Source organism: Pseudorasbora parva, chromosome 25 (genome assembly GCF_024679245.1).
Source record: "Pseudorasbora parva isolate DD20220531a chromosome 25, ASM2467924v1, whole genome shotgun sequence".
Taxonomy (NCBI): Eukaryota; Metazoa; Chordata; class Actinopteri; order Cypriniformes; family Gobionidae; genus Pseudorasbora; species Pseudorasbora parva.
The window spans coordinates 19,701,563-19,755,565 of NC_090196.1; the positions used below are offsets into that span (position 1 = coordinate 19,701,563).

A 54,003-nucleotide genomic window follows, 5' to 3' on the forward strand; every position below is an offset into this window, starting at 1 on the left:
GAGTCCCTAAATATACCACACCAAAGGCCCGCAATAGAGCTATAAAACCTGTAATACACAGAAAACTGAAGCATAGTTTCATTATGCTCATAGCTTAGTTCATAGCTTCCGCAGGGGAGTCATCATACTCGCGCTTACCTGATGATGATGATGATGATGATGATGATGATGATGATGATGATGATGATGATGATGATGATGATGATGATGATGATGAAGACACACAAACTAAGTACATTTCATGATTTATAAACGGACACAAGCAAGAAAGTAATGACCCTATGACCTCTTCGTGTGTTTTTTTGTTGTTGTTTTTTTGGTAGAGTTAAAGGAAAAATTGTATCCTTAAAAATCTTTAATACTGGAATGGAAATTGTATGATGGTTAAGGGGCATTTGGGGTTCATTGGGACAATTTTCATTCACTGTTGATTATGTCTGATGAAAAACTAGGTGCAAATGAGAATTAAATGAAAAGCCCAGACACATTCAATGTCAATAAACATTTCATAAGTTGTGTTTATATATCATTTATTATCCTATCTTTGACAGATTTTGAACTTTTAATGTTGAATCATTCATTGTGGGTAAAGAGGGCAAGCACTTTACATTTTTGTGAAAGCACCCTATTATGCCCCAGAATTGGATCATGTGCCAATCAAACCCTCTAGCCTATCAACCCCAGTCTCTCCTTAAGTTGTGATTTGAAAATTCAAAATGCCACTCAGGGCACTCAATAGTCCCCACTCCCACTTTTCTGCCTCCCTCTGCCCTTTTCTGTCTCTCTCCTCAACTCACTTTGCTAAACCTGTGCCCAATTTGAATTAGAGCCCTTTCTGCTCCTGACTCACACAGGGAAGGCAAGCAGTCCAAAACACCGGAATTTAGAAATTTCCCAACCAACAGATTAATGCAGGACAGTGCAAACAACAACTAAGACACGCAAAAAAAGAACAATACTAGTTTGGTAAGTTTATTTTTTATAAAAACTATTTATTGTTGTTTATATTAATATAGCTTGAAGTTTGAGTAGTTATTTGTATGCACAGCACATGTTTTATTCATTATTTATCAATTAAGGTTAGTATTAGGTTACAGTTTCATTGTTTTACATGATTAGCAACTTCTCAAATTCTATTATTTTATTAACATTAAATGTTAAAGTATGTGAATTAGAAAATTCTATATTCAAATTAAAAAGAAATGATATGGCTATATCTATCATATTTTCTTAATATACTAATATCTAACATATCCTATATAAGTAGGCTTGCCTTTTTTATTTTAGACAGCATCATTTTTCATTCATTTAGGGGAAGTAATTGAGGTTTAGGTAATTGGGGTGCAAATGCCCTTTGTTTCTTTTTGTAGACAATTTCAATGTTGTGGTTTAATCATATGCATTTTAATCATTAGTTATTATGTCTAACTTTTCATCTTGCATGCAGTATTCTCCTAATAAGGCAGGGCAAGGTGTGTCGTAGGTGAAGCTACCTAAATCAATTGCAAGTGTGCATAATAGTTGTGATCTGACCAAACACATGCTAACAGATTATGTAGTATGTTCTTGTATTAACATGACATACTTTCAACGCACCTTATTACAGTACTTGACTTGCTTACCTGCCACTCTGTGTTGAATGTGGACAGTGTTCTGGTTCGTTGCTCTCTTGGGGTTTTGGTGATTTAGGGCCTCCTGTGGAATACAGCAGTGTTTACATTGGCTTTAATGCAGGCCTGGGTCCATGAGCAAAGACCACAGCAGGAACAGAACTCTGCTTATTGGCCTGTGCCTGATGGGAAGAGAACATACCACACTGGCTGAATGGAGATACTGTAGAAGTCCTCTCTCCACCTCTGCTTGACAAGACCAGAATATAACTGTAGACGTAAAGTGGCATTTTTTTAAACAGCGTTTAAAAGGCACAAGTCACTGGCCATTTTAAAGAAGGCAGGACACAGTTTACTTTTTTTTAAAGACTAGAGTTGGAGCTAGCCAGTAAGCAGATATACTTATAAAGAAATAATTTGCAGTTACAAGAATTCATATTAATAAAATGCGGCTGTTCTTATACATCCTGACTTGAAACAGCCCATTTTGGTTGTAAAAAAGAAATTCATTCATGTCATGTCATTATCCATTCACTGTGGGAAGTTCTTTATTCCTCTAGAATAGAAGATTGACAGAAGAGATCCTCCATGACTCACCTCAGACAGCTGAGTTAACATATTTCTGTCTATCAAGCAGATGTTGAATGTGGCGCTTCTCACCTCACACAACCTATTTGTGTGTGTGTGTGTGTGTGTGTGTGTGTGTGTGTGTGTGTGTGTTCTGTGAAAACATTTTCAGTGCATAATCTATTGAAAATAGAAATGTTTTAATTCATAGCTGTATAAAAAAACAACCGAGCTTAGTGACTATGCACTTTTTGTCTCTAAACCAGTGAAAGCATGTTTAAGGTCTCATTTACTTGTATAGGAAGTGGTCTTTTGTTCTTAGTTCTGATCCAGTAAAACAGAAGTAAGGCATTAGAGGTGGGAGATAAAAAGCCTCTTCAGGGCCGTGCCAGGATGGAGGTCTCCTACAGTCACACAGTGCATTTAAAACAGCTTGATTCAAAAAACCTGAGCAACAGCCAAACAAGGGAAAATGTAGGCAAAGTGGTGAATGATACACTGTGCTCATTTTCAAATTGAACTGTAGCACTTATGTATCATACAAGAAAATATTATGCTTTTTTTCCCAGGCAGATTTCACACTAGCCATTGATTAAAATTCAACTTACCAAGCCCAGAACACTTCCTGTTGCACAAACAGTGAACTATTCTTCTTTAGAAAGAGATGGGGAGAAAGAGTATGTGTGAACATTTAAATGGGAGAGTGAATTAATGACGTCATGTTTCCAATCTATTCCAAATTTCCACCCGGAGTACAGTAGCTCAGTCAGCCCGTGTAAAGCCTCGGAAATGGAGAAACTCTCTTTGGAATGACTTGAGTGATTTGCTCAGTTGACTGTGCCCTGGATACATGCTTAGAAGAAAAAAAAAAAGGCAAAACTTTTACCTTGAAGAGTTCAACATCTTGTCACTGGGTCGGTACCTTTAAAGGAACATCTGTTTGTACCTTATTTATCGCTAAATGGTTCATAGTACATACAGTGCACTTTTTAGGGTCATAAGAAACAAACTTGTGCCTTTAAGGGTACTGCCCTAGTGAAAAGCAGTTGTACCCCTAAAGGGTAGTTGGGTTCTTGACAGTGTATATCTTCTTGTTGAGGCTTTAGTTCAATGCTAATGTTAATATTAGTCAAATATGCATGGTGCCGTATACATTAATATAAAACTACCACTCTTTTTCTATATTTCTTAAGGTGAATCATGTCTTTGATTTGGCTTCTGCTGTATGCATGCATCCATGCCGTTTATGGCATGATATTTTTCGGAGACATGGCTGGTAGGTGAACGTTTGGTGCTTTTTGAATGTCTAAGTTTTATTTCTTTTAAGTGAATGAGAATGACAAAAAGTTATGTTGTTCAGATCAGGACAGTACCCTCAGTGTGAGCATCCCTGTGGGACAGCCACTGCGCCCCCTACTTGGGGGGAGCATGGTCATACCCTGCTACTTTCATGACAGCACTGTCCAGGACCCTGGTGCCCCAACCATCACCCCACTGTCCCATCGTATTAAGTGGAGCTACATCTACAAGGGCAAAATATCCCTTATTCTGGTTGCGACTGGTGGCATGGTGCAGGTTGAGACAGACTACGTGGACCGGGTTCATATGGTAAACTACCCCATGGTGCCAACTGATGCTTCCATTGAGATCTCAGAACTCCGCTCCAGTGACTCTGGCACCTACAGGTGTGAGGTCATGCAGGGGATTGAAGATAACTATGATTCAGTGGGAATGCAAGTTCAAGGTAATGCAAAATAAGGGCCATTTATCAAATATATAAATAACAGAAAGAGCAAATTAAATAAATGGTTAAAATTTTTACAGGTATTGTGTTTCACTACCGAGCAATTTCTACCCGATATACCTTGACATTTGAGATGGCAAAAGCAGCCTGCATCCAGAACAGTGCTATTATTGCATCTCCTGCACAGTTGCAAGCTGCCTATGATGATGGATACCATCAATGTGATGCTGGCTGGCTTTCAGATCAAACTGTGAGGTAATGTGAATTCAATTTCTAATAACTATATAAAAACCACAAGCAGTAAATGCACAATCAATACAATGGAGCTATAGAAAAATCTCATTATTTCTCCATAGGTATCCTATTCATGAGCCAAGGGAGCCTTGCTATGGAGACAAAGAAAATTTCCCAGGGGTACGAACATATGGAGTCCGAGACATCAATGAGACTTACGATGTGTACTGTTTTGCAGAAAAAATGTCAGGTACCTCAGGCATTATGTCTAATCGAAAATGTATCTAGTTGGTATGCTTTTGCTATATTCTTAATTTATGGATTCTCCTCATTACCCAGGCAGAGTTTTCTACTCCATGTCTGTGGAGAAGTTCACCTTTGGAGAGGCCGAAGACCAGTGTGCAAAGTTAGGAGCCCAATTGGCCACCACGGGGCAACTGTACCTGGCATGGAAGACTGGCATGGATGTGTGCAACGCTGGCTGGCTAGCAGACAGGAGTGTGCGGTACCCCATTAACATAGCTCGGCCCCAGTGTGGAGGGGGGCTTTTGGGAGTGCGAACGGTTTACTTGTTTCCAAATCAGACTGGTTATCCATACCCAGACTCCCGCTATGATGCAATCTGTTATGAAGGTGAGAACAGAGAATCTTTTTTAACATTTTAGCTTATGCATTATTTTTCCATGCAGCTGCAAAGAATAGGCAAATATAGAACATCCAAGCAGATCCAGGTCCTTATATGACTCAAAAGACTGTCAATTCTCACAAACATTGTCATTTCTTTTCCAGAAGAAGCAGATAAGGTTTTAACAAAGACCTCACCATTTCCTGAAATATACACTACAACCGATTCCATGATCAGTGTGGCTACAGTCACCTCAAGCCCATTGGACTATGCTGAAAACATAACCACGGAAGGGGAGGTCCGTGGGCAACTGGTTACAGAAGAGCCTTTTAACACCACAAGCATAGAAAGTCTCCTACCCCTACCTTACAACGTAACTGAAGCTTACAATGTAACTGAAGTTGAGGAGGATATCATCAAAGCGGCTAAAGCTTTGCCTTTTCTGGAATATGAGATTGCTAAGGACAATGTCACTGCTGGTAAGTAAACTAAACTGGATCCAATGTGTGAGATAGCCACAGAACGTTAGCACTGTAAATGCCAATGCATCCCACACACCACTAAAAGACTTTAATTGAGAAAACACACAAAAAATGTACCCAAAACAGGGATTTGCAAAGAGTAACAAAATTACAGCCTCGACTGATTTCCAAAGCATATGCTAATACCATAAGAGTTTTGCAACTCCTTGTATGCTTCCCTATCAAATATATGGCCAAATCTTTCCTCACCCTAGAAACAAAGGGAGTGGTATTCCACTATCGCGCTGAATCGAGGCCCTATGCTTACACCTTTGAGGAAGCACAAGTGGCGTGTCAGAAGCTGGGAGCAGTCATAGCCACTCCTGAGCTCCTACAGACTGCTTATGAAGCTGGTCTTCATCAGTGCAGTGCAGGATGGCTACAAGACCAAACTGTCAGGTGAGCATTTTTTTTTAACTGCATTTGTTTCTGTGGAATTAACTGGAATCTTGGCTCCCGTATTGGCATGTTGATACCCTATATATATATATATATATATATATATATATATATATATATATATATATATATATATATATATATATATATATATATATTCTACATTGTGTTTAGGTATCCAATCGTGCATCCTCGAAAGAAGTGCTCTGGAGATCTGGAGGATGCCCGTGGTGTGCGCTCCTATAATGTTAGGCCTGCACATGAGCGGTACGATGTGTACTGTTACATGGATCAAATAAAGGGTGAGTACTAGTTTATTAATGACAATACAATGGATATATATTGTATTTTTAATCGTCTATAATCTCACTGTTTGTTCATTACATCCATTAGGGGAGATCTTCCATGTGAGTTCACTAGCAGGCTTCACCTACTATGAAGCTGCTGCCCATTGCAGAAAACTGGGTTCGACTCTAGCCTCAACTGGAGAACTTTATGCAGCATGGAATCAGGGTTTCCACAAGTGCAGTCCTGGCTGGCTGGCTGATCGCAGTGTCCGCTATCCTGTCCGTGACCCAGGCTTCGGTTGTGATAGAAACAAGACCGGAGTCCACACTATTTATGATCAACCAAACCAAACAGGCTTCCCAAACCCATACTCCAGATATGATGCATATTGCTTCAAAGGTATAACAGCTTTTAGTGCCTGCAGATATGAGTTTCCATTGAAAGACTGTGTGTTGATCTTGGAGATTCTCATTTATTTTTCAGCAAATCTGTCTGTACACCTTGATGAGGATATGCTGAATGCTACGATGGGGAAGGATCTTAACATGACAGACATAACAGAGCTGCTGAGACCTGGTATCAAATATGTATTATATCTCCAATTACTACTGCTAATCTGCATTATTGATATATTTAGGCATACTAACTTTCAGTAATGTGTGTTACAGTTCGTCCAATTGTCCCTCCCTTGATTGTGGACCTGTCTGGATCTGGATCTGGATCTGGCTCAAGCTCAGGCTCAGGCTCAGGCTCAGACCTAGACTTAGACTCAGGCTCAGCATCAGCATCAGGTGATCCTGATTCCAGTTCCGGGTACATATCAGGGAGCGGCATACACAGTGGGAGCATATCAGGTTCTGGCCTGAGTGGTGATGGATCAGGTCATCTTGTGAGGTTCCAAGAAGGTGCAGATACACTGATGTGGCAGACATCTGTCTCAGGCAGTGCTTCAGAGGCTAAAGAAGGTAGTGGCAGTGGTAGTGGTGTTTTCATTACTTCAGGAATAGGATCAGGGGACCAAGAATCTGGAGAGGGGTCTGGACTTTACCAAGAACAAAGTGGAGCTAGTTGCCTTCCATCAGAACTCGGAAGTGGAATTAGCGGTTCAGGAAGTGGATTCTTCAGTGGTGGGGAAATGAGTGGATCAGGCTTCTTCGATGTGTCATTTATTGACCAGGAAATGATCGATCTGACTGCAAGAACTTCTGGAGAACAGGAATTTTCTGGCTCGACTGATGTAAGTGGTTCTGGCTTTGCCTCTGGCTTTGGATCTGGCTCTGCCTCTGGTTTTGGATCTGGTTCCACCATTGATTTTGGATCTGGCTCTGCCACTGACTTTGGATCTGGTTCTACCTCTGGCTTTGGATCTGGTTCTGCCTCTGGCTTTGGATCTGGTTCTGCCACCGACTTTGGATCTAGAGCTGCATCTGGCTTTGGGTCTGGTTCACAATCTGGCTTTGGATCTGGCTCTGGCTATGGATCTGGCTCTGCCACTAACTTTGGATCTGGATCTGGATCTGCCTCTGGCTTTGGATCTGGATCTGCCTCTGAAACCTCAAGTTATCCCAGTCATCCCTCAGTTGAGGTGTCTGGCCACATTCAGAAACAGGAGGGAGAGGTTGTCATTCTAACAGATAATGAGGTCATTGAACTGCAATTTAGGTCTACCTTCGGGCCAGAACAAGGTCGTGGATCAGTGGAGATCAGTGGAGAGGGCAGTAGTCAAGAACGTCATGCTGAGGACATCTCCATATCTATTTCTAATAGTACCTTATATGAAGATTACTGGAGTGCTAATGAAACAGATGATCTCCTACCAGAAAGAGATGAGCAACTTAATGTCACCACACAGGTGTTTCATGTGCCTGATCAGTCACATCTAAACGCCACACCACCCACCACTTCTGTACTCACCCCTTCACCTGCAGCTTCACTACAAATGCCAAAAGCAATGGAGGAGCCACCTGTTACTGATGGTAATAACTGAGTAAAACTATACTTTTGTTGTTATTCAACTAGTGTACAACAACCTTCATATTAACATTTGAAAATTAAGGTGACTACATCCATCTTTGACAGATTCTGCTAACCTCTGTGATCCAAACCCCTGTGGACAAGGTTTATGCTCTCTCCAAGATGGCATTGCAGTATGTCAGTGTCATCCAGGATTTAGTGGGGAAAACTGCTCAACACGTAAGTGAAAAGTCATAAAGCATATTAAAAACATAACTGGCCATGCATACCATCATGCTATGTACTGCATCTGTTGTGACCTTTTTGCTCGCTTTTTACTTTCTACACATCTTACATGAAATTCTAAATTGTATGTTTATGATGAATTACTAAAGTATTTAAAAGGAACACATTTTGTAAAGTACACAGATATAACCCTGTGTATATAACTCAGTGTATAGGGATTTCAGTGAAAACTGTAGATGGACCCTGTGAATTTGGAGCACAGCCTGTCACTAGCCACTCTTTAAAGAACACATAATAAAAACTATATCAAATTATATCAAAACTATATATTTTGTGTTGTCAGCGATACAGAGATGTGCCGAGGGGTGGCTGGATTTTATGGGCAGCTGTTACATCCATTTTAATGAGCGCGAGACCTGGACCAGTGCTGAGCAGCAATGTCGAGAGCTAAACTCTCACTTGGTTAGCATATCCTCCCAACAAGAACAAGAGTTTGTAAAAAGTGAGTTGAACTTGATTTTTTATAAAAGACATGTACCTGCTCTTTGATCTAAATGAAAGCACTTATACATTTCTAAACCACCTAGCTCAAACTCACGACTATCAATGGATTGGACTAAATGACAGGGATGTGCAAAATCAGTTTCGCTGGACAGATGGAAGTCCTTTGGTGAGATTAACTTTCTCTGGGTTTTGTCCTTTAGAATTGAGTGACATCAATGATCTTAAGAATCAATATGCTGTTGTTTCAACCAGTGCTACTTTCTCTGCAGGAATATGAAAACTGGAGACCCAACCAGCCGGATAATTACTTCAACGCAGGAGAAGATTGTGTTGTAATGATATGGCATGAAGATGGCCAGTGGAACGACGTACCCTGCAACTATCATCTTCCTTTTACTTGCAAGAGTGGGCCTGGTAAGAAGAGGTGATAGACATTAACTTCAGCACCAAGTCACTCCCACCTAATTAGCTCATTAAATAGTTACATCACAATAGCTTTGTAATGACATTACAGCCATCATGTTAGTTGCTAATGGATATTGGGTATTGTAAATGCAAAGGAAATGCTATTCCTTATTTTAAAAGGAAGACAAACTTTTTGCTATTTTGTTTTACTCTGTTTACTGTAGTCACATGTTCATCCCCTCCTGAAGTGAAGAATGCCAGGATATTAGGCAGCAGCAAAGATCGCTACCCTGTTAACTCCATCGTTCGATACCAGTGTGACAGTGGATTCACACAGCGCCACCTTTCTGTAGTGCACTGCTTACCTGGTGGTCAGTGGGAGGAGCCTCAAGTGGAATGCATAGGAGGTAAGTATATTTAGCACATATTTGAGGACAAAGTTACGGTTAAGATGTTATGTTTTGTAGAGTAAAGTTCCAACTCAAAAGTCAATGAGAATATTTGTGCCTATGTTATTACCTACTTTAACAGGCAAAACAATGAACAGGCTACGGAAAAGATCCCTCAAGACACGTCCCAAGGCAGTCAATAGTCGGACATGGAGGAAGATCCTATAAACAGGACAAAAACACACACTTTAAAACATCCAGAGAACTGTTGTTAATAAATATCATCTGTACAGATGCCTTATTTGCTCAAAAGAAAATCTATATGACAAAGGAAAAACCTTATGTAGTGACACACTTTATTTAGCCTGTCTGGCTGATGGGTTTACCAGTTCTACTTTGTTTTAGGAAGAAGATAAAAGATATCTGGGTTCTTTTAAATTTATTTGGCATTGAAGTATTTTATTTCTTCCACTTTTTACCCTAACCCATAAATGCTGGGTCACAAGAGATCATTATATTATAAAGAATAGACTAAATTGCACAGAGTACCATTTATAAAACCTAAAATAAAAAAATGATGAAAATCAAAGAACAGGAATTTACTTTACCATTAGTGCATTTTCCTCCAGGCCACCAGGTGACACTAATGCTTACTTGTGTGAGCATTTTCCCATTAAGATCTGTGGCTATGTTCAGTGTGAAAGAGTGGTGTAGGCATGCCTTCACTTTGTAGGCCAAAACGCAGAAACGATTTAGCATTTTAGCACTTCCTGTTCCATCATAATGAAGTCATTGAGTTTTGGTTAAATGGCTAAAATAAGGCCTGTGGTGAACACAAGCTCAAGACACATTCACATTTTATTCTACGACATAAAATACAACAGTATTATGCCACTTGTGATTTATTACGCTATTATGATGTGTCTTGAAAATGGCGGTTGCTAAGTGGCTAAATGGGGCTGAACAGGTAAACTCAACTCTCCTTTACAGTGTCATTATGCTTATAATTGTGCCCTTTAACTCAAACTCTCAGTGGAAAAGTTAAAAAAAAACTGAAAGAGCTGTTGGAAGCTTAGTGGTGATGACATTGAAGTTGTAAGACCATGGTGTAGTCCATTTATAGCCTAGCTTTTGCTTTTTACTTCTGGCGACTGCATTTAGGCTTCTAAATTCATTAAAGTTATGATCATCTGTGAAAATGATCTTGATGGACAAAACTAGCAAGTATCATACATTTTTGTTGATTTTTGTCAAAATTGTCTTTTGATTTGATTTTTGAAAATCCTATTGGGTTTTTATTGAGGCAACCAATGCAATGCTAACTGCTGATTGGCCTACAAAGTGATGCCATACCAGCACCACTCTATACTAGCTTACTAATTTCTGAATATGGCACCGTATACTAAATACTGCCTAGAAAGAAAATAAAAAATATAAAAAGTGAAATAGTAGGCATTGCATCGTCACTTGACCTATTACCTTGCATACGAGTAGCATCAATAAGATGTGCATACAGGTACAAGTAGTATCACAGTATGCAATTCCAAACATAGCCTCTAGAACTGTCCAATGCCACCTCCCAATTTGCATACTCCTATTACGTACTTAAAGTATGTACTTTGCTAGAGATTGGAAAACGCATATTTTTGAATATGTAGAAACACAACAGTATTGGGATATTTTTTATTGTTTAGCATTGTTGCATACTATTTGTGTTTGAATGTAAGCATTAGGATAAAGCTACAAAATTAGCTTAACTTTTAGATTTATACATTTACATGTGGACGCGTTAGCCTTGCATTCCTTGTTATTTTTATACAAATTAAAATGGACATGAGGGGTTGTGAGAAATATTAGCTCAAATATAATGCACAGATGCACTTGCCCGAAATAGTGTACCATCCATTCACCTTTGGCATACTATTTTCAACATACTATGATCTGAGATTAAAAACAAAATCCGTATCTGGCATACTATTTAGGGTAGATAGTGTGCAGATTGGGACAAAGTCCAAAAAACATCTGTGTATTAGGTAGCACAAAGGTAATATTGTCTGTGTGCCCCTGGGTAATACTTAAGTTCAGAACAAGACAAAAGGCTTTAATGACCACAGCTGCAATTACATTTAAGTATATTAGTATTTCAAATTCTTTAATTAAGATGTGTGTTTTTATTTGTATTGTTGTTTGTTGTAGTATAAATGTTCAAATGTCTAGTTGTGAAACTGTGAAAGATAAATTCCCCAGCTTCTTCAAGGTCTGATTCTAGGTCAGCTTGCATAGTATACAAATGTTTACTCAGACTAGAAAAATATAATATCCTGTCTATATTAGCTGTAATTATAAAAAAATAATATTTGTGGCCTTTCTGTCACAGGAAGTGAATGGCTGATTATGGCACTTATTCCTTGTTGTGCAATGCATTAGCTTTTCCTTAATTTATTAACTCACAAGTTTACATGATTCGTCTTGGCTTTCATTACAGACTTGAGCTCTAATATAAATGACATTTTGTAGATATACAATCTAATGTATGTCGGTAGAGATAATCATACATATTCAAGTGAGCAAACTATGGCATCAGAAAACAAGACAAGAATTTTGAAATGGCCTAAAAATATATAAAGATAATGATCAAATAGAGAATATTAATAATCCAACACACAAAGTGTGCCCCACAACATTTGATTGAGTCAATCGTTTCCAATAGAGTGAGTGAAGACACTGGAATTGCTCTGTTCCCAGCAATATCCATCTATAATTTTGCACTCTGTCACTGTCATCTCTATGCTGAACTCATATCTGTCATAGTACCCCTGAAATAAACTGACTAAATGTGTGTGAATAAAGGTGTTTTTCTTTTTATACCAGGGATTGGTTAAAACCAACCACTCAATGCATCACAAAAAAACTCAATAGAAAAATAACAGCTGTTTTTAGATTGCTTTTCCAAACACTCCATCCGCCTGCCATTGGTCAGCCAAACAGATAATCCCGCCCCAAATTCCTGCCATTGGTTGAGCTAACGTTGCTGTTGTCGGGCTGATCAAGATGTTCAAACACAGCCACACTGTGTTCAGATTTTTCTGGAAAATAAAACTACCAAAGGCTTCGTTTTTTCTTCTTCTTCTGCATATTAAACATAAACAACATATTTTAACATAAAAACCTACTAACATTTAAAGGGTTAGTTCACCCAAAAATGAAATTTATGTCATTAATCACTCACCCTAATGTTGTTACACACCGTAAGACCTTCGTTCATCTTCAGAACACAGTTTAAGATATTTTATATTTAGCCCGAGAGCATATCCAAGTGTATGCACACTATACTGTCCATGTCCAGAAAGGGAATAAAAACATCATCAGAGTAGTCCATATGTGACATCAGTTAGTTAATTAGAATCTCTTGAAGCATCGAAAATACATTTTGGCCCAAAAATAACAAAAACTACGATTCATTTTTTGGATCGCGTGTCAAACTGCCAAAATCACGTGACAATGGCAATCCAAATCATGAATCAATACGCTGATTCATTGCCATTTGAATCTTTATTTGAGGTTTGAAAACAAACGCGGAAGAGAAGACAATGCTAAATAAAGTTGTAGTTTTTGTTATTTTTGGACCAAAATGTATTTTCGATGCTTCAAGAGATTCTAATCAACCAACTGATGTCACATATGGACTACTCTGATGATGTTTTTATTCCCTTTCTGGACATGGACAGTATAGTGTGCATACACTTGCATACGATGTCGGACTAAATATAAAATATCTTAAACTGTGTTCCGAAGATGAACGGAGGTCTTACAGGTGTGGAACGACATTAGGGTGAATTATTAAAGGCTTAGTTCATCCAAAAATTTAATTTCTTTCATTAATGACTCACCCCAATGTTGTTCCACACACCCGTAAGACCTCCGTTCATCCTTTTGAACTTTTGGAACACAGTTTAAAATATTTTAGATTTAGTTTAGTTTTTTCTGTTCATCTCTTATATATAATGTAAGTATATGCACACTTTGCTGTCCATGTACAGAAAGGTAATGAAAACATCATCAAAGTTGTCCATATTTGACATCAGTTGGTTAGTTAAGACTCTTTTGAAGCATCGAAAATACATTTTGGTCCAAAAATAACAAAAAATACGACTTTACTTCAGCATTGTCTTCTCTTCCGGTTTTGTTTTGGATCCTCAAATAAAGATTCAAATGGTCATGAATCAGCGTAGTGATTCATGATTCGGATTGCGTGTCAAACTGCCAAACTGCTGAAATTACGTGACATTGGCAATCCGAATCAGCTGATTCATGACCGTTTGAATCTTTATTTGAGGAACACGGAAGTGAAGACAATTTTCAATGCTTCAAAAGAGTCTAACTAACCTACTGATATCACATATGGACAACTTTGATGATGTTTTCATTACCTTTCTGGACGTGGACAGCAAAGTGTGCATACACTTACATTCAAAGGACAGAAAGCCCTCTGACTAAATCTAAAATATCTTAAACCGTGTTCCGAGGATGAACGGAGATCTTACGGGTGTGGAACAACATTGGGGTGAGTCATTAATGAAAGAAATTTCATTTTTTGGTGAACTAACCATTGGCTGAAACTTATGCTGGGTTCAGACTGTTTTCAGTTAGAACTTGACCTCTATTTAGTCAATATAAACAGTTATACCCCAAATTATTATTGGGATTTATTCTAATGTCTAATGTGTACTCTATACAGAGTTCCCAAAACCTAAATTATGCATTTTCATAACTTTTCCATGACATTTCCAATCATTCATGAATAATATTCTTAGGAGACTGACAGAACATAGTCAATGTCAATTAAGATTTCTGTTTGTTTATTTATTTCATTTCCATTTTTTTATGTATCCATGCCTGAAGATTATTTTATTTTTTGAAATTTTGTTATATTTTTAGATTAGCTGTGGGAACCCTGAATTCTGTAGATGAGTTAAGTACATTTAAAAATATCTAAATATCATTGCTTTAGATAGAATATATCAAAGTGGCAATTATGCTAGACTTTTCCCTCAGAATTAACTACTTCACTGAAAAAACATTTTTACATTTAAACAAATAGTATTAAGTTAGAAGAGTCTTCATTTTGAATATTGTTTATCTTTTGTGATATGAAGTTCTTTTGTGATATGTTTAAAGTATTTATGGTACACTCTCAGAACAAAAGGTACAAAAACTGTCAACAGGTCACCTGTGTACCCAAAGAAGTGCATACCTACTTATTGGTAGCCAAAAGTTTAATAGGTCTATTTGTAAATGGTACAGAATCTTTTTAAAGTGTTCGTACCATCTCAGAGACAGTATTTGTACCATTTATTTCAGAGTGTAACGTTAGTTCTTTTTTTAATATAAAAGTGTTGTTGAGGCACAAGTCAAAAAAATTAATGTGGACATAATCAAAGTTACTCAACACCCAAGACCTCAATTATACGGCAAACAACACTACCTACTCATGACATTTTCTCAAGGGAATGAAAATCCTAAAAGCTGATGAATATACCTCTCTTACCTAACACTGCATCTTTATGTTCAGTTAGGCTGAGGAACACTACTGGCTATTCATGTGCTAGCTGCTCCTCCCCCGCCTACCGTCCATGTTTGGGAAGCAGGTGTAAATACGGCACATCTTTGACGCCAAAGGAACGTGCAATCCTGTGGAAAGGGTGTGATAATCATACCCCCTCCCATATTTGGCTTAATGTTACACAGTGACACCGTTATGAAGGATGTCGGTTTGCTCTTTAACTGAATGTGCTGTGTTAGCTCTCCGACGCGGGATCCGGCTGACTCACATTAGCGCGCGCCCTGCTGGTCAGGATTAGAAACAGAGGACGGGACAAGGCTGACTTATTTCAAAACACAAGCAGGCTGTGTCTACGTGATTTATTCGGTGGTCTGGACATTTGAAGTGACTGTAAGTGAACATACAGAACCGTTGTTTGAAAAAAAAAACTATTTATTGACAAGACATTTGGCTATTCGGATGACGACGTCTCATATAATAGTAAGAAGTCATGCATACAAATGTGATACCAGAATATGGCACAGACTAACTGATGTTTTTGCATTAAAATGCTACAAAATTCAGGAAATCAGATCATAAGTGTTTAAAGAATCACCCACCACCAAATTCAGGCTTTTAACGTTACTTAGAACTACACAATGTATAAAATGTAATAACAACAGTGAGTTAGTTTTAAATTTCATTTTTTAAAGTTTTAAAGTGTAAATATCCAAATCAGCACTGGGAATGTAATTTTGCCACACGGTATAATATTTTAGGGGGATTCCAGCACATTTCAAATTATATATCAAGACACAATACAAACACATTATTATGATTTGAATATCAGTAGTGTAGAAAAAGAAGTACTAAACTGTTCGTTGTGGTTTTCACAGAAGTGTTTGTATACATTTAAAATGATTTGTGCAGTTTACCAGCGGACTTTGTAGCAATAAACGCCATGTTTCAAATGCTTCGGGGGGAAGCCAAAACTGCGCACTCCTGGTTCTGATGGGCCACAGTTTATCCTGGGTTGGATGATTGGGTAACGTACACTACCGTCAGCCAACCAGCCAGCATTACACTGGTCCAATCCCACAAACCTCCAGGCAGCGTATAACTGGCCAACTTTAGCGATATGACCTCCATCGTTCTGACAGGCCTCCACTGCCTCAGTGAAATTTAGTTTGATGGGATGTTCCAAGAAGTAGACCTCTCCTTGAAGAAAGACATAAGGTAACTTGTCACATCATATTTGGTGACTTAAATACAAATATGACATCACCTCAGAATTGAATGCCAATAATTGACCCAAGATTCCAGAAACAAAATACAACTGGCATATCAAGGCAAATAGCTTTAAAATATATGCATGACTGATTAAAATGGGGAAAATGCCATTTTATAATTAATCCTTGATGGCAGTTGACTAACAGTAATAAAATAGGAACATTTTCCTGAATGAGCAATGCAGCCACATCATGTAGCCTACAATACCTGAGGTGAACTGACTAGTGAACTAACTAAAAAATATAAAGCACACCCATTGAAAGCACAGCTATGGGACATTTTCAAATGTTTAAAAGACAACTCCGGCAAATTTTTACGTTTATCTTGATCATTATATCTTTGTGAGTACAGTCTATAGAAGAAAAAACGAACCGGATTGGTGCTTGCAACACAGAGCTGTTACAGTTAATGCCCAGAGCCCCCACTCAGCTAAAACGGCAGGTTTGGGGGCATAACGTAAAGGGTAGTGATGGGACATCTGAAGCGAGGCTCCGGAGCTTGTGTCGAGCAAAAAGGGGCGTTCCAGATGAAGCCCCGATTCGAGGCTTGTATCGTTTCCGTGAAAATCACGTGACGATGACAAACGAGGCCTCGTTTTCTGTTGAATACGTCATTGCTTCATTCTGAGTATCGCTTTCGGACAAAAGTGGTTCGAAACCTCGCGGCTCTTGTGGGGTTTGCAGTAGGCATTTGCATTGGTGTTGAGGTGTTGGTTGTATGTAGTAGCGATATCATTATATATCATAGCTTATTATATATTATATTACATTATACTTAGTTTAGTAGATTATTAGAGTAAATTATACATAGTTCAGTAGATTATTAGAGTAAATTAGCCTATATCTAGTTGTAATACCTATACTAGCCTACGTAATTATATATATATATATATATATATATATATATATATATATATATATATATATATATATATATATATATAATAACACTAGGCCTACTACTAATATAGGCTATATTAGTATATAGCCTATATTAGTAGTAGGTATATATATAGCCTATATTAGTAGTAGGCCTAGTGTTATTATATATATATATATATATTATTGCTATTATTATTATTATTATTATAAGATTAGACTGTATTAGGGAAAGCTTTTCCCATCCCTGTTGCAGTTTGCTGTTCCACAATTCCAGTCCCATTAGCACTGCACTCACAATAATTTATTTACAATCATCTGGGCATTCACTGTCATCACTAACCCAAAGAACTACTGAATAGTAGAACACAAAGTTGTGTGTTTGTGTGAGTTGTGTGTACATAGGTTAATACAAGCAGAGTAAAATACTTTATTAATACACAGGCAATAGAAAAAGGGTGTGCCCACACTATGATAATTTGGTTGCTCAGGATGAATAGATTTGTGTGCGATGCATTGCTTTGCACAGCAGGTGTCACTAGGGAGCACACTGTTTCATGAGGCTTCAGGTAAATGAACCTTTTGGTGAACCAATGGGCTGGAAAGCCTCAGTGGTTCAGGAAGCCTCATTTGGCCATCACTAGTAAAGGGTGTCTTTGTCCCTCTTAACAGACACAAAATGCAATTGAAATGTCTGTCCAACATGAACAAGGCCCTACATGACAACAAGATGCGTTTAGCCACTTAGCCATTGTTTAAATTCACCTGTATTAGGTGGCTAGCTGTGTCTCGTGCTGAAGTCCTGTGGGAACGCTGTTGTACCCGGAAAAAGGCAAATAGTCCAGTCGAGAAGAGCGCGCGACACATAGCTAGTCGTCTAAAACAGGTGAATTTAAATAATGGCTAAGTGGCTAAACGCATCTTGTGGTCATGTAAGGGCCCTGTTTATGTTGGACAGACATTTTAATTGCATTTTGTGTCTGTCAAGAGGCACAAAGACACCCTTTACGTTCATGCCCCCAAACCTGCCGTTTTAGCTGAGGGGGTGGGCTTTGGGCATTAACTGTAATAACTCTGTGTTGCAAGCACCAATCCGGTTCGTTTTTTTTCTTCTATTGACTGTACTCACAATGATATAACGATCAAGATAAACTTAAAAATTCGCCGGAGTTGTCCTTTAAGTGTAAGCCAAAACTGGATGAAGTTATACAATGTTATATGAAGTCATATAAAAACTCCACTTGTCAGTATAAATATAGCCTACTGCAAACATTACTACCTCTAATGCACGAGGTGAAGCAGAAGGCATCAAACCGGTCAAGACTTTTGTCTCGAACGCCGTAGCTCCGTACACCAGGTGCCAGGTCGGTGCCTCCACAAGCCTCTCGTGGCACTGAGACAGGATATTGTGCCGTCCCATCAGCAAGCCACCCAGCGTTACACCAGTCCAGGCCTTCCTGCCAGGCAGCAAAGAGCTGCTCAAAGGTGGCCAGGTGTGCATCTTGCTTCTCACATGCCTCCTTAGCCTCATGAAAGTTCATTAGATAGCGCCCTCTATGGGAGTAATACGGGAACACCACACCTGTGGAGCACAAGAGCGCAATGCACCACTGAATAAACAAGTGTATTAAATATAACATCATCAATAAAATAATAATGCACAAAATAATAAAATAGCATTATGCCAAAGGTAACACAAACATGAGCTCATGACGCACCTCGAAATTTAAGTTGTACAGTCACGCTGTCGTCTTCGAGACCATCAATAATTTCACACCGGTAACGGCCGGTATCGTCGGACTGTAGCGGGTTGATGACGAGGGACGCATCGCCTGGGTCGCTCCGGCGGAGCCGCACGCGCCCTTTGAAGTCTCCGTAACTCCGGTGACGTGTGCCGATGGCCACCATGACGTCACGCTCCGGCCCTCCGCCGGTTATGGGCAGCCAGAACCATTTGACCCGCGTTCTGCGGGGCGCACTGAGCGCGGGCTCATAGCGGTAATGACAGGGCAGCGTGACATTACTCCCCTGAACAGCTGACACAAATGTTTCTGGAGATTCAACGTGAAGACGGACCTTGTGGAAGTATACTAAAACCAACAACAACAAAACCATCATATTAATAGGCCATCAATCTATCTGTCTATCTATCTGTCTATCTATCTGTCTGTCTATCTATCTATCTATCTATCTATCTATCTATCTATCTATCTATCTATCTATCTATCTATCTATCTATCTATCTATCTATCTATCTATCTATCTATAACCAACAACAACAAACCCATATTAATAGGCCATCTATCTATCTATCTATCTATCTATCTATCTATCTATCTATCTATCTATCTATCTATCTATCTATCTATCTATCTATCTATCTATCTATCTATCTTCTAATCTAATTTGTGTGATGCCATAACCATCCTAAATGTATATTAAAACTAATTAATTTACAAGTTCCACAGAATTTATAGCAAATATGTTTGTTAAGCAATTTTAAACAATTTGAAATAATAGGCCTAGGCTAAAAAAAAATACGTGTAGCAATTTAAACAATTTTAGTTTTTGGAACATGGTAGCTGGTTTATTTTGAACACATGAAACACGTGAAAATATCAAGAGCAACTGATAAATAAATTAACTTACTCTCACCGTTGGCATTTCCATTTCCATTAACAATGTCCTGATAATAATAGCCATTGGAGTATCGCTGTGCAAAGCTTCCGAGGACCAGGTGCATAAGAAAAACCACCAGATGGCGTAAAGTCCACATATTACGGCTTTTCCCTGTCGATTTCCAACAGACCCGCAGATTTCCAAGTGTCCTTAAATTTTAAGACAACCCTATGTTTACCTAAAGATCAGCAACGAGTTTATCATAGGCTACACATCTAACGCAACATATAGGCCTATGTATCTTCTTGAAGTCAGATTTTTTTAATGTATATGCGCGTCATAAAGTTATCTTACAACAAGAAATGCACAAAGTTGCTGCTTAATAGACGATTGCAGAAACAAGTCAAAAAGATAGCTATAACTAGCTAAACTATAACTAGCTATAAGCGACATAAAAAGTAGCCTAGTTCCTTTTATTAAAACGTCAATGTTAGCATACACATTTAAAATACAAAGATTTGAAGTTATAATCGAAGCATGGCGTTTATTGCATGTAGATATTCAATTCAGCATTCAAAAGAATCTGCTAACACGCGCATTTATTAAGGAATTAAAGAATATTCGTAACTTACCAATGTAAATTCTTACTCAGCCTCCTTTGCTACAACTACTCTGTTCATCGTCCGAGACTCCGAGGTGAGGGATAATAGCGCTCGCTCTCTCTCTCTCTCTCTCTCTCTCTCTCTCTCTCTCTCTCTCTCTCTCTCTCTCTCTCTCTCTCTCTCTCTCTCTCTCTCTCTCTAATAATCTTGTGGAACCATGAGGTGACGTCACTCAGGCATCTCTTTTGAAGTTCTTCAGCTCGCGAACAATAATAATTGTGGGGTCTACAAAGCAGGCGAGGGCCGCCGTCCATCATCACGGTATAATTTTACAGCATAAGGTGTGTTGATAATTTCCCAAAACTGAAACTAGAACTTGTGCTCACGGTACCAGCGAGAATATATTCCACCCATGTCTCTTGTTACGTGGGTTTTGTCACAATAAACAACCATTCTTACTGGCCTCAGAGGTTGCCTGGCCTAATAACACAGCTGGTAATAATAGATTGTCACATTGTCACATACCTTTTAGTTTTTTTTACATTCCTAATGCACTCAGTGTTATAAATTATGCTCCTTTAGATGAAGAAAAAAGAAAAGAAAAAAACATAAACCTGTAGCCTACAGTAAAAAATATATAGTAAATGTAAGAATTTAGTGCAATATAATAATAGGAATACAACAAATAATGGATACGAAATTACACACCAGAAGCATGAGCATTGACCTCTGACCGAGGTCTTGAAAAAGATTACTATGGGAAAGTCAGTGGTTGAAATTCCACTTCTCCTCAGCAAAGCTCCCAAAGTGTGCTAATTTTCCAAAGTCAATAGCAGAGGAAAGTATCAGCCTTGCAGATGTGAAATTTTCCTCTTACTCATGACCATAGGGATTCAAACATTAGTTGTTCTCTGTCAGCATACCTCTCCAGCAGCCAGTATGTTCACCTTTTATCTCTTCCCCTAAATTCTGACCTTGTTATTTAATGCTACAGTTGATGTGAGATTTAAATTGCAAATATTAAAGAGGAAAGGACTGTTTGGCGGCCTTTGGAGGGACCAGGATGTTGGACTGACAGCATCACTCATTATTGTGACCCTTAATGTACAACACTGGTCACATTTACCGTATTTCAGCCAATTCAGGGGCAAAATCCAGTCATTTCAACATTATTTTTAAAGTAAGAACTACCTTGACTGTGCAAGGATTCTGGTGTCTTTGGCTAGTATTTCTTATATTGTTTTAAAGTCAAAATTTTGTAGTGCAAACACGTGGTCACAGGACTGTTCACATAAGGACGATATAAAAACAATGTTCACAACTTCACATCACAATAACAGCAGATAAATTATATTGTTGGAATCACTTTCAGTAAAAAAAATTCCAGTTGATGAACGATAAAAACTTTGACAACCAATCAGAATCCATCCTGCTTTAAAGAGCTTGAGCATCTATGCAGCTGACGACACAACTAGGGCTCGCTTAGAATAAACAGAACGCTATTGTGCATTGGCGTGGACGCTAATATAGTTATCGTTATATGTGCAGCGAATGCGCTCTCATGCAAAACTCCCGATCATCTTTTGGAATGACTGGGGGACAACATTTTTAACTAAAAACTGAAAACTTTTTACAAGTTTTGGCCATTAATTTATACGACAACGGGGGTTTGGGTTTTTCAAACTTTTGAAAACCCCACATCCCCACATTATTTGAATCGTGTGGTCCAGCGAATGTGCCCTTTTGACTAACAGAAACCCAGCTAACAGGGAACAGTCTCAGAACGTTCTGGCAAACTTTTCTCAAAGTTACGAACAAAAGTTCTTCCACTAACATTAATAGAATATTCTTTCATAATGCTCTCAAAATATTAGCACAAAAATATTATTTATACATTTTTTATAGAATGTCTTTTTCTGAAATATTTTAGTAATACCCATAGACTGTAAAAAATGGTAATGCCAAAGTCCCTTTAAAGGGTTAGTTCACCCAAAAATAAATGATTTCATTAATTACTCACCCTCATGTCAATGGACACCCTTAACACCTTCGTTCATCTTCAGAACACAAATGAAGATATTTTTGTTGAAAGCTGATGGCTAAGAAAGGCTTCAGAAAGGCCTCCATTGGCATTCAGTACATTCCCACTGACCCACTCACAAGACCCAAAAGGCACTAAAGACTTCGTTACAACTTGGGCACTACAGTTGCTGTACAATAATTTTACCAAGCGACGAGAATAGTTTTTGTGCGCACAAAAAAATCTAAATAATGACTTTATCCTCCAAATCTATTTTAATGAGGAAACATAAAATGCTCCAAAACTGTTCGCCAAGCTAATGATTAAATTTCATATTTGGAATCCCCAATGAAATATGACAACAGCCGTCTCATAAATTTGGTTTCTAAATGCTTAAATCATGACAAAATACTACATTTTACAGCCTGGACAAAGTTAATCCGTCTCAGGCCACAGGTATTTTTAAATTCAGAGTGTTTTTCCTCCGTTAAAAAAAAAAAACAATCGCATCCACACAAGCATGGTTAAAAAAAAAAATCTGTCCACATGAAAATGCAAAAACACGCTATGATTGGCTGAGTGATGATTGCACTGAGTGATGTCATAGGCTCGGTGAAGGGTGAAACCCCTCTACGAGTTCCTTTACTTTGGACTCAGAGACATGTAATTGTATTGGGCAGGGCCCAAGTGGACTGTAGCTTCATACACTTATTACACATATTATTATTGCATTCTGGCGCCTCTGTTCTGCAATACAATGAGATAACTGTGCATGTATCTGTATACATGTGATAAGTGTTGTTAGCAGTTATTAAACGCTATGACAGCTATCATTGCATAGACTCGACTCATGTAAACAAAAGAGATAACCGCCCACAATCTGACGTCAAACAAAAGAGAGAATGGCGCACACTTCGACTGCATCCGAAAGGCTGCATTCGAATCTAATGTTTGCTTTACTTTCTGTCTCCTGAGATACCTTCAGCTGATCGATTTTTGAAGGCAGCATACACTCACCTAAAGGATTATTAGGAACACCTGTTAAATTTCTCATTAATGCAGTTATCTAATCAACCAATCCCATGGCAGTTGTTTTAATGCATTTAGGGGTGTGGTCCTGGTCAAGACAATCTCCTGAACTCCAAACTGAATGTCAGAATGGGAAAGAAAGGTGATTTAAGCAATTTTGAGCTTGGCATGGTTGTTGGTGCCAGACGGGCCGATCTGAGTATTTCACAATCTGCTCAGTTACTGGGATTTTCACGCACAACCATTTCTAGGGTTTACAAAGAATGGTGTGAAAAGGGAAAAACATCCAGTATGCGGCAGTCCTGTGGGCGTAAATGCCTTGTTTATGCTAGAGGTCAGAGGAGAATAGGCCGATTAATTCAAGCTGATAGAAGAGCAACTTTGACTGAAATAACCACTCGTTACAACTGAGGTATGCAGCAAAGCATTTGTGAAGACACAACACGCACAACCTTGAGGCGTATGGGCTACAACAGCAGAAGACCCCACCAGGTATCACTCATCTCCACTACAAATAGTAAACAACTACGATTTGCACAAGCTCACCAAAATTGAACAGTTGAAAATGTGGACAGTTGAAAAATGTGGGATGTGGTGGAACGGGAGCTTCGTGCCCTGGATGTGAATCCCACAAATCTCCAACAACTGCAAGATGCTATCCTATCAATATGGGCCAACATTTCTAAAGAATGCTTTCAGCACCTTGTTGAATCAATGGCGAAATTAGTTTTGTGAGGTGTCTTCATGCACAAAACACTGCCTTACAAGTCATTGTCTGATAAGGCAGCGAGGCAACGAGTCAGCTGTCTAGATTTTCAGATCCAGCCGACTTCACAAGCTGAAATCTCTGGTTTCACCATCTACACGACAACGTTGCAACTGGAGTTTCTACGAATCTTCCCTCTGGCCAGAGTTTTCAAAAAAGTCTGGTTTCAGTAAACGGATAGGCTACTGCGTTTGCATGTTGTGTGGATGACGAACAGCCAAACCGTGTAGAAAGAGCTGCGGTTTTGTGTGGACAGGGCCTTAAAAAAGATTTGTGCATTATTTTGCATGACCGGAGAATTTTTTGGCCAGAGGCTAAAGACTACAGCCAGTAGAGGGAGCTATTTCCGCATGTTTTCAACCCGTTTTTTGCGGCCTGTGGATCACATCCATGTATATGGAGCAGAGATGGAAATTAGCACCCGCAACCAGCCAAATGCGGGTGATTTTGAGTTGTGGCGGGTAAACTCTCTTCACCTGCCGGCCACCGTGGCAAGTAAATAAAAATAGCATACTGTTTCACCTCTTTGTAAACTTTGTTCAATGCATGCGAGTGCTGCTGCTGTAAGTTCGAATATGACCAGTAATTTTCTTCGTCATCACCCGAATGTAGTGCCAGAAGACGCGAATGAGAACTTGTGCACGCTGTGAGAAGATCTGTCTCTGTGCACTCATCCAAAAGCACGCACACGTCTCACAGCTCATTCAGCTCATTCATCACGATGAATGTTATCTGACTCCTGCTGCGTTTGTGCTGTGACACTCCCTTAGCGGCTAAATCACATTATACTGAACAGACACGTTCAGTTTTTAATAGTAGTGTCTGTTTCTCTAACTGAACTGATTTTATGAAAATGAACGCGGTGGGCAATTGATCCAGTAATCCAGAACACTCACTCTAATGGCAGATGCATTAACTTTACTAATCAACGATAAGGCGGGGCTTATTCGCCATATTGGGCATTGCACTTCTTCCATTCATAAGTAATCAGATGGACCGTCTTTATAAAGTCTTTGGTAATAAGTCTAGAGACTTTTTGTTTCAGAGCATCCAGAGAACATTCAAAAACGAACACCCCTAATGTTTAAATTGACAATCATTTAAATCAAATTGAATGTTCCCTTAGCATTTGCATAAAGCAGGTAGCCTACGTCTCTAAGATGTCTGTTAAAGAGAGCTTAATCTGTTGTGTACAAACATCTGATAAACATCTTAGACAAAGCAGTTTTCATACATTCTAAATCATAAGCCGTTTTTAAAGACGTTTTTTAAATGTCTATTTAACATCTTGGGAACATCTTTGAGACATATTGCAAAATTCAAATAGGCGTCTCCGTCTTGTACGTGTCCTATCAGGGATGCTTTCATAATTTAATGGCAATGTTAGCAAAACATTCTTAGAACATGCATTCTTAAAAATGCTGGGTTGTTTTATCCCCAATGTTGGGTCAAATATGGACTAACCCAACAATTGGGTTATTTTAACCCAGCGATTGGGTTGTTTTAATCCTGTGGTTGGGTTAAATATTTGCTTAAGACAACCCAATCGCTGGGTTAAAACAACCAGATTGCTGGGTTAGTCCATATTTGACCCAACATTGGGTTGTTTTTTACCCAGAATTTTTAAGAGTGTATATTTTCGAGCTCAGAAGCTGTTTGGTTTGAAAGTGACTTCTTTGTGAGCTGTGCTTCGCAGGCTACATCACGAAACACTATTAAATGGATTATGGATTTTTTTTTTTTGCCTACACCTTAACACCCTAAAAGACGGCGAAAGAGAGGGAGCAGATTTACATCGCCCCACTCACAGATGCTCAGAACATTAGCGACGCATTTGAAGATTCCCGTCAATTAGTCCGCACAGCCAAGATGAAAGCCTTCGCCTAAGGCAAGGAACACAGAGAGCCTTTGAATAGCTGTGGGCTTCAGAAGCATGATTTTGGCAGCAATCTTTTGGAAGAACATTGTTCTCTAATTGTTTGCCCAAAATGAATAGGTTTGAAATGGCTGGATGTAAATGTTTTAAATTCTCCTGAAGCACTTGTCAGTCTTCGTTACTACAACCTGCCAGAGAAAACTTTCATTTCAACGGATTATTGGAAAAACAATAACTTTTTAGGATTTTAATCATTATATCAGGCAAATTAAGTAATGTTAATTATTGAATTGTGCAAATCATTTTAATATGCTGATTTGCTGCTTTAATCAGTAGCATATGGTAGATCCATTTAGATTACATTTCTTTCTTTAAAAGGGAATTTCTTTGGGATTGTGATCCTTGTGAATAATTGCATGTTGAGAGGCCTTGAACAATATGTACGTGCTTCCAAACATCTTTCTTGTTCTTCTTGAATGACTATATGCATGTGAATGAAAGGAATTCAGCCACACATATCTGTGGGTTTTTGATTTATTTTGGCAGTTTCCATCAAACAGGCATCCGGTGAAACACTAGTAATACTCGTGTTCATGCTGATGATTTTGACATTGAGGGCGTATTTTACAAATGTTGACCCAATTTACAACCCCTCATAAACTTGTCAAGCAATGAGGCCGACAAGGCGAGATTTCCTTTGTAGAGATGTTATTAGAGAGTAAAGAAAGCTTGCTCCTGACAAAATATTTGCCACAATACCTCATCCAAAATAGCCTTGTTTTTCCAGAAAAGAATCCTTCCTGGCTTTGCCCATCGTGTTTTCCTGCTATTCTTTAGACTATCACTTGATTCTCTCCTGCCTTCCTGCTTTAAGCCTCTATAGAGCGGCTATTAGTGTGCCCCCAGTCAATCATCAGAACTCATGGTAATATAATAAAATCCTCAAATAATTTTCCTAAATGATAAAAAATAATAAATAACTGTATTCATAAATTTTTCATATGTGACCCTGGACCACAAAACCAGTTATAAGGGTATTTTTTTTAAATTGAGATTTATAGATCACCTGCAAGCTGAATAAATAATATTACAAATACAACTAAAAGATACAACTACGGTATTTAAAAATCTGGAATCTGAGAGTGCAAAAAAATATATATATATATATAGAGAAAACCCCCTTTAAAGTTGTCCAAATGAGGTCCTTAACAACACATATTACTACTACTAATATTTTTTTTAATATACATTTAGGGTAGGACAAAATATCTTCATGGAACATAATCTTAAATGAATATCCTAATGATTTTTAGCATAAAAGAAAAATCTATATTAGTGGCTATTGCCACAAATATACCAGTGCGACTTATTTCTATATCTTTAATATAGAAATATCACTATATTAAATTATTACTATTATTAGCAATAATATTTTTTTTTAAATTTAATTATATAACATTTAATTTATTACATTTGATGTTGAGATGTTGAGGATTTCCAATAAATTAGTGTGGAAACAATATTTGACTTATTGATAACAGCATGCTACAAGGATTCATAACAAGACACAACATGTTCCATAAGTATCTATTTATATTATTTATTTATTTCTACAGTTGAAAACATGAAGAAAATATTTCAAGATATACTAAGGAAATGCATCTAGCCTAAACAATCTGAACACAAGAGGAGTGCTACAGTATGAGGCATTAAAAAAAATACAAAAAAGTATCATTGAAAGAGAAATGATTTTACTGCAATGAAAACAACTATTTGAGAAAAATCAAATGCTAACATCAGTACAGAGTCCAAAAGAAAGAAAACGCATGCAGCCTAAAAATGCAGAAATCATGCTGGACTAGTCGAATATTTCTCAGTGTTTGTTACCTTGAATACCACTTCAATTCTTCTCAGAAAATATCTCAGAGAAATACTGCCTGTATATAAAGCTCCATTAATATTAATTCATATTAATACTCATATCATATTGCACAAGCCCAAAAGTGTAAATTTATTCGAGTGGAGGGGTTGGGGTGGGGGTGGGATCACAATGCATAATTTTGAAAACATTATGTAGATTGGACGGTCATATCAGAGATTCAGTGCCACCGTAGAAATTATTCCAAATTAGATTTGCACCCGTCCCCGCATCTTATTATGTGACCAAGCTAGTGATCAGGGTATGTCAAAGCTTATAGTGTTAAAAAAAATAGAGATTACACATTTGCTAACATCATCATAAAAATCAACAAAATGAGACCACTTTGGTTTTTAAGAGTAATTTTTTGTACCAAAAAGTTTGGTTTATTCAGAATCATGCTGGAATAAAATATAAAATAAAATTCAGTAGCAAACTGCACCTGAGATCCGTGGCTGCTCTGGCCAAGGCATCAAATTTACAACAAAACGGATCAAATAATACTGGATGATTGACTGTCACATTCCGTATTTAGATTTAAAGCAAATATTGTTTCAAAGAAGAAACAAATGATCAAATGGTAACTATCATTATACAAATTAGCATAGATCACAACAATATTTTGTGACTACCATTTGCTAAATTTAAACTACTTTATAAGATAAGATAAAACAGCTTGACTGCATTCACAACCAAACTAACACACTGATTCATGTGAAAATAAATAAATTGTGACTTATTTGGTATGTACACTATTACTTCTTTCCAATTATTTGTAATTCTTTACTTCAGTAAGTAAGCCATTTACTATTTTCCTAACCTAGGGCAAATAAACTTTAATATAAATTAGCATTGACTTCATCTTCAAAGGGCCACTGCAGTCAGACTAACATTAGTACAAAATATATAATCCTAAAGCTTCACACTGTGGGTTTGAGCTTGGTGTTTTGCCGGCCGCTGTGACATCAGTCCCCCAGCAGTGCAGGGTCGTGTGGTGATGGTGCCCTCTGTTGCTAAGAGTGAGGCAGTGCAGGTGTGGTTGAGGGGAAGAAGGAATGAAGAGAAGTATAAAAGAAGAGAAGGAGAGAGAGAGAGAGAGAGAGAGAGAGAGAGAGAGAGAGAGAGAGAGAGAGAGAGAGAGAGAGAGAAAAGGGGAGGGAGGAGTTCTACTCATCGCAGCCCAGCAGCTCCATTCGCAGAGTAATGCGTTCATGCCACACCCACGGCAGGATGCGGACGAATCGCGCGAAGAAGGGGGGCTCGAACACGTTCCTTTTGTGAACGTTGTTGTCACTGTTGCCAGGGAAAATCTGCAGGTGAAGCAGAAGAAAATAAAGATGGGGTGAGACTAGGACATGACAGACAGATAGGGGAAAAAAGCTCAAATATACACAAGATGCCAATTTAATAGATGTAAGTTCGGAATCTGTTAAACGAAAACATATCATCATCATGTTGTTCCAACACAGTATGACTATTTTGATATTTGTAACTTTTTTTAGTTCATCTATCAAAGACATTGGGGACCAAAACAACATATTGGTCCCCATTCATTGTCAGGAAATTGTTGTTGTTGTTGTTTTGCTTTTTAATTTTTGTGTGTTTTTTTTTTCATATATACAAATGCGCCCAGCATATTGATCTGTGTTTTTAAACTTTACAGATCCTACAAGTATACCAATATTGAACACCAAAATCACAGCCAGTGTTATTTTATAGTATTATTTATATACAATACTACATTTAAATAAATTCTATAACTTAAATTTAGTAATTTTGTTATGTGCATTTGTTGAATTAATTTAAACTACTGTAGAAACATGCTGGCACAAAATGCCGATTTCACTGTAAGGGGACCCGCGCTGTATGTAGATAGAAATGGCTAATTTTAAGCTAATAAAAACAAAACACTTCATTGTAAGATCTTTACACACCACTTTAAACATAGTTATGTATATTATATTGCATTTCTGTCAATAGATCCTCATAAATATTCCACAATGCACTGCATCTTTAATTTTAAAAAAACTATTTTGAATAGTTTTAGTTCATAACACCGATCACAGCCACTAAACACATGAAAAATCAACATTTGCAACCCTATTTGTGTTCTGAGTGAGACAGGACTCTTAATGTGTGGAAAGGGACTTAATCCAAAAGGGTTGAATCAAACCGAGGCTTTAAATCATTTTTAAAAAACAAACCTGATCTGTTTTAGTCTTGTCGTCTTTGAGTATGGTCCAGTTTTTGCCGTCATCACTGTGAGCTACTTTATAGGCGGACACAAACTGCACATTACCAAAGTCTTTGGCCCCTTGTGTGATGATCCCTGTGATGCGCTTAGGTCTGAGCAGGTCCACCTTAAAACAGACAGATGAGAACAGCTCAGCATGAGGTCTTACATCAAAAAGTGGCATTTAGTTGTAATCATCCATGCTATGATGAGAGATTAATTATTGGCCTCTTGGTAATTGTGTAATTGTAAGAGGATCGCTGTGTGTAAATGATGTCCTCCCTGGACAGTGCTTTCAGTGTACAGATTGAAATTTGGGGCGATACGACTGCATTCAGCCTAAGAAAGGTTATCCGATGTGTGAATGTGCTAAGATCCCCAAGCAACGATCAAGAATGAATTCATTTCCTATGCAAACATTTAAATGGTGCCAGACATTAACAGAAGGGAAGACACTCAAGCTCAACATGGACTGTATCCAGGTAATACTCCCACTTCATAAAACATTGGAGTGATACTGTAAACACACTACCTTTAGGGTCAGTAAGATTTTTTTCTTTATCAAGGACACGTTAAATTGTTCAAAAAATTACAGTAAAGACATGTATGTTTTAAATGAGTGGTTTTGAAATTCCTATTCATTGAAAAAATGTATCACGCCTTCCACAAAAATATTTAGCAGCACAACGGCTTTCGGCATGATCATAAGAAATCTGACTTGTGCACATAATCAGCATATTAGAATGATTTCTGTAGGATCATGTAATAAAATAGTTCTTTCTAATGTAACTTAATTCAGCTAAAAGCATAGTTATTCCTCTAGATGGCTGATCATGTAAATTTCCCTTTACAGCCTTAAAGTGTGTCATCTCACCTGCAGCCACTCTGAGCGGTCATTGGTGGCTGCTGTCCAGGCGTTGGTCTTGCCCTGCTTGTCCAGACGAGCGTAATGTGGGTGCCAGGTGAACGCTTCGATCCCCCAGGTGCGGAAAGAGCTGGAAGCCGTCAGCTGCCTGTCATTGATCAGCCGTGACTTGATACCTAGCGGCTCGGAGCAACCTGTCGTGTTCAAATACACTGTGAAGTGAGACAACAGAAAGAGGGAGGGGACCAGAAGTGGCAGAGAGATGGATGGGAAGCGTGTCAGCACAAGCGGCACAAACCACATCAGCTCAGAGTGGATCGAGAGCGAGTTTCATGCAGGTGAATGGCAAGATGCTGTGTGTGTGTGTGAAGCGCATGCGGGCGAGAGCTGGCGGTGTGTAAAGCATGCATGCTGCAGTGATGGACAGCCTGAGAGACACAGATGGAACAGTGAAGTGGGCAATACTGTGAATAAAACATTGACATTTGCACCATTTCAATGACTATAAAGTAGACTTGCATGTAGTGATACATTTGTTCATGCATTTAGACAATAATATAGTATATTATTGCATTGTATATATTATACATAATCAAATATTTTAATATCGGCCATTAAAAATGTACAATTAATAAAATAATTGATTATTTAATTATATATATTTTTTAGTTTTATTACTGTATTACATGTATACATATTTTAAATGAATTGTATTACTATTGTAAAATGTATTATATTTTTTTTATAATAAATTGAACTATTTATAATAAATACATGTAGTTATTGGCCAAAATATGAGAATAATTTTTTATGATAATATAATTAATATATCAATGGAATATAAGTTGTAATATTGTAATTTAATATAAATTGTCAGTTTAAATAAATTCAATCTTTCTTAAACATTAGCAGAAAACAAGAAGGAAATGTATTAAGCACATACCACACAAATGAACCAGTGATTCATCATCACTATAAGCAGCTCAAAATCGTGTCACATGTGCTAAATAAGTCAAAATCGGAGAGTTTTATGCTCAGAATGTTTACAGGCTAGAGTCCCGGTTTGGAGAGATGTGACTTTGTTCCTTCAGCCAAATAGACTGCGGTCCTTGACTTTACCGCAAACGAAGAGGAGCAGGAAATTGTGCAAATTGTGAAGCTGCTTACTCACTTTTTCTTCCATAAAACCACATCAGTATTACCATATTCGAGGGGAGTTGTTTTGGCTCCCATAAATCTATTCATAAGAATGTATAAACATGCAAAACATATTGCTGGGACTTTACCGTTGAGTTCACAGCCCACCAGCTCCATTCTCAGAGTGCAGGCTTTACGACAGACGACAGGAACGATTCGTATATGCTGAGCTATGATTGGAGGGTCAAACAAATTGGTCTTTGTCCCATCGTTGTCCAGATTACCAACGAAGATCTAGAGAAAAGAAAAGTATACATTTATTAGATTATAATATAATTACAGGTAATGAAACACTTGATGACTACTAATTGAGTATTGATATTTGGCCACTGTTATTTTCCAGTTGTTTTGTTTCTTGGTCCCAGACCCAGAATTTTAATCTTAAACTATGAAAATCAATCCTAAAAATATGAATTATTTATTACATATTTAAAGGGAACCTATTACAACCCTTTTCCAAAGTCTTGATTTTGTTTTTTGCTGCTTAAAATAACTCAAGTTAAAATAACAAGTTTAAACACAGTACTAACACAACTCAACCAGGCCCTGCCCATTTTACTTAGGAATTATTTAAGTAAGGAATATTGTGTTTGTTCCTTGCAGAAAACTCAGCGTCTTGTTTCATGATTCTGATCACCAATGTCACGTGATTTCAGCAGTTTGGCAGTTTGACATGCGATCGAATCATGAATCAATAAGCTTTTGAATGAAAAATGAAAGCTTTTTTTGAATGAAAAATGAAAGCTTTTTTTGAATGAAAGCTTCATGACCGTTTGAATCTTTATTTGATGTTTGAAAACAAATGCGGAAGAGAAGACAATGCTGAATAAAGTTGTAGTTTTTGTTATTTTTGGACCAAAATGTATTTTCGATGCTTCAAGAGATTCTAATTAACTAACTGGACTACATATGGACTACTTGGATGATGTTTTTATTCCCTTTCTGGACATGGACAGTATAGTGTGCATACACTTAGATACGCTCTCGGACTTAATATAAAATATCTTTAACCATATTCTGAAGATGAACGGAGGTCTTACGGGTGTGGAACAACATTAGGGTGAGTCATTAATGACATCAATTTCATTTTTGGATGAACTAACTCTTTAAGAACGTGTAAAAAGCTTAATATGACCCCTTTAAAATGAAGTTGCTCTAAACAATGAGTGAAATACTCAAACTCCTTCGATACTTAAACGTGAAGATGATTTTATACATTTTTTAACAACTACAAGTGACCAAAATTGCCCACAGTTGAAGCACCCCCCATAAACACTTTAAAGCCCAAACCGAACAGCAACTAAATATAAAATTAAATAAAATGACTGAATTATCACCATGTCTTTGCTTTGGCCCTCAGGTTTGTACATGGTATAGCTTCGCCCATCCAAACTGGACGCCACCTTGAAGGCTTTGATGAACTCTGAGGAGCCCATGCGACTGGCGCCCTGCGTAATGATGCCAGTGAGACGCATCTTCCTCTGTAGGTTGATCTAAAATAAGTGATTAAAGGGGTTAATTTTGGGGCGAATGTAGAATGTAGTATTTTAGGTCCAAACTGAACATACTAGTTTACCTCTATCCAGGGGTTCTTGTCGTGTGTCGCAGAGGTCCAAGCATTAACAAGGCCCTTGTTATTCAGTCGAGCCAGCTCAGGCCCCCAGCGCTGCAGTCCCAGAATGCCGTAGTACACCGAGGAGGCAGAGATCTGAGACTCTGCGATGCCTCCTCCTTCCATTCCCAGCAGAGAGATGCATCCTGGGAACCAGAGCCAGACATTAGCAAACATTCAAGCACTCAGGAGACAAACAGGCTTACTGGGCGACCGACTGACAGATGGATAAACAGTGTGATGACCGCATTCACAGGGGAGAGACATTGTGTGCTGAATGAAGTCACCAGTTGAAAAGCCAAATATGTGGAAGAAATAAAGTGATAAACAGTTTGCTTCCAGGAGCCGGACATGTGTGTACTGGCAGTGTCCTACTTACGCAGGTTGCAATGCTTTCCCACGTAGGGTGAGGGACATTTACAGGTGAAATCGCCATCAAGATCTCGACAGGTGCCTCCGTTCTGACAGGGCTGGCCAGCACAGTCGTTCACATCTGCAGAAATCATAAGGTTTCTGTAAAACTCATCAAAACTGGTCAAGTTATCAAAAACAAAGCTTTGTGACCTCTAGGTGGCGCTCACTAGCTACATGCAACTTCTACAATGGTCTGAGGTAAATAAGTGCTACCCATATATTATGTAAAGTAAGTGTTTCAAAGGCTAATTTGATCTAATATACATATTTAATTAGCAGAAATGCCTTCTTTTTTTAAATTAAAGTCACCCTCATATAGAAAATCTGTTGTCAAAATGGTTCTGATGTCCACAGACTCCACACACACAAACACACACATTACTTTTTGTGACCTCAATGGTTTCTTCAATGCACACGAGTCACCAAATAATACTATTTCTTTATTAAAATACAAAAATGTCTCAAAAATATCTCATCTGAAAAAAGACAACATAGTGGTCCCAAAAATGACATGCAAGTCACTAAAATGTAGTTGATGTACTTGATATGAGCTACATGTGCATCGCATTCATAATTCCAACTGAACCATTTGGTTCTGACAGCTTCTGAAAAACTAATCATGGATCTTTCCTTCAGTCTCGGAAAATTGCTGTTCCAAGAACCGTTCGCTCATCCAGTTTGAACTGTTTGTGTCATTCAGTTAACAGCGATGATGTTGTACAGGTGCACGAAGACTTGTCATAAGGTTTTCAAGTCAAAATGTTCTGTGAAAATTGAGAGCACATCAAGAAAATCCACATATATGCATATGTCATAGCATGACTGAATCTTTACAGCCATTCATTAAGAGGATATACCATCTGACAGCAGACCTGTTGAATTTCCTAATCCACTTATGAGCAACAGTGCTACGTCAAAATAAAAGGTCAACATGATGGCTTGGTGCAACGGTCATGGTGTACAATGGTCTTCACTATATGTTGTTGAGAAAAACATTAAATAGAAAAAAAAGTGTCAAGGAATTTTAGCTATAAAATGGCACCAGTCAGAAAAAAGAAACTCTGGAATAGAACATTCCAGCAAAACTAAAGGAAATCAGGGGATTATCTGGTGTGTGCAGATGGAGCGTGACTGGGTGTGATCCCGGTCATGGCGGTCCAGTGCCAACGCAGTGCTCAGACATACTGAAACTCTTCCAAACCTCCAGAGGTCAGCGAGCGACGCTTCCCTTATCAGTGTTACGAGCGGTCACAGTCGGCTCGTGTTGGATTGGCTTGGTCGTGTCGAATTTTTAATGTGTGCGTGTTGAATAAACCATGTATTCTCTAAATGCTGTGACAATAAAAACAGACAACATTTTAAAATGGTTGTACATAGAACGTCAACTTTCCGACCTATATGTCGACCTAAGCGCAAACTGCATCATTATGAACTGCAATTAATTTTTACACAGTGGTTTATAATTTTTAACCGGTTACCAACTAAATCTCACACCAAGTAACAAGACAACCTCTGTCAGTAACGCAAGTTATGTACATTTTGGGACTTTTTCTTAAATAAACCAAAAAGGTTCTATCTTCAAAGTTGATTGGAATGCAAAAACTTTGAAGCTCAATATCTCGAAACTGATCAGAATGCAGACATAACTTTATAACTCCAAGGTGACAAGTGGCAACATTTAAAAATGATAAAGGCCACAGAGCAAACGGCGTTGAGGGACCCAATTTGCCTCTAAAGCGACTTGTCAATAACCATAATGTGAGGTCAATGTAGATCATACAAAAATAGATATAATATTAGATGTATATTCGTTTTTTTTATAAATTAACTAAGTAATCCGACTGGCTGGTAATATTAGCTAGCTAATACACTGGTATAGTGAATGTTAACGGGGACCGTTTCTAAAAAGTGCAACATTAGGCTTAGGTATTTTGATTATTTGCATTAATAAGACATTACAAATGAATGGTTGGATCCTTGAATCCTCAAATAGGGCCTTGTCATTGATTCAGCACATCATCAAAATCTTACTCCTGCCAGGCAACCAAAGTTGGCAACCCTGTAACAAGGCTATAGATGGAGATTAGCACTGGACCAAAAACTAGCATTATGATTGGAGATGCTTTTAGTTTAAGTTCCTTCTTCAGGCCTGAAACCCGTTATTCCTAATGCTACTGTGAAGCACTGAATCACCGTTGGCTACAGCTTTTAACACAGAAGCCATTCAACACAGTAGTGCATTGTATTACTCTGAGAACATCGATATCTAGCTATATAATGTGAAACGCAATCTTATGTCAGTTGCAACATCATCCAAATCAATAAAATGCAAGGTCGGCAGGTCTCTACTTCCACACGTGACAGTGAAATTGGGGCATCCAAGAGAAAAGACTGAAGAACGCTGGGAGGGAACAAAGAAAAGCTTTTATGACTTGCTGATTCTGTAATGTCTTGAAATGGCCTCCCTACAATACAGTAGATATCGAGTCTATAAACAAAAAGAGCTTTCTGCTTTTTCTTGTGTTTTTTGAACAACTGTAGTCTGTTCATAGAGCTTGCAGCAGTATTGTTTATTTATTTATTCACTTATGTCATAATCTAAACCTACTTGTCACTTAACAACAAAACAGGCTGTCTGTGGGCAGTTCATGACCAGAATAAGCTGTGGATCTTATAGACATTTTTCTAAATAACCTCTAACTAAGGAGTTGATCTGAACAGTGACACATAAGTAGGCCTACGGTCAGTAGTGAAACAAAAAAGACATTAATGAGATGATAATTTAGTCAAATGATATCCAATGTGAGTGCCTTGTCGATTTTCATTTATATTTGATTTATTTAGGTGTATTTTTCATCAGCCATGGTCTGTTGCCCAGTGTTTATTACTACTAACTAAAATTAAATGAAAATAAAAGAAATATTTAAAACATAAAAAGAATAAAACTGAAGAAAGTTTAAATAAAAGTGACAAACTGAAACAAATCAATTATGGCTAAATAAAAATTTTCTAAAAACAAAAAATTACAAAAGCATATAAAAGATTAAATGTTTTAATTTAAATACTAAATTTAAACTGAAATAATATAAAAAGATAAAAAAATTATATTCTATAGAATTAAAAAATATGAATAAATGTAGTAGTATATAAATAATGCTAAAATAACACTTTGAGAATAACTGCTTCACGATAAAGCTCTAAACAGCCATTAAAATGCATTGGTGAAAAAGATTAGTGAGAAAAAAAGAAAATAAAGACACTAGTTGAGAAAAATATAGCAATTAGAGGTGGGAAAATTGAGTGAGAAAAACAAGCTCTTATTCAGTGGAATGGGAAATTACACCGTAGTGGCAGAAGGGCAGCACCAATTTAGCTTGCTAGCTTCAGATGCAAGGATTGAGCGCTTCGTTACCTCTTCGACTTACTTGCAGACACACAAAAGAGGCACTGACTGTGCATTTAAACCCTACAGCAGGTTTCTATTTCAATCACCACAGCTAATGTGACCAGTGCTCCACAGCATAAAAGCTTTTGACACAGATTTCATGGCCTCTTGCAGGGCTTTCAGACCAATTTCATGCTGTCAGTGAAACATTTCTGCCAGCTGAGAGCCGAGGATGTGTGCGGACTTCATTTACTTTGCCTCCTCCACTTGCATTTTACCCCAGCAACAGGGCTAGCGCGCGACAGTGTGGGTGTGCTACGCCACAGTCATATTTTAATTTGTGCTGCCGCTATGGCACTAAACTAAACTATGCAGTGTACGAGTTTGCGTACTCCACAATCTTTGCCATCATCCGAGCAGGATTTAGACGTCTCCCTGAGGGATTAGAAAGCTTTTAAACAGTCAATTCAATGTCATCGTCATTCTAATCTAGCCACATTCCAGCCGTACTCTGAAGATGAGCCCGCATGCTATACTAAACCCAGTCAAAACATCATAACCCTGCTATCAAGTGCGGGAAAACTGGCACCGAAGCCATAATATCCACCGTAATCAGAGAGAATGAGAGTCTCCGTGGTGAACTAAACAATCCATGCTGTCCTAAATGTATAGCATGGAAAAGCAACATTTAATTATGGGTGGAATTCTGGCTTATCTTTTTCTCTTCTCACAGATTAGTCCTTACCCACACAAACTGTCAAATCTAACGCAAAAAGGAGAATTACAGTTGACCAAAACTGACCCAATTGTGTTTGTTAACACAGGGATTCTTTTAAGACCTGCACAGCTAAAATGAATGCCATATATACATACAAAACAAACCCATTTAAAAACAAATCATGTATCTCAGATTGGAGCACACATTCAAAACATGGCAAATACAAGTTTGAAATAGGCTACTCAAGACATGTTTTTATTCAACATAAGTATTGAAATTGCCTTCTGTACGAACGTAAGAGGTTAAACAATACTACATTTTGCTGATTATAATAATAAATACTTGATACAAGAAAAATGCCTATATTAAATGTGTTCAATAATATTCTTAGTCTTTCCTATATATGACGGAACGTCCCAGAGAGAAGCTACAAGAGTTAACGTTGAATTAAATGCCAGATACAATTGATTGTGTAACCAAAATACCAATAATCATCAAAAAAGATGTTATGTATGATGAGGAACTTTTAATTATGAAGTCGAGATACACTGAGACTCTTATTTTGAAATGTCTATGCTTTACCATTTCCAGCTGCTCATTCAAAAAGATGAGAGGGATTAAATCTGTAGGCTACTCTTGCAAGTTGCAACAATATAAAACATTACGATGTAAAAACCATAAAGTAAATGTGTTCATAATTAATCAACATAAGATAAGCAATCACTTATTAAATTAATAAACGTGCAGTATTCATTGATTGCAAACTGCTTGAACGAGTTTCTGATCTTACTCTGAACTATTCTTCAGTGCAGATTATTCCAAGAGACAAATGTTTGTCTTCGTAATCTTTCTCCTCCTTAAGTTTCCTTTATGCATGACATCACCAAGCCCTTATTTTTAAACCCACCCAATTTATTTTTTACTGAATATCCTGTTTTACTTGGTTGAATATCCTGTTTCAGTTAGCTGTGAACGCATGTCATGTTGATTCGATAACAATCGTGTTGCATTTTAGCATCATGCTTATGTTATTTGTCTAAAACGTGACTCTGAATGGGTGCGCGGTCATGGCTGTTTGTTGTGGTGTTTTGTGCTGAGGACTGTAGGTCTGTTCGCCCCTCAGCCAACGGCAGACGACAGCAAAGATTGAAGCGCTTCTCTGCTGTCTTGACACTTGTATTTGTTAACATAGCGGAAATTCGTCCATCTGCCCTCATTACATCTAGAGAGCTTTTGGGATTGACGTAGACCACGGTGCTTGGTGAAATAATTAGTCACACATTTGTGAAGGGAACAGCTGCATGTGATGCAATCGCCCTATAAAAAAACTATAACTTCTAATAAACTCTTTCTGCAATACAGTATCAAAATTATCTCTGCATCAGAGCTATGACCAAATCAAAGTTAAGATAAATCAAACCTGCATGAATATAAAATTTATCGACCAGTATTCAACATTCTAAAACCATTTTTGCTTCATATACAGAGTTGAACTCTGCAAAAAAATTGGCTTTTTTTCTAAAGCAAAATAATATCGGGGCAACTTATTCATTTAATGGGATAGTTCCAAAAATGGAAATTATCCCATGATTTACTCATCTTACATCATATGCTCTCGTAAACATGCACACGACAGTTAGCGGAAGTTAGGAATGACAGGAATTACTAACCCTAATACGGATATTTTTCTTATACAAACATATCGCTTCATTTCGGAAAGCCTTTATTAACCTCTGGAGCCGTGTAAAGCACTTTTATGATGGATAGACAGAAACCATTATAAGCTATTATAAAGTTTATAAGATCCAGACATTTTTAATATAACTCTGATTGTATTCGTCTGAAAGAAGAATGTCATATAAACCTAGGATGGCTTGAGGGAGCATAAATCATGGGATAGTTGTGGGTGAACTAACCCTTTAAAGTGTGGTTACATTTACTCTTTGCTCTGCAAAATGTTATGGGTGAAATCCAGTCATTTCAGTAGGAATCGATTTTGGATCAAAATTGACCATGTTCATCATTAGAAATTAGCTTGAACAGAAAGTGACTTATGTGTGAGCAGTGCCTTATGCATCACTACACTATTGACAATACACAATGGATGTTTTTTTGACTGAATCCAGATCATTTAAGGCAGTTAATGAGCAATTTGCCATTTGGGTTCTGTTGTGTGTCAATTATTACCTTTTGGATATAAATGTGATCTCTGTCCTTATGTAAATTTGATTTCACAAACAATCAAGCTTTCCACAACTCTCAGCTGGGTTTCCATCCAAACATATTTTCAAAGTTCGCAAAAAAACAACAATTCGAATTAGGTAGTTTTCCATCATGTTGTTCGAGTGGATGACTGTGGTATTGGTATCCTAGTAACCAATAGTAAATAAAACCCCATCAGTGGAAACAACCTATTAGTCACGTGGGTTTAATGTTTGCTACTGTTCGTTACTTTCCATCTCCCATTATTCACATTAACTATTTTTCGCACAAGTCAAAAACCACCTCAAGTGAGCGTAACGTTTTTTTAAACTTATTGCATAATATTTTTTTTTTCTTTCGGATTTTCATCACTCATTTCTGATGCAATACTTCAAAATGTGTATAAAAACAGGGTGATGGAAAAATAGCTAATGGCGTCACCTGATAACCACTTTAGTTACATCCACTTAATGATCAAACAGTTTGAATAAAAGCAACTCACTGTTCTGGCAGTGGATTCCATCGAAGCCTATTGAACACTTGCAGACGTATTCTCTGAAGACGTCTCCTCGCTGGGAGTTGGCGATGATCTCACAGAAACCATCGTTTTTACAGGGGTTAGGGTTGCAGGGCCCTGAGAGCAAAGGTCATGTGAGAAAAGATCTACCTCAGCTGAAATGGATACAAGTAACCTTTGCACATACAGCTTCTTAACTAAACCGTTTTCCCCACATAAATATAAATAACTGATAAGACTGTTACCAATCTCCGTCTCGTTGCAGGTGTGTCCAGTGAAGCCATCATTACAAATGCAGATAAAGGGATCTTTTCCTGCTCCGGTCACACAGGTTCCTCCGTTCAAACACACATTTACTTCACAGTAGTCAGCTGTGAAAATACAGAGAACAGTGGATTTGATATTACATCTATTATTGACAAAATTTTCCAAAAAGAACTCAATGGCCCTCATTCATTGAACATGAATTAATTAATGTCTGTGTAAATCATGTTATTTATATAAATTGTTACATTCAAATGAACACAACATGAATTTTTCATGAATGAGGATAATTTGGGTTTAATTCACTCCCATAGGCAGTATTTTCTGATGGGATGCTACTGATACTTAAGATTTATGTTTCTTTCCAAAAGGGAAGTGAAAAAGACACTGGGTTCACAGTTTGGTCATGTTTTTATTAGGGCTGGACAGGATGGACATGGCACAAATTGCTGATGAGGAAGGTTCTTTGAGGACCACAGTGCTGTGGACTATAGAGAAATGGTTTGTCAGGATGTTACGTAGGACAGCAAAGCACTGAGGAAAACGTATGGAAACAAAGCTTGAAAATGCACATAGATATTTAGAAGAAAAAAACATGCAATATTGAATTAAGAAACTAATAAAATTATAATTAAAATGCAAATAAATAAATACATTAACACATGCATAAATACATTTAAATTAGAGCTGCTGTCAAATCGATTAATCGCATCCAAAATAAAAGTTTGTTTTTACATAATATATGTGTGTGCATGTATGTTGGTATAGTTTCAAATGTCTTCAGTTTATTAGAGGATAACCCTATGAGATGGAACATCTCGTTTTCGAGGGGCTCCTCAAAATAACATCAAACAATTACACACTCACACATACTAAAGCTCTTCGACACAATCAGCCACCTCAACCAGTCCCCCCTCTGTCTATAACATTAATTTAAACAGTATAAAACTATATCAAAATCAAAATATTACAGGAGAGAACCATATTTGAGAACGCCATATCTGATGCAGTCACCAGAACAAACAGATAAATATATGTGTGTGTAAAATAAATATATATATAAAATATATATTATATAAATTATTTATGCAGTATACACATGCCAATATTCCTTAAATATCAAACATGAATGTGTGCATTTATATATAACATTATAATAATTATACACAGTATTACACACACATATATTATGTAAACAAACTTTTATTTTGAATGAGATTAATCGATTTGATGCACTAATTAAAATGAAGAAAGAAGGAAAAAATAAATGACTAATAAAAAATACAAATATTTATATATATATATATATATATATATATATATATATATATATATATATATATATATATATATATATATATATATATATATATATATATATATATATATATATATATATATATATATATATATATATATATATACACACACAGTAAAATGGAGGAAATCCACCCAACTCCATTTTTTTTGAGCTGTTACTATATTTAAATGTTAATTTTAGCCTTACAGATATAAGCCTTGAATTTGCGGAGTTACAACTTTCCGCAGTCTGCACTGGATTCCCACAACTCTGTGTAAATGACACCTCAGTGAAAGACTTCCTGCACATCGCTGTGTCCTCCCCTGGTCCCCATCCAAAACACCACAACAAAGACACTCAGCAGAGTCTATTCGAGTTGAATAGAACTCAAAATGATAATTAGCCCAAGTTTAACGCAGCTCCACCGCAGGATTCTACTGTGTGAAATTGCTTTGCACCAAGACATCATTTGGCCAACAACCTCCTCTAATTGTGACAAAAGAGAACGGCCTTCATGCTCAGGGTTGGAGCTTCTGGGATAACGATAAAGCCTCGGCCTGCATAAACAGAAACCTTCTTATCCAATCCATTGCCATGTTTATCTTTGGAATGGAATGCATCCTTCTTTTCACGCTATACCAGAAGGCTGAAAGCACTATTCCCTTTGGTCTTCTAAAAGAAACCAATTTTAGCACTGAAAAAGATTTTTTGGAATTGCCTAACATCTTTGATATAATATGTCAGGCAGGAACAAACTGTTTAGCAGTTCAGAACAACACATCCATCACTGATAAGAATCCATCACAGAAAACTCCCCCGGGAACAGAAACTGTCTGGATAGCCTGAAGGTTTTACAGTCAACAAGTTGTTCTTGCTGAATGGTTATGACAAAATTGACAGGGGAAAAGTTGAGAACTGAAAGCAATTCATTGCTGATTAATAACTTTAAACACAACTCATTGCTAGTAACAGTTCTGCTTGTTGTGTCCATAGAAATGGAAACTCTGAACAGAAACTGTGGCTGACCATCTATGGAATGCATTTGCCGCATTTCGAGGTGCTGACACGGGCACATACACGTCTTGTGGGCAAAATCTTATATCTAACAGGATAAGTAACCAAGGAAAATTGTGCCATGATTTTCTCACCCTTGTTTCGTTCCAACCCCATGTGATTTTCTATCGCGAAACCCAAAATAAGCATTTATTATTTATAATTAGCAGAATATTCAAGCTGCACTTTTCCATACAATAAAATGTTGACCAGGGTTGCCAAGCTAAAAGACAAGTGATATTATAATAATTAATATAATTATTTGTAGTAATAATAATAAAAACTAGATTGGCAAATAAAAAGAAATGCATTTTGGCATTTGGCAAAATTTTAAATGTGAATTTAAAAGTTGGCCTTAAATATAAAAATGTAACTTTTATTTTAATTAATAATAACAATTTTATTTTTGTCATGTATTCATTACAAATGAATTGTTTTAAATATGTCTGTCAATTTAATAGATTTGTTTAGATTATCTAGATGTATTAGTTACATAAATTAAACTTTTATTTTATTTTAAAATTTTATTTTTAAGTGACACTCCTGTAGTCCTCTGTAGTCATTACTTTCATTACATGGAAAAGAGCAACATAAACATCCTGCCTAACTATCTCCTTTTGGTAAAATCTAACAAATGACAATGCTTTTTCACATGCTGAATGCTGGTTTTAGAATTTATTAAAAGTTTCCCTTACCCAATGCTGGTAAAATGTCAGCAGCGCAATCAGTTTGTTTTTAGACCACAAAATCAACAATGTCACTAAAGAAGTGTGTTTTGGTTGTGAGGGGAAGATAACAGCTTCCCAAATAACCCAGCATTAAGGAAACAGTGGATTCAGTTTCTTTTTCCAGAGCCACAATGGAGTTCCCGATGAGTCGAAACCACAGACAGTGAGTAAAACTGCATCAAATGTCAGTGTTTTATTGGCAATTGACCTACAAGTGCATATAATGTCAGCAACACAAATATATAGTGAATCAAAAGTCATCCAGGGATAATGCTATGACTTATTGTGTATGTTATTGCTGTGTGTATAATTGCTCATAAAGAAACAACACTACTCTATAGGAACTTAAGATTGACTTAATATTGGCAGACACTGTGTGTTATATACCCTTTAACTACCCTAAAAAAAAGCAATTAAAAAAAGCATGCAGCTTTGGAACTACATGAGGCTGAGTAATACTGTTTCTTTAATATGTATGAAAACTGAACAGGGTGGATAATAATGTCAGGACACATCCTGATGTATCATCTCACACACCTACCAGCTATCAGTCAGAGAACCAGTCAGAGAACTCAATGTCGGCCTAACACGTTCTAGAAGGCCATTAGACAGAACTGAACACATCAGCTGAACGCAAAGCTGTTTGATGAAGTGAAACATTTGATCAGCGTCTCATCAGCTGAGCTGGCCTTTTGATCAGCAAAAGCTCTGAAATGGGAGTGAAAGCGGATTATTCCCGCAGGCTTTGGGATAGACATCTTTAGGCCCTATAGTATATCACATGGTCTTTTTAAACGTGTAAAGGCAGGCAACTGTGGGAGGGTTTGCTGCTCTCTCACAAATGAGGCATGAAAACAGGGACAAAAAAAGGAGGAGGAATGGAGTTTGGCCAGGCAACTGTGCCCCTGAAAAAACAAGCCGGCCAGCTCAGAAGATGAGTAATAACCAACATGCTATGTCGCCATTGACCAGTCCCATATGGTAAAAAATAATAAAAACAGATTATCATTTTGACTGCCCTGATACAGAAATGTGCAGGCTTAAAAAAAGATATGGCACCAATGGAACCAATGGCCTGTTTGTTACAAAACTATACTTTTGTAATTATGTTTGGTGAGACTAGTAGCACAGAAATAACACACTTCAGCTTTAAATTTTGGAGAAACTTGAAGTAAACTGTCCAATAACAAACACATTTGATGTGCTAGTATTATGATTATGGTTTGCCAGAAAAACAAATTTTTTTCAACTAAAAAGACCAAAATGAACAGTTCAAAACTGAAAATAACAGAACCGTTCAAAACCATAAAACCACTCGCTCTCTCATTTCAAGTGTCTGGGACGTCATTTCAAAAAGAAGCATGACCTGATCTGCAATCTTGCAAGCACAAGCATTATATAGTAACTAATAACGTTTAAAAGTATAGGGAAGGGCTTTAGAAATGAGTCATCGGCATGAGGAGTCAGTCAGCAACAATCTGCTGAGCGGATCACGCACACTTGGCCAACAAAAGAACCCTTCACTGTCGTATTAGGAACAGGTGCAAAACAAAAACAACAGACTGGAGGACAACCAAAACACTGACTGCACACGAGCCTGTGAGTGCACACAACTGCAATAACACACCTACACACTGAATCCCCAATTTGAGGATTCATAAAGTAAAAGGAAATGCAAGTTTACTATGCAGTCTTACACCAGCTAATTTGGTGCTAAAAATCTTTCTGCTGATAATACTTGATATCGGTAGTCCTCTAAAATCTTATATGGTACATATGGGAAATCAAATTTTAAGGCACAATATTTAAGATTTTTGGATACAAATATCAACAACATTATTGTTAACACATATAACACAAAAAACACTTTATTTTACAGTGTCATTGTTAAAGGGTTAGTTCACCCAAAAATGAAAATTATGTAATTAAGTGCTTACCTTAATGTCGTTTGACACTCGTAAGACCTCCATTCATCTTCGGAACACAAATGAAGATATTTCTGTTGAAATCTGATGGCTCAGAAAGGCCTTCATTGACACCAATGTCATTTCCTCTCTCAAGACCCATAAAAGGCACTAAAGACGTCGTTACAAAGTCCATCTCACTACAGTCGCTCTACAATCTTTTTATGAAGCAACGAAAATAGTTTTTGTGTGCAAAAAAACGAAATAACGACTTATATAGTGATGGGCCAATTTCAAAACAAAGTTTTGAACCGTTATGAATCAGCATATTGATTGAGGTTCATTGAGGTCTTACGGGCATCGAACAACATTAGGGTGTGGTGTCACATGGCCGCGAGACGAAACCGGTGTGCCATGCAGCTGGCACTCGACAACACTAATCACCGGCCCGCTCTCGCGGTCCCTCGCCCCGCTGCCTGTCACACCACACTAACCTTTTAAATATGTTACATATATTACCATAGTATTAAATATATAAAAAAAATTATAAAAATATATAACTATACCAAATAACACCTTAAAATAAAGTGTAACCCAATGTAGTATATATTGTTTGTCTTGTGTACTTAATGTATATATAAGTGCATCACCCATCAATGACAACATACCTGTGTTACCCTAGATTACCATGGAAACACCAAATATGCTTTAATATATTATTTGTTTTATTACATGTGAGCAACAGTTTGATACATTCAACAACAGAAATCTTATCGTTATAGAGTTCAACACAGTTAGTCTTATTGTTTAAATCTTGTTTTCTTGATTTACAGTGAGTACCATGTTTTACCATGCCTAATATCGATCTAGATTACTACAGTGTGTAACAAGTTTCTCATAGTAGCGGGCGACCGAATGCATAGAGTAGCATTATAACATAACTTACTGGGGGGGGGTACACTCAGTTTCAGTCAATCTCATGTCAATCTTGAGTACCTATAGAGTAGTTTTGCATCCTTCATATCTCCGAAAAGTCTTTAGTTTTATTATATTTATAAAAGAAATATAGGTTGTACCGAGTCTTTCCGGAAAAAACCGAGCGCCTGGAGGCGTATCGTGTGGGCGGAGCTAAAGAATGACGAATGCGCACAAAGCGGTGACGTCCTCAAGCGTGGACAAACCCATGGCTATCGATCCAGAATCAGATTCGGAGGCTGAAATAAATTAAACAGGAGAAAGAAGCAACAGCAGGACGTCCGTCTCTGTGGTATGTACTGTATTTAGTGGCCTTTCAACATTTGCGCTAGTTTACTCGCAGTTTATGAGGACATGATTCGGTTTATGGACTATTGTATGCGACTAAACCTTAGCAGTAGCAAGCAAAACGGTTTTGCACATCAGACTATTGTAACATTATACATAGAACAACAATGGAGTCCGTTAGCGCATTTGAATGAGGAAGCACGCGATCGTGTCGTTTACTGATGTTTACTCACGCGACGGTAGCCAACAGAATAGACATTTGCAGTTTTACTGACCGAAAGGACCGAACCTTTATCGCTGGGACCGCTCCGTCAAAAACACACTTCTTTGGTATGATTTGGTATAGTCTTGTGACAGCAGTGACCGTAGAAATCCACTTTGCGACGCGACTGAAGCGATGTTGTGAAGCTTCCCGCCATTTCTGCGTTCAAATCGGTTCAAATGCAGCGCTGCCTTCCCGGAATGCTGTGCTGAAGCGTTGAAGTCGCTTGACGTCACCCATAGGAATAAAGTGGAGCGCGGCGCGTCATAAGTGTTCACGGACGAGTAGATCTGCAGCTGAGCGAGTGTTTATGGGCGTGCATTTCCTCTCTCGCTCTAGTCACGCGCGCGTGCGCGCACCCTACCGGGAGAAGAGCCCGTACAGCCCATACATGGACCTTCCGTTCTATTGACGTCAAGCCGACCCATACTCGAAAAAAACTCTCCGAAACTTGTAAGAAACCGGAAGGAGTATTTTTGACAAAGAAATACTCCATCAAACATCCAACTTTGTCTATGTTTAGGATGGGAATCCAAGTCTTTAACAGTGTAAAAAGCTCAGTATGCATGAAACAGCATTTCACCCCCCCTTTAAAAGCGGAAGCGCTTGTCTACGCCCTAAATAAAGCTCAAGTCATCATCAAGCTACGCATTTGTTCTGAATAAGTGACCTGTAGCAGCGAAAAATTATGCTTTAAGACAACAGCGTTTATGGTTTAAATTCTGTAAGTGACAACTCAAAACTTCCTCCCCCAAAAAGTATTTATATAAGCTAAGCTGCCAATAATTATTTTTATGTTGTTGCTGACAACTGAAGTATACATACAGCATCCAAGTAATGTAACAGATCCTTATAGTTGTTAAAAATAGGTGTGTCTAGGTACTGATTTGTGTTTGTGTGTTCATACCATCACATATATTTAGAAGCCTGAGTGTTACAGCCATCATGTATATTTAGAAGTTTAAAGTGTTACTTTACCTTTTAAGACCACCTTAGAACGTCCTTTATGGCTTATGGCTTCACACTTTACACTAAGGATAACTCCACATTAATGGTGTGTGTTAATGTTCAGTGTGTTCTCAGCTATGTGGTCATTCACACATCACTTAAGATGCCTTAACACAGCCCTGGGGAACTTGGTGTTCCAAACCTTGTGTTTCTACGTCACTGAATCCCATGTAAAATCTCCCAGAACAGCTCAATGCACTGAGCCTTTCGTTTTTGCACCTCCTAATGACCCATAAAGATATGGTGTGCACACAAAAAACATCCTGTTCTTGGACCAATAAACCTTTTTTTTTTTTTTTTTTAAGTAAACCCTCAGTGATCTTGCATCTTCAGGTGAGATTTCTATAATCTAAAGGAATTTCTTCAGAACACCAGCCATCTGTTCTTAAAAATAACATGCAACATCTAAAAATACACTCTGACGTACACCGAAAACAGCTATTCTCTAAGGCAACGCAAATAGGCTTATATTAATCCTACTTAGAAATATGATAATGCAAAGGCATAATATTTTTTTACATGTTTTACAGATACAAAATCAACATATATCATGTAACCAGCAAAGCTTACTTGTTCCAATTGTGGAAACAAAAGTTCCTTGAGAAGTGTGGGAATATGTGATTTTAAAAATTCAATGCAGCAGATTGGAAAATGGAGCATGAGACCAAGATGGAGCGAAATCATATGAGAAATGCCATGTTGCGCTGCCTATGAATGAAACATTGATTAGGGCTTATTGAAAATTAATCACAGGAGAAACAGCCCTCGTTGGACTGCTATTAGAACTAGAGTCGTCAGGACAAATGAGCCCATTCCCGGAGGGGAAGACCCGGCTGCCAGATGGCACGGGCCACGCGACAGCTTTTGAACCGCTCGCAAACACATTTGTGCAAAAGAGAGCGAGTGAAAAGCAGGAGGATGTGTGGTCGCTATAATTAGTGTACTCTCCGTCAGCTGACCTCAGAGGCCTGAGTTGTTGTTGTTTTATTTTTGCATTGATAAAAACCTTATTTCTTGATTTGAAGCAGTTTTTGCTAATGAAGGTAAGATTTTGATGGATGAGTGCTGATCTTAGATTAGCTTGAGAGTGCAGCTTCCACCCAAAGCTGTTTACCTTCTCAATCCGATAAGTGAGACAAACAATTCTTAACTTTTAAAGGGATAGTTCACTCAAAAATTAAAACTGTAATAATTTACGCACTCTTGATTATGTCATGTCATCCATTAGGTAGGATGTTGATGTTCTTTTGCATACATTGACATTGACAGTCAATAGTGACCAGCAGCTGACAAGCTCAAAAAAGTGCATCTAAAAGTGTCATAAAAGTAGTCCATATGACTATATTCTGAGTCTTCTATAAGGCTAGTGCAGCTTTGTGTGAGTGACAGACAGATAACGAACTCATTTTCACCGAAAACCTTTTTTTGTAGATCTCAAATCTCATTAAATGGTTGGTTTACCCTAAAATGTAGTCATTAATTATTCACCCTTATGTCGTTACAAACCCATAAGACCTTTGTTCATCTTTGGAACACAAATTAAGATATTTTTGATGAAATCCGAGCGCTCTCTGACCCTAAATAGACTGTGACGTCACGTTGTTAACACATTCAAGGCCCAGAAAGGTAGTAAAGACATTGTTCAAAGTCCACCTGACTGCAGTCAACTTAATGTTATGAAGTGACGAGAATACTTTTTGTGTGAAAAAAAAACCTTTATTCAACAATTTCTTCTCTTCTGTGTCAGTCTCCTATGCTGCTTCACCTTGTAAACAATAAACACAGCTCAGCACTTCCGGGTTCTAAAAAAATATCATTATCTTAATAAGGTTTTATGGGTTTGGAACGACGTGAGGGTGAGAAATTAATGACAGAATCCCTTAAATGCTATTTGAATGTATGGTTATACAAATTGTGTCTTGGATATTTGTTACTAGATATGTTAGTATTAATGATGGTTGGCATCTTTGACGTAAAAAAAAAAACAAACAAACTGGTATGACACATTTAGATGTGCCACATATGCAAACTTGAATGTGAATGAGTTGTGTGAGCTGTAAGCAAATACATTTTGGTCTTTTCCTCAAACAAAGTTATAATATGGATATAGAAGAGTTGGAATATAGTGCACAAGTCATATGGACCGCTTTTATGGTGCTCTTTGTCCTAGTCACCATTCGCTCGGATAGAAAAGAGCAGTGTGAACTTTCTGCTAAACATCTGCTTCAGTACAATGGATAAAGGAAATCACACAGGCTTTGAAAAGACATGAAGATTAGCAAAACTGGATGAACTATTTGTTTAACTGCATCTAATTTCATCACTTAAAGTGTGAACGAGGAAGATCAAAACTCCACGGAAAACTGGAAACTGGAAAAAATGGAAACTCTCTGGAAGCAGTCACCATTCTGCGAAGAAAGAGGATGATTTTTTTCCGAAGTTTGCGCAAACTTGTCCTGCTGCACTGGTCATTAGTGGCAGGAAGTGCTCTGGCCTCATTGGACTCCGCTACATATTAAAGTGGCCACATTCATGGGAAGTCCGTGGCTCAGTGATTTGGTCACTTGAGCCACACCTACAGACTGGAGCCAGATCACGGCCTGTGAGGCTCAACGGCAGATGGGGAAGGGTGTTCTTAAACAGAGAACAACATCAGCGGGGACTAAAAATGAGCAATAGAGCAAATTAATTTCTTTTAAATATAGACATTACCAAACCAGACTGATGTTTTAAGCAAAAGGTATGGAAGAAATTTAGACAAGCTGTCAAAAATCTTAACACACATGAGTTGCCAAGGCTAGAAATTAGTGCCCAAAGCTCTTCCACATCTGACCATGCATCTATAAAAGCCTGCCCAAGCCTGTAGGTCACTGGTAATGGATTGAAATCAGGACATGGTGTTTTGTATACTAGTAGTATAACAATAAAAGAGCCTATGGCATTAAACGCAAATATACACACGAATAATGTCAATTTTGGTCCAAGAAAGACATCACAGGATGTCCACAAGCACTTGAAACCACCAAGACTTATTTACAAAACGATAGGGTAAGATTGGACACAGCATTCATTCATTAATCCCATATAGTCAAACATACCAAGAAAATAAGCTGTTTTGGTGTCCTGACAATTAAAAAATGTACCTTCAATAAGTAATAACCGTAGACTGTAACTTGCTTTGTTTATAAATGTAGTTTGCCATGCTGTCTCTATAGCGCTCAACGCACAGACGAAAACAAAAACACTTACCGCTCGCGGTGGAGACTGCAACAGCAAGAAAACACGCCGCAAAAAGTGTGAAACTAACAAATAAGCTTGGGAAAGTTCTCATGGTGCTGAAGTGTAGTTCTTCGGTGAACTTCTCGTCGGTCTCAAGAGTCGTTCGGTGTGAATCCGTTCGCCGTTATGACTACGGGCAAGATTAGAAGCAAGAGGACATTATGTGCGCTCCCACGTGTATCTCCGCTCTCAGCCAATTACATTCTTTTTTAACATATGGCCACGCCCTTGAAACGCCCCTGAACCCGCCCCTCGGGTATTAGTGCGAATAACGGTGCGCTGCTAGATGGACTACTGTATGTAAACAAAGCAGAACACATTCAGACCAGACATTTTGGTTTGTTGTTACAATGTCGTAACAAACCTGTAAAACTTTCTTTCTCCTGTAAAATACAAAAGGACCCAGCTGACGATTTTAGGTTCTCAGAACGTTAACTTTTTTTGTTAGGCTATAACCAACAACCTTAAAACCAATAGGAAACGTTTTGTGACGTTTTGGGTTATCTTATCAGTTAAAGGGAAACATCTTTAGACCTTAAAGATCCTTAAAGAACCATCAGAGAAAAAAACTGGAACCAAATGATAAGTGCTTATATATATTCCATTCAATGAAAGTGGAGGCAGTTTTTCGGTTCAACTATAAATAACAGGGGGATGAATAAATTATGACAAAATATTCATCTATTTAGGCTACAACTCTTAAAAAGAGTTATTTGTTTCTGAATTAATATCATTAAAGGGATAGTTCACCCAAAAATAAAAATTATGTAACATTTTACTCACTCTCAAATTGATCCAAACCTGTACAAATCTTTGTTCTGCTGTAAACAAAGGAAGATATTTGGAAGAATGTTTGTAACCAAGTAGATCTCTCCCCCATTGACTTCCATAGTATGTTTCCCTACTATGGTTGTCAATGAGGGGAGAGATCTGCTTGGTTACACAAACCCAAATATCTTCCTAACACATTTTTGGGTGAACTATCCCTTTAAGGCTTCTGTAGATGTTAGAAGTGTTTATATAAAGATATAGCCTAACTTCATGCTGTTAAATTATGCAACTGAAGATAGAGGTTTTCATAGTTTCATATGAAAAGATAGTTAAACTGGATTCTTGTGATTTAAACAAATGCTGCATTCATGCAAAATCAGTATTGGGCTTTGTGAGGTTAAGGTAGTGGGTGTGTTGCTCTGGCAAAGATGAATTTATGCATGCAGGTCAATGCAAAGTGTGGGTGCCGGTCAATTGGTGATGATCACAATGTTCTTTGCTTTTTTTTTGAATTTTGTGCGTTTGTGTCTGTAATGTACACAGCAACATGAAAATATTCTGGAAAATATGCAGTGGAAGATTAAGTATCCTGAATAAAAAAAATTAAGAGAGATGCTATTAGTTAACCCCAAACTTCAAAGGACTTCACAAAGTCAAAACGTTTAAGGAGGAGACCAATTGTTCATGCACCACTAGATTCCATTTTATGCATAATGAAAAATAGCTTGTTAATGTCTCTCTTGGCTCTGTTGCTGGGGCCCTTAAGAGCTCGTGTCTAAATGCTCCTCCACAGACACTTTAGCCAGTCCCACTTGATTTGATTGAGCATAAAGTGAGGTTGATTTTTCCTCCAGTGGAGCCACTAATCTCTAATAACATAATGGATGTCGGCTGTGCACAAATCATGGAGCTGGATTTTAAACATCAGACATTTAAGATCCTGGTTGTCTCACAAAATTTCCATCTTATTTAGCGTCACTTAGAGTGACTAACTGAGTTTCAT

General features: G+C 37.7%; 3 protein-coding genes across 7 annotated transcripts; 1 reads left to right on the top strand and 2 right to left on the bottom strand.

The window, feature by feature from the left end:
• The first annotated feature begins 824 nt into the window (after nucleotides 1–824).
• acanb (aggrecan b) lies at nucleotides 825–12,334 on the top strand. Of its 2 annotated transcripts, XM_067435939.1 has the most exons (18): nucleotides 825–966; nucleotides 3,371–3,453; nucleotides 3,538–3,921; nucleotides 4,002–4,176; nucleotides 4,278–4,405; nucleotides 4,495–4,788; nucleotides 4,945–5,259; nucleotides 5,517–5,700; nucleotides 5,875–6,002; nucleotides 6,094–6,387; nucleotides 6,472–6,564; nucleotides 6,657–7,964; nucleotides 8,068–8,181; nucleotides 8,531–8,689; nucleotides 8,775–8,857; nucleotides 8,961–9,105; nucleotides 9,321–9,503; nucleotides 9,628–12,334. In XM_067435939.1, the coding sequence occupies exons 2-18, from the start codon at nucleotides 3,378–3,380 to the stop codon at nucleotides 9,711–9,713; spliced, it is 4,149 nt and encodes a 1,382-aa protein (XP_067292040.1). In that variant the 5' UTR covers nucleotides 825–966; nucleotides 3,371–3,377; the 3' UTR covers nucleotides 9,714–12,334. The 2 variants fall into 2 exon arrangements, with proteins under 2 accessions (XP_067292040.1, XP_067292041.1); XM_067435940.1 differs by lacking the exon at nucleotides 9,628–12,334 and having other exon boundaries at nucleotides 8,961–9,115; nucleotides 9,321–9,487.
• A 3,094-nt stretch (nucleotides 12,335–15,428) lies between these two features.
• Nucleotides 15,429–20,532, bottom strand: hapln3 (hyaluronan and proteoglycan link protein 3). Of its 3 annotated transcripts, none has more exons than XM_067436245.1 (5): nucleotides 20,447–20,532; nucleotides 19,851–20,023; nucleotides 18,914–19,285; nucleotides 18,475–18,777; nucleotides 15,429–16,245 (listed from the first exon to the last, which is right to left on the bottom strand). In XM_067436245.1, exons 2-5 carry the CDS (start codon nucleotides 19,969–19,971, stop codon nucleotides 15,959–15,961), a joined length of 1,083 nt encoding a protein of 360 aa, XP_067292346.1. In that variant the 5' UTR covers nucleotides 19,972–20,023; nucleotides 20,447–20,532; the 3' UTR covers nucleotides 15,429–15,958. The 3 variants fall into 3 exon arrangements, with proteins under 3 accessions (XP_067292346.1, XP_067292345.1, XP_067292344.1); XM_067436244.1 differs by having other exon boundaries at nucleotides 15,430–16,245; nucleotides 19,845–19,985; nucleotides 20,447–20,510; XM_067436243.1 differs by having other exon boundaries at nucleotides 15,431–16,245; nucleotides 19,845–20,023.
• Nucleotides 20,533–27,693: 7,161 nt separating this feature from the next.
• mfge8b (milk fat globule EGF and factor V/VIII domain containing b) lies at nucleotides 27,694–52,396 on the bottom strand. 2 transcript variants are annotated; one of them, XM_067436241.1, is made up of 10 exons: nucleotides 52,200–52,396; nucleotides 41,414–41,539; nucleotides 41,154–41,285; nucleotides 34,312–34,425; nucleotides 33,897–34,078; nucleotides 33,658–33,813; nucleotides 32,410–32,554; nucleotides 31,133–31,335; nucleotides 30,230–30,385; nucleotides 27,694–29,335 (listed from the first exon to the last, which is right to left on the bottom strand). In XM_067436241.1, the coding sequence occupies exons 1-10, from the start codon at nucleotides 52,279–52,281 to the stop codon at nucleotides 29,192–29,194; spliced, it is 1,440 nt and encodes a 479-aa protein (XP_067292342.1). In that variant the 5' UTR covers nucleotides 52,282–52,396; the 3' UTR covers nucleotides 27,694–29,191. The 2 variants fall into 2 exon arrangements, with proteins under 2 accessions (XP_067292342.1, XP_067292343.1); XM_067436242.1 differs by having other exon boundaries at nucleotides 31,133–31,317; nucleotides 52,200–52,394.
• Between the last annotated feature and the right edge of the window lie 1,607 nt (nucleotides 52,397–54,003).

What these genes read in the sequence shown, in the direction of transcription:
- hapln3 (XM_067436244.1), bottom strand. Translation starts at nt 19,971, where the DNA reads ATGTGGACTTTACGCCATCTGGTGGTTTTTCTTATGCACCTGGTCCTC. An exon ending in TGGAAATGCCAACGGTGAGA is followed by an intron (nt 19,286 to 19,844) that starts GTAAGTTAATTT and finishes TGTTGGTTTTAG; the next exon opens with TATACTTCCACAAGGTCCGT. An exon ending in TGTACAACTTAAATTTCGAG is followed by an intron (nt 18,778 to 18,913) that starts GTGCGTCATGAG and finishes TGTGCTCCACAG; the next exon opens with GTGTGGTGTTCCCGTATTAC.
- mfge8b (XM_067436241.1), bottom strand. Translation starts at nt 52,281, where the DNA reads ATGAGAACTTTCCCAAGCTTATTTGTTAGTTTCACACTTTTTGCGGCG. An exon ending in ACAAGAACCCCTGGATAGAG is followed by an intron (nt 33,814 to 33,896) that starts GTAAACTAGTAT and finishes CACTTATTTTAG; the next exon opens with ATCAACCTACAGAGGAAGAT. An exon ending in ACCGCTCAGAGTGGCTGCAG is followed by an intron (nt 30,386 to 31,132) that starts GTGAGATGACAC and finishes GTCTGTTTTAAG; the next exon opens with GTGGACCTGCTCAGACCTAA.
- acanb (XM_067435939.1), top strand. Translation starts at nt 3,378, where the DNA reads ATGTCTTTGATTTGGCTTCTGCTGTATGCATGCATCCATGCCGTTTAT. An exon ending in GGACAGATGGAAGTCCTTTG is followed by an intron (nt 8,858 to 8,960) that starts GTGAGATTAACT and finishes CTTTCTCTGCAG; the next exon opens with GAATATGAAAACTGGAGACC. An exon ending in TCAAGTGGAATGCATAGGAG is followed by an intron (nt 9,504 to 9,627) that starts GTAAGTATATTT and finishes CTACTTTAACAG; the next exon opens with GCAAAACAATGAACAGGCTA.